The sequence below is a fragment of the Manis javanica genome, chromosome 7 (assembly GCF_040802235.1).
Source record: "Manis javanica isolate MJ-LG chromosome 7, MJ_LKY, whole genome shotgun sequence".
NCBI lineage: Eukaryota > Metazoa > Chordata > Mammalia > Pholidota > Manidae > Manis > Manis javanica.
Window position 1 is genome coordinate 78,406,848 of NC_133162.1, and position 72,089 is coordinate 78,478,936.

General features: G+C 37.4%; 1 protein-coding gene across 2 annotated transcripts; it reads right to left on the reverse strand.

The window, feature by feature from the left end:
• Positions 1 to 15,273: 15,273 nt before the first annotated feature.
• ZNF25 (zinc finger protein 25) lies at positions 15,274 to 55,665 on the reverse strand. 2 transcript variants are annotated; one of them, XM_036999329.2, is made up of 6 exons: positions 54,840 to 55,665; positions 53,158 to 53,224; positions 21,467 to 21,593; positions 21,089 to 21,184; positions 18,839 to 18,902; positions 15,274 to 18,379 (listed from the first exon to the last, which is right to left on the reverse strand). In XM_036999329.2, exons 2-6 carry the CDS (start codon positions 53,170 to 53,172, stop codon positions 17,326 to 17,328), a joined length of 1,356 nt encoding a protein of 451 aa, XP_036855224.1. In that variant the 5' UTR covers positions 53,173 to 53,224; positions 54,840 to 55,665; the 3' UTR covers positions 15,274 to 17,325. The 2 variants fall into 2 exon arrangements, with proteins under 2 accessions (XP_036855224.1, XP_073097301.1); XM_073241200.1 differs by lacking the exons at positions 53,158 to 53,224; positions 54,840 to 55,665 and adding an exon at positions 50,930 to 53,151.
• Positions 55,666 to 72,089: the final 16,424 nt, after the last annotated feature.

Below are 72,089 nucleotides of genomic sequence, written 5' to 3' on the forward strand. Positions count from 1 at the left end.
TCAAGTATAAAAATCAAACGAATACTCATAGTTGACCTGATTGTTTATAGTTCATAATGCGTGATCAAAACCGAAAGTTTCTGTGATGACTGCCCTTGTACTGTTCACCATGTAAGAACTTATTCACTATGTAAGAATTCGTTCACCATGTAAGAACTTGTTCATTATGCTTCAGAAAATTGGAGACTGACGAGAATTAGGCTTGAGATGGCTTAATGATTGTGCATTGAGCATTGACCCCCCTATACAGAATTTTATTGTTGTTAACAACCATTTGATCAATAAATATGAGAGATGCCCTCTCAAAAAAAAAATAATTTAACACGACTTTTATAGAATGTTTGGATTCAAATTTATTATTTTGCTGCTTGTTTCCTATTTGTTCCATCTTTCCTTTCCCCCCTTTTTCTTTTCCTCTCTTTTGGATTAATTGAGAATTTTTATTTTATCTCTCCTGTTTACTTATTAATAACACCTCTGTTTTAATTTATGTTTTAAGTGGTTGCCCTATGGTATACAGTATGCATCTTCTATTTATTGCAGTCTAATTTCAAATGGCACTATCTTATTTATTTATTTGTTTGTTTATTTTTATTTTGCTATTATTAATGTACAATTACATGAGCAATATTATGGTTACTAGATTCCCCCTATTATCAAGTCCTCACCACATACCCCATTACAGTCACTGGGCACTATATTATTTTACATGTAGCGTTGCAATCATAACAAAATGCTTCTCTTCCTTCCTGTCATTCTATGTGATGTCATAGCCATATATTTTTACTTAGAAATCTCAAATGCATAATTATTTTTGCTTTAGACAGTCGTCTTTCAAAGTGATTAAAGAATCATAATTACTTTTTTAAAATTACTTCAGTACTCTTTATTTCTTCATGTATCTTATTCCTTCTAACACTATTTTAGTATTTTTTGTAGCACAGATGTGTTGGCAGTTAGTTCTCTTAGCTTTTACTTGTATAAAACCTTCACTTCATCTCCATTTGTAAAAGATGTTGTTCCTGCATATAGAATTCGGAACTGATACCTTTCTGCCTGTCCATACTTTAAAAATGTCGTTTAATTGTCTTCTGGCATACATACTTCCTCCTCTAATTTTTAAATCTTTGTTCTTCTGTATTTAATATAGTTTTCTCTAGCTGCTTTTGAGATTTTTCTTTATCTGCAGGACATCTCCAACAGGATATTTTGATCCCTCTAATGTGGCAGAAACAAAATTAAAGTCGTCATTAACAAATCTTCTCCACTTCCCTTCATTTATTAGATTCTATGAATCTTCTACTCTTATAACTGACAATAATAGTATCATTTAATTTTTTTCTCTGTCATCCCTTCTTACTGATGTTAGATCATGGTTATTGTTATTAATTTTGTAAATGGTTTAAAAAATATTTTCACATTCTCACTTTGCACTGATGCAATCCAAAACACTAACCATATTGTGTTATCCTTTGATCTAACTCCTAAATGAAATTAGACACCCCCACCAAGCATCTAATATATCATGTTAATAACCTGAGTTGTATTTTCCAAAATATGTAACATATGAAATTTAAGTTTTTCTCATTTAATGACCCTTACCAATGGCTACTCATCTCTGTGGCACAAAACTGGTGCTAAAATCCCATTTGAATTCTTCCTAAGTATCAGCCACGAATATGCTTTTCTTTCCTACAACTCTGCATTTGATTTGTATGTATTTTATGATAGTTATGAATTAGTATATGAAAAGTACTCTGTAACATTGCCTGACTCATGGTAATAGTTATTTTTCTTGCTATTACTCTTTTTAAGCACATCCAAGTTCAATGTTCCAGAGCTTTTATGAAATATTCCTTCCTTCCTTTGATTTACATTATATAGTATGGATTCTGAGTCCTGATAGTGTCTGGATGTTGAATGATTATCTTATGTGGATTATGTTCTCTCCAAAGAAAGCATATCTTACTTTGCTATGTAACATATAGTGGATATTGGATCATTACTTAATTTTTTAACCATGACACTTGATGAGAGAGGCTTTATACTTATTCACTCAGGGAACACGACGAGGAATTAACTTATAAGTGCACATGTTGGGTTATAAACCTCTGGATTCTTAAAAATTACACGTTTGCATAAAACTTGAGATTTGTATTTTAAAAAATACACTACTTCTTAAGGACCATTAATTTCAGATCCCCTCAGATGTATTTACAGCAATTCAGAGATAAACACTTGTAAGACCACAGATTGTAGTTGTAAATGAGGGGAAAAAAGAAAACGAAGTATTTTATATTTCTGTAGTTAACAGGGTGTGTTTATATTTCAAAGGAGTGTTTCCAATTTTGTGATTGAATGAGATGTATAGAATGTAATTAATTTTAAATTTCAGAGTAAATACAACTTAAAACATAGAAATGTTTGTGAAAATTTATTTGGAACAAATTATGAGACAGAGTGATTTCCCTGAAGAATGTGTAAGTTCTCAGCAAAGCTAACATGATAATGTAAGTTAGCTGAGTGAAAGTCTTGGTTGAAGTTAACAATTTATGGCAAATGAATAGTCTGGCATTTCTAGAAAAATATATTTATTATGGACTTGTAGAATGAAAGCTGGGACATCCAATATGAATGTAATTGGTATAAAGTATTTCCCCCCCAGAATTGTAACATCACTCTAGTTTGTGGGAGACACTGGGCTCTGGATAGCTTTTTAAACGGGGTCATCATTGTAATATTGCATATACTGAGCAGGAGGATAATCTGAAGTACACCTGAGAATTCTCAGGGTAAATAAACATAAATATCAATGAATGTTTTAGGTCAGGTCTCCAGGGTTTTAATTATAAACTAAACCCAGAGATGTAGAAATATAGGTGTAAAGCAAAAACAAAACAAAACAAAACAAAACCAGAATTGTGTGAGAGCACGTTCAAAATGAGGAAAGCTGGCATCTGATGGTAGGATGGGCTTACTTTTAAACAAGCTGAGGTAGTAAGCTGAATATACCCAACTAAAAACAACTTATGTATTGGTCCTCTTTTAATCTTCTTTCTTACCTCCTTAGCTTTGCATTTTCTGGTAGACTTTTTTATTCTTTGAAAGAAGAATAGAGGGAGAATTAGAAATTTTGCCACAGGACTCCTTAAGTGTGAAGAAAGTGTTGCTTTAAAATTTTTAATGTGGTAGTAACAGTATAATAAATTAACATATAATAGAAAATGAAAATAATTTTAAAAAGTGAAATTGGGAACATGTAAACTGTAGAGAATTTAGCTGCAATATTTAAGTATGAGAAGAAAATTAAGCAAAGTCCAATCTGCTGCTTTCAAAAGATCAAATCATTCCTTTGACATTTCTCCATAGCAACTCTATCTACAATCTAACTTGTCTCTAGTTCTTTGCCTTTTCTATCCCTGGATCAGCCTCCCCACCACCCACCACCACCAAAATCTGTTTCTCTTTATTCACTGCTTTGTATTTATTTCTAACCTTAAAATTTAAAAGTCTTGAAGTACATATTTGTAAATTGTCAAATTTGGTGCACCTTAAATTTCTGTTCCCCTTTCACCCTATTAGGTTTTCTTCTATCTAAACACTAGAGAATTCACACAGGGAAGAAACCCTATGAATGTAAGGAATGTGGGAAATTCTTCTTTAGGAATTCATACCTTACAATATGCCAGAGAACTCACACAGGGGAAAGAAAATCCCTATGTATGTAAAAAATGTGTGAAAACCTTCTATCATAAGTCAGACTGTACAATACATAAGAGGACACATAAAGGGGAAAAATCTTACTACTGTAATCATTGTGAGAAAACGTTCACTTGCAATTCAGTCCTCAGATCACATCAGTGACCTCACACAGAGGAGAAGTCCTATGAGCATAATCAGTTTGGAAAATCTTTCTCTGAGAAATCAGTCCTTAAAGTACATCAGAGAATACACACAGGAGAAAAGCACTATAAGTGTAATGAATGCAGGAAGTCCTGTCATAAGTCAGATCTCAGTAAGCATCAGAGAACACACACAGGGGAGAAATCCTATGAGTGTAATCATTGTGGAAAAGCCTTCAGTTGCAACTCAGGCCTCAAAGTATATCAAAGAAGGCATATAAGGGCCAAACCCTATGGCTGTATTGACTGGGAAAACCTCTAAGAAATCAGTTCCCTCAGGTGAAAAAATCTTACAGCAGTGAGAAACCTGTTTCTATAATTATTCACACCTCAAAATACTATGGAGAATTCACACAGGACATGACTCTTATGAATGTAAAAATGTGGCAACTCTTTCACTGTAAATTATTTCCAAAATGAGAGTACTCTTAAGGGAAATACTATGAATATAATGAATATTTGAAAATCTGTTATAAATAACACAACTAAAAATGGCTGAATACATGTAGAAAAAACCCTACTAATGCATGTGGGGAATATAGACAATTATTATAAGTTACAGTTTATTAAACAAAGAATTTACATTGTAGATAATCCCATGAATTAAGGAATTCATGGATGTAGGAAAATGTTCTTCCAGAAGCTGGCCATTAATAACAAGCAGATAAACCACACTGGGGAAAAGCTGTCAACATCCTGTATTTTTTGAGACCTTCATACACAGTTGTATTCATTGTGTGTCAGGGAAACAATAGGGAAGATATCCAAAAAACGCAGCAATATAGTTGAGCCTATATCAAGATATGTCATTTTACTGAACAAGATAATTGCTACTGAGATGAAGTCTTACAGATGTTTTGAATGTGAAGGCTTTAACAAAATTTAGAGTTTTATATCTGAAGATTGTATTGAAGCCTGTCAAAATTAGAAATGGACAGATTTTCCTTTAGATATGATATTCTAAAAGCTATGTTTTGCTTTGACCTCAAATTTAATAGAAATAAAACTAAAAATAGGTAACATAAAAATATTAACTGTAGAACTGAAGTTTTTAAAAATGACAATAATTTTTATCAGTGTCTGATTCCACTTCTGGAGATCACATATTTTTTATTAGTCTTCCCCCCAACTGTGCTGTTATTCCCCCTGCTAATAATGCCTGACAGTCTGGTTTTCCTGGGACCTTCCCCTAGTGGATCTCAGGATGGACCACACCACAGCAGTATAAACACTAGGACCAGCCAGGGGAAGCCTTGACAGCACATCTGCTTCCTCTTAGGTTCAGGGACTGAACACAACATTGAGTGTGTGAATGAAGCTAGAGTAATGCCTGGAAACTCCAGGACATATGACCTCATCATAGCTTACTTTCATGAATCCTACAGCTCACCTTTCCAGGGGAGAGAAGATTAGGGTAGTTTTAGTGGAATATTTGTTGAATTATAAGGAATAGCATAATTGTCAGTGTACCTCTTGCAGGTTGGAAGTATTATGAAAATAGTTGAGGCATCTGCATACCATTCTCAAACCCATTACACATCCTATCATTGTTACCACCTTGAACACTACTTTTAATTTTGGTTAATATTGATCCCATATGCCTCATTGCTTTTGCAGTAATATATATATTATGTTGTATAATAACATTTTCTTGCAAATATATCAGAATACATGTTTCTGCAACTTGCTTTTATGTTCAATGCCTGGTTTGATATTTATATATGCTGATATAATTAGATTTAGCTGATTCATTTTAATAAAGCATAATATATGGCTATGTAACTGTGAGAATATATAATGTCAATTTTCCTGTTTATGAATTTTGACATTTTCATTTTCACTATTAAAACAATAATGTTTGAAAATTTAAAAAAAATCAACTCTGAGGTATAATTTAAACATTGTTAAAATATACCTGAAGTAGCAAATTTGATGAGTTTTAATAAGAGTGTACCTCTGTGTAATCACTCCTACAACTAAGACAACATACCTGTGACCCAGAAGGGTCTCTTCTTCCCCTTCCTGTTTGCTCCTGGGACTTCCCCCCTACTGACCCCCACACACTGGCTCTTGGCATCCAATGATCTGCTTTCCATAACTAGACTAGATTTTCTTTTTTTTTAAATCACATCTCACAGGATGGAGTTACACAAGATGTCCTCTTTGTCTTTCATTCAGTGTGATTTTGAGATTCATCCATATTTTAGCATATATCAGTAACAGTTTCATTTTTATTGCTGAGTATTCCATTGTGTACATATGTTACAATTTGTTTATCCATCTACCTGTTTCTAGTTTTTTATTGTTGTAAACATAGCTGCAGTGATCTTCATAGGCATTTTTGTGTAGACATATGTTTTTATTTCTCTTGAGTAAATACTTAAAATTTCTGGTTTTGTAGGGGTAGAATATGTAATGTCAAACTTCTGAAGTGGTTCCATATTACATTTCCATCAGCAATGTGTAGGAGTTGTAGCTGTTTCACTTTTTTTGTCAGTAGTTGGTATTGTCAACTTTGTAATGCAGCCATTCTAAAGGATGTATAGTGGTATTTTCACTGTGGTTTTCACTTGTATTTCCCTGATGAATAATGATATTAGGCAGCTTTCACTCACTTACCATTTATGGATCTTATTTCATGAAGCATCTGTTCAAATTGTTTGCCGACTTCTTAGTTATGTGGTTTGTTTTCTTAACAGTGAGTTAAAAGAATTCTTTATTACAAGTAGGAAGCCCTTTGAGGCTAGAAGTATGTGGTGTAAAATTTTTCAAGTGATTAAAGTATCAACTGTGAATTTCATATCTATTGAAAATATCCTTTGGGAATGAAGGGGAAATATTTTCTCAGACAAAGGAAAACTTGAGAATTTGTTGCAAGGTGACCTACTTTCAGACAATGGCTAAAGGAAGTTCTTAAAGGAAATGGTAACAGAAGGAGTCTAGGAAATTCAGAAAAGGATTTAGGTAAAAATATTAATAAGTATAAAACTTCTCATAAGTGTCTTAAATCATATTTCATATTGGAAGCAAAAAGCATACACCATCTGATGTTCTCTATAGAGAATAAACACTAAGAACAATTACATTCCAATATAGTGCCTGTAAGGAACACAGATAGTAGTTTTCTGTACTTGATTGGAAGTGATAAAACATCACTGCCATAGAATGTAAGCAAACAGTAAGAAAATGATACAAACATATACTCTGTTAATTTTGCCAAGGTCAGCTCTCAGTAGGATCTAGTCTGAGGTGCATCCTTTTGACTTATTCAGAGATCCTCAGTGGTATTAGGCACTGTCGTTGTCTCCATTGGCACCCATTGGCACCCAAAATATAATTGTCCCCATTATTATATTTCCCATCAAATTCTCTCCATTCTCTCTATTTTACCAAGATGACCTTCAAAATGAACTATAGGCACCTATTTCCTTGTGTCAGTCTCTGCTTTTGTGGGAATCTAAAGTTGGTTGCTAAAGTGTTCATAGAAACAACTTCAGTTTTGGAATCTAGAACTGGATCACTTATAAGTCAGATGTTGGTGAATGCCACATTGCTAATGGTAAGTGGTATGAGGATAATCCTTGTCCTGCTGTGATACCACATTTTGAATGAATCACTTCCGTAGTAGATGAGGATGAGGAAGGTGGACTGTCTTCCACAATAGCTCTAGCACTTGAACAGGCTGGGCAATGGCAGTTTGTGAATTGTGGAATTGCTGACTTTTCTGTCTTAGAAGCCTTGGAGATACATTCAAGTTAGCTACTGTCAACACAGGGCACATAGTGAAGGACAGAAAACCTCCCTAAAAAACATTTAAGCATCCTTATTTCCTGAGATATGAAGCTGTGTCCTGTCATGTGCAAGGTTTAACTGCAGGAAAGCAACATTGCAAAGAAACTTACAATGGTGCAGGATTTACAGATTTCTTGTACTAAATTCGGGACTCTCATAAAGAAGTAGAAAATTGAAACCTAGAATGGGGAAATTTCAGCTGAATACCTGAGACTCTTGAACCCAGAGGTTCCCCTAAACTCCTCAGTCTGGCAGAATAAGCCATTTCTCCTCAATAAGAACACCCTACCATTTCCTGTAGAGACCAGGCAAATGCCTAATGTGAGATAGGCTGTACCTCCCTGCATTTCCTCCATTAACATTTAATGTAGTTACTGCTGTAATGGGTTTAGTTCTATAATTTTACTTGTTTCTGTTTGACCCCTCTATTTTTCTTTGATTTCTTGCATTTTCTGTCAATTAGAATATTTTTTTAGAATTCCACTTTATTGGCTTTTTATCTTTATCTCTTTGAATTATGTGTATAGCAGTTGCACTAGCAATTATAGTATACATCTTCAACTTTTCACTGTTTATTTAGAATTAATAAATGTACCACTTCAGATAAATATAAAAAACTTTGCAACCATAAAGTTTCACCTACCACCTCCCTGGCACTGGTTTTCGTTATTGTTGTCATATGTATGTTATTAACCCAAGACAGGTAATTTTTTGGTTTCTGTTTATTACAGACTGATGTGTGCCTCCAAAATTTATCTGTTGATACCCAGCCTTTTAATGTGATGGTATTAGGAGTCGGGGCCTTAGGAGTTGATTAGATTACATGTGTTTATGAGGTTAGATCTTTCATGAATAGAATTAATGCCCTTGTAAGAGTCACCAGAGAGCTTGATTTCTCTTCTCTACTCTCTGCTACATGAAGATACAATGAAAAGTCAGTAGTTGGCAGCCCAGAAGAGGGCTCTCCCCAGAACTCAGCCATATGGGCACCCTGCCTCTGAACTTCTATACTCAAGAAGTATGAGAAATAAATTTCTATTGTTTATAAACTACTCAGTGTATGATTTTGTTTGTACCAGCCTGGACTAAGAAACTTGTCCAAAATATAAAGAGTTTGGAAAATGAGCTTGAAGTCTCATTTTCATAATAAGAAAATTAGCTGAACCAGCTGAAAAATCAGCAATTCTTAGATCACTATCAGAGAATTGAGGCCACAAGACAGAAGCCCACATCTAGAAAAGAACACTCCTGTTATTGATGAATTCTGGGGCTTCACTATAGACTAATGAGAGCTAAAAATTCCAAGGGGGGAGGTTGGTCCAACCTTTGATTAGTTTTTCCTCCAGAAACCTAACCAAATTCTCACGGTGAAAACCATAGCAAAACCTCATTGTGCTTCTGATAGGGGCAAGGGAAAAGGAACCATTCTAAAGAACTGGAGATCTCTTCTCCTTACCCAGGCCTGCCCTGAAGGAATGCTGTTTTACCAAAGCCTAATGAACTTGGGGAAAGGAGGCACCCCAGCCCCTTTTGGCCTTCCTCTCACAAAGGTGAGAAAAAAATTGAGAAACTTTGAAGGTAACACCCCAAGGACACAGGCATACTAAAAGTCTGAGACCCAATCACAGAATTATAGAACACTTATCCTCTCATACCTTGCCACTGTATCAGTTGCCCTCAGGTGTAGTAAGAAATTATGGCTAAAAGAACATCAGCCTCAGACCTTGTTTAGCGAGCCTAAGGAAGTGTGAGGAAAACAGGGGAGACAAAAAGGACACTAGAGGAAATTTTAGGCTCTGACACCACAGCTACAACAAAGAGTAAAGCCTAACTCCTAGCCACGTAAAATTAAATCTCATACTAAAAGCTTAAGTACATGAGTTCCTTTTATTCAAAGCACTTCTGGCTTTCAACAAAAGAAAAATTCAAAGCATGCTAAAAGGAAAAAAAGTTTTGAGACAAAGTATGCAGCAGAACCTAGCAGATATGATGGGAGATTTTGGAATTTGTCAGATGAGAAACTTAGCACACTAAGATCACTGCAGGAAAAAGTGAACAACATGCAAGAATAGATGATTAATGTGAATGGAGAGATAGAAACTCTTAATAAAGAATAAAAGGGAAATTCAAGAAAGAAAAAACACTCTAAACAAAAATGAAGATAGTTAAGGAATCGGCCTGAAAAAGTCAGTAAGAACTTTCTAAATGTCAATAGGATTAGAAAAAAGAAGGGGAAAAAAATCCAAGAACTGTGAAACAATTGTGGTATGTGTAACACATTTTTAAAATAAATATCAGAAGAAGATGAAAGAATCAGAAATATTTGAAGTAACAATTACAGAGTTTTCAGATTTAACAACAAATAAAACCACAGATCCCGGAAGCTCCAAGAGAGGTATGGATAAGAATTATGTTATACTTCTCTTCAAAAAACCATACAAGTTAGAAGACTGGAGTGAGATATTTAAAGGGTTGGGGTAGGGGAACCCATTAGTCCAGATTTCTGTATCTAGTGAAATTATACCTCAAAAGTGAAGGGCAAGTGAAGCATAATTAAGCTCAGTTAAGCATAATTGAAGGAATTTGTCACCAGTAGACCTGCTTTGCAAGAGATACTAATGTAATTCAGAGACAAGGAAAATGATATAGGTCACAACACTGTATCTACATAAGGAAAGGAATAGTATTAGAGAAAGAATAAATTAAAGTTAACATCTTTTACATTTCTTATAAATTAACATAATATTTGTTCAACTTTAAACTCCAACATTCTTGATGATTACTGTTTATATATAAATGAAATGAATGACTAATGTTACAAGGGGTGAGAGAGAAGAATTGAGAATTATAAGGTATCTGCATTACCTGTGAAGTAGTGTGCTGTTTGAAAATGGATCTGGACTAGCTGTAAATGTACATTGCAAACTCAAAGGCAACCACTAAATTTTTTTAAAAGAAGTATATCAAGAGATAAATCACAGACTGGGAAAAAATATTCTCAAAAGACATATTTGATAAAGGGCTATTATCTAAAATATACAAAGAACTCTTTAAACTCAACAGTAAGAAAACTAACCTAATTTAAAAAATGGGTAAAACACCTGAATAGACACCTCATTAAAGAAGACATATAGATGGCAAATAGCCATATAAAAGATGTGCAACATCATGTATCATTAGACAATTGTAAATTAAAATAGTGATATACCACTGTAAATCTATTACAATGACCAAAATCCTAAACACTGACAATAAATGCTGATGAGGATGTGAAACTACAGGAACTCTTTGTCAATGCTCTTAGGAATCCAATATGGTACCATTTTGGAAGACAGTTTGTCAGTGTTTTACAAAACTAAATATATGTTACTGTGTGATCCCACAGTTGTGGTCCTTGGTATTTTCCCAAGGAGTTGAAAACTTATATCCACTCAAAAACTAGCACATGGATGTTTACAGTAGCTTGATTCCCAATTGCCAAAACTTTGAAGCAACGAAAATGTCCATCAGGTGAATGGATATCCAAACCCTGGTATATCCAGGCAATGAATATTATTAAGTTAAAAAAGAACAACAAAAACTGTGAAGCCGTGAAAGACATGGAGGAAACAAATACATATTACTAAGTGAAAAAAACTAAATTTATACTTAAGACTTCCTATTTAGAAAGACTAAATATTATATTCTAACTATATGAAATTCTGGAAAAGGTAAAAATCTGGAGACCATAAAAGTATCAGTGTTTGCTGTGGATTGAGAGAGGGGGTGTGGGCCAAGTAGGTGGAACATGGAAGATTAGTAGGGCAGTGAAGCTATTCTGCATGATAATGGTGGATATATGTCATTATACATTTGTCAAAACCCATAGATAATACAACAGGAGTGAACCCCAACATAAACTCTGGATTTCGAGTGAAAATGATGTGCCAATGTAGATTCATTAATTTAAGAATTATACCACTCTGTGGAGGTCAGGGGAGATGCTGATGGACAGGAAGGCTCTATGTATGTGGGGGCAGGCCATATATGAGAAATCTCTACTTTCTATTCAGTTGTGTTCTGAACCTGCTCTAGAACTATCTCTAAAAAAAAAGCCTATATTTTTTTAAAATTAGGAAATCAATAAAAAGTATAATTGATACTCTAAGAAAGAGAAAACAATATAAAATGCTCAGTTAAAATCAGAGAAGACAAAAAAGTGGAAGAACAAGGGGACAAGTGGAAAACAGTTGCATATGTGGTAGAAAATAATCCAACTCTATTAATAAAAACTTTAAACATGAGTGGTCTTGATACACAAATTGAAAGAAACTATCAGAGTGGACAATAAAACCAAGACCCATCTATATATTTTCTACAGACATCCCATTTTAAATATGAAGACACAGATAAATTAAAAATAAAGTGCTAGAGAAAGATACACCATGTTAACACTGATCATAAGTAAGCTGGAGTAGCTATACAAATTGAGACTTCAACACCCCTCTATCAGTAATTAATATTTCTAACAGGCAGAAAGTCAGTAAGTCTATAGGATTTAACTATCTAATTGACATTTGTAGATTACTTTATCTAACAACAGCAGAATACACATTCTCAAACTTATATGGAACATTCATCAAGACAGATCACATTCTGGGGTATAAAATATACCTTGACAAACAAAAGAATGGATATCAAAGTATAATTCCAGAACACAAGGAAATTAACTAGATATCAATAGCAAACATAGCCAGAAAATTCAAAAATTTACAATGTATTTCTAAACACATTTTTTAAAGAATAAGTCTCATGAGAAAATGTAAAGTATTTTGAAGTAAATGAAATTATATATCACATCAAAATTTGTGGGATAAACCCAGTACAGTATAATACATTTTTTTGCTTTAAATGGTCATGTGTTTCTCCAAAAAATTAAGAGAAAAAATAGTCTTCATATTCATTGAAATATTTACTGTTTCTGATGCTCTCTTTTTTTGTATGTACAATTCTGAATGGCCTTTTTATTATTTTGTTGTTGTTGGTCAGCCCTTAAAAATATGTTGCTTCCCTGGTTTCTGATAAGGATTCTTTGGTTATTCAGTTTATTGAGCCTTTGAGTATAATACGTCTCAATATATTAAATATTTTCTCCTTATTCACCTTTTCTTTATAGCAGTTTGACTCATATGTTTAGATTGACTTTTCTATATATTTGTTCCATGTGGAATTTTTTTTTGTACAGTTCTCTACTTCTGGGACTCCAATTCCACCTTTTGTTAGATCTTTTGATGTGGTCCCAACAGGTCTTATATATATATATTTTTTCAGTGTATGTTCCTATTATCTCTTCTAAATACCATATTTTCATTTATTTTTCTCCAAATTCATGGAAACTTTCCTTTACCATTTCTTTTCTGCTGGTAAGTCCATCCAGTGAAATTTTAATTTCAAGTTTTGTATTTTTCTGTTCAAAATTTCCAATTGGTACTTTTAAATAATTTCTACTTATTGCTAGGATTTCCTATTTTTTCATTCATTATGAGTGTTTGTTTTTTAATTTCATTGAATGTGGTGTAATGGATACTTTAAAGTTATTCTCAACAATTCCAACACTGAGTGATCTTGGTGTTGGCTTTTGTTGGTCATCTTTTCCCTTGAGTATGAATTACATTTTCTTGGTTCATATGCTGAGTAGTTCTACATTGTATTCTACACATTTAAATGTTACTTTGGGGTTACTCTTGATTCTATTATTCCTTTGGACGATTTTGTTTTACTAGGAAATCAATAACTTGGGTAGACTCAAACTGAAAAACTATCTCACTTGCAGCAGGTAGTAGCTCAAATAAATGTTCAGACTGTCATCTATTCTGTACATGTGTGGATCAGGGACCAGAGTCTTGGGAAGAGTTTATACACAGAATTTGGTGTTCCTTTTCTCTGGCTCTCCCTTTTTTAGGATTCCTCTCTCACTCTCCAGTAGTCCGTCCTTGTTGCTCTGGGCTTCATCACCAGGTTCATTCAGCCAGAAAGATGGTATATTTTCTATTAGAATTTTACTGCTCTCGTGAATATAGCTGCCTTGTGGACCAAGCCACAAAACTGGGAAACACCCATGCTAGTTTTTTGGGGTACTGAGGGGTGTTTCATTATTTCTTTCCCTGAGTTAATCTGTGGGACTGTTAAGCTTAGTCCTCCTAAAAAAAGCAGACTTTCCTTTCATTGATCTTTAGACCAATAGCTAAGTTTAGTTCTCAGCATAGTCTAAAGTGGGAAAATACAATCTCTTGTAAAGGTAACTTACTCACCAGAAGAGCTTTTTGACATGGCCAGTAAGTGCTGATCACCAGAGAAATCAGACTAGGAGGGGATCATGAGGGTTCTGGATAAGAGTATAAGACAAAATGTTGGATGTGAGGGAGCATATTTATATGGGTATATTCTCCTTTAACTTAGAATTTAATTTTTTTTTCACTTGGACATCTGAAACAAGTCATTATATATACTACTGGGTTGGCTTCTTAAAATGTGAACTTAATAATAGACTAGGTTGAGATAGAAGTTGTGGAGCTGCCTTAGATGAAACAAGCCATGAGGCTCAGAAATTTGGCATGGTGGAATAGATTTATTATGAAAGACTGGAGAGCCAACTCTTTGACCATGTTACATACCTTCTCTATGTCACAGTACAATCTTTTGGAACCTTCATCCTCTTTATATCCTCTAAACAGCAAGTTAATCTGTCATCTTTACGTCATCATGCTAATTAGAGCTGGTGAGCAGGAAGTAGGAAATGCTTTGGACACCTTATTTAGACACATGCATGTCAGAGGATGAAAGATAAACCTTATAAAATTTTAGAGCTCTGCCACATTGTTTAATTGTTTTTAGAAGTCTGGGATAACACCTATTAGTAGGTTGTGAAATTCTTTGAATTTGGCAAACTTTTTATATACAAGGCTGGAATAGAATATAAATGCGTTATAAGTAGTAGGGTCTTCTTTCTAGAAAAATTTTAGGATATATACTTGTTCAATTGTATATGTATATACTAAATGCTTTTTCTTCTGTCTTTAGTGTTTTTGCTCAGGATATGGCTTTTTTTATTTGATAGAGCTTATCCCCTTATATCCTTTAAGTTTTTTCTCAAGTTTAAGGTCAATGAGAGCTTCCTTGACCAAACACTGTAGGAATGCCCCCCAATCCCATCAATTCTGTAGCTTTCTTTCTTAGGATTTTTTTTTCCTAAAACTTATTACAATCAATCATAACAGGTCTCTTACTTTTTACCCCCACCCTATCTAATTAGAATAAATCATCCAAGAGGGCATGGAGTTTTCTTTTGTTCACTGAAATAAACCTATGCCAAGAATAGCACATGGTACATAGTAAGGGTTAAAAAATTTTGAATGTACGACATTTGTGTTATTGGATCATGGTAGTTCTACATGACAGAAAGATGATGTTTTATTATGGGATAGTGAGAAAATTATAAAATGATACACAAGAAACTCGCCATTGACTTGGAAGAAAATAAAGGAATACTGTGGGTAGGGATTAGTTAACAACTTAGGCATTTATTTCACACATTTACTGCTACATTCCATCAGAAAATTTATTTTGATTTTATGACAATTCATAACTAAAAGACACTTAAGAAGAAAATACTAATGCTTAGGTTTTTAACATAAATGCACAAAATAAGTATATGCACAAAAACCTCCCACCTTAAATTTCTGTATGCATCATTTCTGACACATAACATACATAAAAGTATACCTCTACATTATGTTTTCAACTGTAACAGAACAGCCGAACTTTGTAAAATGCCAGATAGTCACTATCTTATGCTTTGTGGGCTGTATGGTCTCTGTGAGAACTATTCAACTCTGCTCTTGTAGTGTGAAGGCCAGCCACAGGCAAAACAGAATTGATTGTATTAGTGTTATAATAAGCCTCTATTTATGGACAGTGAAATATCAGTTTAATATTCACATGTCACAAAATATTTCTTCCAACCATTTAGAAATGTAAAACCAGTCTTTGCTTTGCAGGCTACTAAATTGGGCAGTGGGCAAGATCTGAGTGCCTGAGGGAAAATACATAGCCAAACTGAACAAGGCACTACAGCAATAATGTGGGGATGGATGTTGGTGGCCAACCTTTTTTTTAAAGCATGGTTCAAGAAATACTAGTTATAATGATGATATCTAACATATAGCTTTTTCTTGTATCACAGATACTATTCTAAGTGCTTAAAAATATTAACTCATTTATACCTCATAGCAATCCTAACACACTATTCTCTTTTATAGAGAAGGAAACTGAGGCACAGAGAGGTTAAGTGGTATGCCCCAAGCTGGAATCTGAGCCTAGGCAGCAGGGTTCTATACTCCTGACCACTGTACAAGTAGTGAAGAACATTTAGGACTCATACGAAACACAGAAGCAGATGGCTCTGCATCCTGTGAAAACATTCAGAGTAGGGTGAATAGTATTTCTTCATGTAGCATCTGTTTTTGTTGTGTAGTGTTTTTAAAAATAAACTCAGGTGTTTCCTATAAATGTAATATAAATGTCCCTAAGGTAAAATTTGGCTGACCATGAGATGGCTGAAAATTTTACAAAACCATCTTTAGTTCTTTCTGAAGGATTAATTCAGTAACAATGTTTATATCTATTTTAAAATGCCAGGAAATAGAAAAAGATGCACTATAATTTTAAAAGCATATTATACTAAAATAAACATTATATTAACAGGAGTCAGTGCTGAGACTTAATGTGAAGATGTTTACATACATGAAAGGTATTGAACTAAAGTTACATATTTTCCTATGTACAATTATGTATCGGTTCCACATGCACATAAACATCATAGTCTGTGTTTTATAGCACACTAACACACACAAGTCCTGCACACTAACAGATTCTTCATGTGTTTAATGATGTCACCTGGTTATTCACTTGTGCTTCATATATGTAGACATTTGCTTTCTTTAAAAAATAACTTGCAATCAGATCTCTGTAACATGACTTCTAGTATGACTTTCCCTCAGTACAGGTTCTTTTTGAACTTTTGTTAAGAAAACTTTCATATATCTAATATATCTATAAAGGTTCTCTCCCAGTTTTAATGATCTGACATTCACTGAAACATCACTTCTTGAAAAAGCCTCTGTATCTGTCACAATCTGCAGTCATCCTCTGTGAGTGCTCTCAGGTGTGTACTGCTGATGTAAAAACATTTCTGGATGCCCAAGATACTGACAGAGTTTCTCCTTCATGTGAACTTTTGGATAGCTAGTGATAGCTGCTCCTGACAGAAGTTTCCTAACATTCATTTTATCTTTAGGATTTCTTTCCTGTGTGATTGCAACATTGTACAATACAGTATGACTTCTGAAAGGTTTCCTTCATGTTTTACAATTTCTTGGGGTTCTGCCATCTATGGTGTCTGATATGCAGTAGTCTGACATATGGTAAAAAAAATTTTCCCTAATACATTTACAGAATTTCTGTGTATATCCTATGTGTGAAGGAAGATTTTGGCTCAAATTTTCCCAATTGACAATATTCATAAGGTCTTCTGTGAATTAGCTGAATATTCTGAAGGGTGAATTCAGACAAGAATTTCCCAATTCATACCTATTTATAAACTTTTTCCCTCTGTGTGTGTCTTTTGATGTGCAGTGAGTTTTGATTTCTGGATAAAAGTTTTCCTACACTCCTGACATTCATAGGGTTTCTCCCCTGTGTGTTTTCTCTGATGTATGATAAAATGTGACTTCTGGGAGAAGGATTTCCCACATTCATTACATTCATAGGGTTTCTCTCCTGTGTGAGTCCTTTGATGTAATCTGAGGACTGAATTAACAGAGAAAGATTTACCGCATTCATGACATTCATAGGGCTTCTCCCCTGTATGCTTTCTCTGATGTTTAGTGAGGTCTGATTTATAGTAAAAGTTTTTTCCACATTTATTACATTCAAAGGGTTTTTCCCCTGTGTGAGTTCGCTGATGTACTGTGAGGGCTGACTTCTGGTAGAAGCATTTCCCACATTCCTTACATTCATAGGGTTTCTCTCCTGTGTGTGTTCTCTGATGAGTTTTGAGGTGTGAATTTCTAGAGAATAATTTCCCACATTCCTTACATTTATAGGGTTTCTCTCCAGTATGTGTTCTCTGATGTACTGTGAGGTGTGATTTCTGGGAAAAGGATTTGCCACATTCCTTACATTCATATGGTTTCTCTCCTGTGTGTGTTTTCTGATGTACCATGAGGTAGGCTTTAACATAGAAGAACTTCCCACACTCAGTACATTCATAGGGTTTCTCTCCTGTGTGTGTTTTCTGATGTTCTACAAGGTGTGGCTTCTGGTAGAAGGATTTCTCACACTGATTACATTCATACGGTTTCTCCCCTGCATGAGTTCTTAAATGTCTACTGAGAGATGACAGGTGGTAGAAAGTTTTCTTACATTCTTTACATTCATAGGATTTCTCTCTGGCTTGAGGCTTCGGTTGTATTGTGAGGTCTCCATTCCTAGAAACAGATTTCCCACATTCACTGCGTTTGTCCTTTAAATGAGTATGCTGATGTACCATGAAGGCAGACTTCTGGCAGAAGGACTTTTTACATTCCTTACATTTATAAGTTTTCTCTGTGGAATGAGTTTTCTGATGTTTCGTGGTTTCTTCACTCCTAAAGGGAAATTTTCAAACTCATTAATGTATAAAGGCACTTTTTTTTCTGCTGTATTTTCCAAATAACTGAGAACCAATTTGTGGAGATTTTCCAATATTCATTCAATTCATAGGGTTCCTTCAGTGCAAATATTCTCTGACATACATTGTGGTAGAAGGAACCTTCACTTGCATTATATTTACCAGGTCTCTCAGCTGCCTGAACTCTATTTTGTATGAGTTCCCTTATTGTGCAATTCAGAAGAATCAAAAGACTGCTTCCAAGTTTGAATATCCTGATCCTGAATAAGGTCTTTATTATGAAAAGGGCCTTTCTGTTCTGATTCTATTCCTTGGGATTTGTTTTAGTGTTAGTTTGCTCACATTTAGTATTAATTGGTGGTCTCCCACTTCCAGTATTCCTATCAAGACTGTCTTACAATGCTTTCTAATCTTACAATTGAATTCTTGGACTTACTTTGAATTTTCAGCTTTGCTCTCCTGGTGTCTTGCTCCTAGGTCATGAATTTTCCATAGGTCTTCTACAAAGGAATCCAAAACTTAATACTGTGAAACTCTTATAGCATTATGGTCATGGGGTTCATTCTTAGGCTTCAGGCTAATCTCTGCAAATGAAGAACTCTCAAATGCAGATTTCCTCCATCCAATTGGTTTAGAAAAAAAACCCAACACTAACAACTTCTACAGCAGACAAAGGAAGGAACCTGGTTATAAACATAAATACCCCTGACAGTGTATAAACATGATCTTAAAAACTTGGGAGGAGAAAGTTAAGGCAAAAATCCCTGAAGAATAGGGAACAGAGAACAAAAGACATTCAAAGCACTGCTGAACAGGAGCATGGGACTCAGAGAATGCTGTGAGCCCACTAAAGACAGTGAACAGTAAGTCGGATGGTAAGAGAAATTAGCAGATAACTGTATACACTGGAAATATCAGAGGGAAATTAAAGTAGATGAAGTAGAGGTTTTCATCAGCTCAAACCCGGTTTACTGTGTTAGGATTCTTAGTGGTTAGCAGACTATAATCTTCCCCTTATTTCCTCTTTACCAGCACACAATAAACTAGATGTCTAAATGACTTTCTTAGGATGTCAGTGTCCTCAGGTGTGTAGTAGTCCTGACCTTAGTCTTCCACTCACCATCTAGCTGGCTTAATTGTCACTGGGACAGAAGACCAAGGAAGGCACACATCTTAAAAGACTTTTAAAAAGTAGAATGTAAGCCATTATACAGCAGGATGAATTCCCAGAGATTTTCGATCCTGACCAACAAATGCTGCATCTCTGAAGCATTGTTACCCATCTCACAGTGCTAGTTTTTTTCTGCTTTCATATCTTAGCTCTACATCTCTGCTTCAATTTACTACATGGTCTTTAAAGATTAATTACTCACTGTCATTCTAGAACCTTTACTGACCTTTATATTTATTTTTCTTTAAATGCTTGAAAGTGAATGGTGATAAGCAGAGGCTTTGGGTAGGAATTAATGGCATTTTAGCGGAAAACAGAAGAAGAGTTATTTGGTAAGGGACTCTGGCATGGTTAACTTGGGTGCACATGAAATAAGAAGGCAGATGAATGGAGATTAGTATGTGTTTAGAGATCACATGGAGAAATAAGATGCAGTAAGAGAGAAAGGGCCAGACTAGTTCTTGACAGAAAATTAATGTCTTTTGTAGTAGTGAGTCAGTGTAAGTATACCATGACAAGCTTGCAGTAATATAAGTTTGTGGCATTACACAAATACTTTAATGATTTAAATAAGAATTAGCTTTTGATTCTAAGAAGGAAGGGAGTTAGATCTGTGGACCTATCCTATAAGATGGCAAAATACAGAACCAAAGATCCTAGAGATGTTCATTTTAGGAGTTCTCAGCCTAAAAACCAATGCTTTAGTTTTAAGAAAGGATGAGCCCTTGCAGGAGTTACTATAAAGGGCATAGAGCAGAAGACACAGTGTTTGTCTATTGTTAATTGAAATTCAATTTTTCAATGAGTACCTAGTGAACTAATATATACCAGGCATTGTTCCTGCTGTAGGCAACATGAGTGCCCATGCCAGAAAATACATGAAAAGCATTTAAATAAGCCAAGTGAGATTATTTTAATGAGTTTGTTCATTTAGTTTCTTTGTTTTTTAATCTTTGTGTTATAGTTATAGCGCTCTAAATAAGGTGCAGATTTTAAGAAGGATAATCCTGTGAGAGACAAGCACCACTTAGAAGTATCAACTCTGAAATAATATAACTGATCAAAGGCATAATGATTTGTGATCTGATTTCAGAATTAAAGAGAATAGAAAGCTGAGACTGGTGTTGAAAAACTAAGGCATTTTCTTGTTAATAAAAGGAGGGAAGTGTCATTTGAAGACAAATTTATGCTGTTTTATAAGCACTTTAAGATTATAGTTGCATACTGGAATGGCAGGGAGTAACTGAAAACTAGAAAAAGATAAATTAAGTCTTAGACAAGGTTTGATAGGGATTAGATTTTTTTTTTATACAGGAAAGAAAAGTAAATCTGTTTAAAAAAGGGCAAACAAAGGAGGCAATTTAGGTGGAGAGAATAAAGATTAGAAGTTATGTTGCCTATGTATGCAGACCAATTGTCCTCAGTCATTTCCAAAAGCATAGGGTATTTTTTTTTAATCCTGAAAAATATCATCAACCACTGCATTAATACCATGGGCTATAATTTCTCACTTACCAGGGCAGTTCCAATGTGGAAATTCTACCTCTAATATCCATGGCTCTTTTCCTTGCTTCAACTGGAAGACTGCATTTGACTTATTCACACAATAACCTATTAATGGAAAAGAAAATGATAGAAATTGCTTGGAATTTAGGGACTCTGAAGGGTAAGTGCAGTTTTAGGGGCAAAACAAAGTCCTGCTTAGACTCAGCAAATTTAAATTCTTGCAGTGGTAAGAGGGGGAAACATTTTTTTGTCACCCAAATGGATTCATGAACTTTGACCCCTGAAACAAAGTTGGTATCATTCAACCCTACAGGGGCCTTACATGTTCCAGCAGCTGGGAAGGAAATGCAAGGTACTGGGAGTTACATATGGAGAAGCTGTTCTCACCCACTGAGATTAGGTGACCATAGTTCTCCTGCATCACTTCCCTGTACAGGGTCCTCTGAGCATTGTCCAGCAACTTCCACTCCTCCCGGGTGAATTCCACAGTAACATCCTTGAATGTTACTGGTCCCTGCAACAACATATTCCAGTTCAAGCTAAGTGATCACAGTACCATAAAAAAAAGTGTAAACAAGCCCTTACTTTGCTAACTCTAGAATTTACTCTGGAAAGTTAAGATACACTACCCTGCTTTATATAAGATAAAATACTTGTTCAATATATATTTACTGATATATCATTCAATGTCTGGAACTCTGCCGAGATACAAAGATAAATGAAAGCAACTGCTCCCTTAAAAATCAAGTAGCTTACCTTCTGAAAGGAGTAAAGGTGTAAATGCTTACATTGAATATGCATAGCAGGTGCTCTGATAGAACATACTTGATGGATGATGGTCACAAATAGGGATAGGTATATGCAAATTGTTATCAAGTTAGGTGTTTTTTTCAAGTTAGGTTTTATTAGGTGGTCACACTAATGTAAACTTCAGGCATACAGAAAACAATTGGCAAAAGCATGGATGCATGAAAAACGGCAAGTTTTGGAAAACTACAAATTAGACAGTAAGATATGAGAATAGGGTAGGAGCAAGATTATTTATGAGGTGACAGACATGGAATAAGTCTGAATTTGTCTTTGGACCATTAAAATATACTTTGTATACCCATTAATTGATGTCTGTTTATTAATATATATTTACATCTATTAGTCTGATTAATAAAAATTGGAAAATTTTTTCTATTTATATAAAAGAAAAATATGAATAGATATTCTTTCTCACATATGTGGGAAGTCTTTTATATCTTTGGGATATTCACTCCTTCACTTTGTAGATGCAAATACAGACAATGGGGAGTCACTGAAGAGACAGATATAAGTACTAGAATGATATGAGTAGATCAGTAGTTTAGAAGGAAACTCTAAATTAGAAGAGGCACATGAGAAAGATGGACTGTTGGAAAATTAAGAGGTATGTGAACATTAAACATTTACATGAAAGTGGCAGCTGTGAGAGAAAGCAGCATAACTTTGTAATTAATTGGAAATTAAAAACCAGTGTCATAATGCTGATTATGGACTGTTTAAGGATATGAAGTTTTCTATCATTCCTTCATTTATATTCCATAGAATCTGAAATGTAGTATTTTCACTTGAAGTACGTCTTAGTTGTATATAAATTCTTGCTTCATGCTTTTTTTAAACACTGTTCTACTACTCTTGTTTTATATATTTGTATGTTGCTAACAATAATTGTGTCAATTTTTATTCCTTTCTTTGCTAAGTGACTTAGACTTCTTTCAAGACCCAGAGGACTCTTTTTCTCTTTACTTTTAAGTAAGTCTAGCAGTTTTATTAGAATCTCTCTTGGTGTTTACCATACTGGGTCAATTCTATCTGACATACAAGAGCCTTTTCAATATGTAGATTCAGTTTTTGTTTTCTTCATAAAATGTTTCCTTGGGTTGTAGTTTTAAGTATTAGTCCTCTTCCACTATTTAGTTTTTGTTATTTAGGGATTCTACTTTGTCTTTCTTCTACTTCTGTTAACTCTCTCTCCTTCATCCTTGTCATTCTTATTTCCCCTCAACTAGGGTCTCTTTCCATTCCACTCTTGCATGTCATGTATATACTTTCATTCATATTTCTTCTCCCTTATATATAGTTGTTTAATCATTTTAGCTAAGATTATTTTCTGACTTCTATTTCTTCCCTGAGTTAATCACCTATGTTTGTTTTTCCAGTTCTGAGCCTTAATCTCTGGTTTTTAAGGTTCTTTCCTAACTGAAATTACTTAATATTGGACAGTTGTGTTTCCCTCTACTCTGTATTTGCTGGGGGAAAAGTATTTACATCAACTGGAAAAGTATTAATTCGCACTTTCTGCTTTCTTCTTAAATTACTATTACATGGATGTTGAGTAAGTCTTTGTTCATGATAAAATGAAGATAGATGTTGATCTTATGGTGGGATTAGTGAAAGGGTTACCCTAATTCTTTGTTCAAAAGCCCCACCAACCACACAAGGGATTCCTTCTTTTCCTCTGAGTTGTTGCCAGGTCCAAGCTGCCACCTATGTTCCTGCACATATTCTAAGTCCCTTCTTTTCTATGCCCAAGGCCAGTGTTTGAATTTCATAGGTCTCAGAGCTTTTCTCCAGTTTCCCTGATCAGGGTGAGAACCTCTACTTCTGGTAGTATGCCTACTTGATCTCACATTCCTTTACAGCTATGACATCACCACCTCTCCCATCAATCCCCTCCTGATTTCCTGCTCTAAAGAGAGCTCCAAGCTGCTTCTGTTCTTTTGACAAAGATCTCCTAACTTACACATAAATGGAAGTTTCCTGTCTCTCAGTAGGAGTACGTTATATGGAAACATTTGTATTTTACCAACTAACATTCTATGGCAACTACAAAACCCATAAAAGAAAATGGGAAAATAAGAAAATAAGTTGGGCAGAAGGAGTCAATGCATTGAATTTTGTTCACAATGTGCTTGAAATGACTGTGGGTGGAACTGTCCATTTGAGCGGACATACATATAAGTAAATTTCCACAAATAACATTTTCATATCTATTTAAAAAACCCAGTCTTGTAGAGGAGCCTGACAAAAAAAAATGTGGGAACAGCAATATTTGAGATGATAGTAAGAGAGAATAGCCCAAGACAATGAAGCCTGACAAAACTTCTCCAAATATAAGAGTATGCCATGAGGAAAGTGTTAAGGAAACCAAATAAAGAGAGATTCACAAATAACAGACAGTTTTAGTTCAAAACTCAAGTGTAAAAAGTCCAAGTTGAATAACTTGATAAAAACACACAAAAGAGTGAAAGCTGTAATCAGCAAGCAAGATAATTTGAGAAATTTTTGGAAGATCTAGGATTCATAAAATCAGGTGAAAGAAACCAGCTTTTGGAAAAACATCCTGAAAGCTCACAAAAACTATGCTACAAGTAGAAAGAGGTAGAATTTGATAAGGACAGTAGAGTGACTGATTTGGGTGGGAAATTAATCAAAATTAAGGTTATATGATTTCTTGTTTTGTTTTGTTTAACAAAGACCATCCAAGCAGGAAGCAAAAGCTGAGAGTAACTCATTACATAAAGCAGAGGAAATAAAATGGGGACTCTGAATATGGGTACAATACAGCCAAAAAGAGAAACATAAAATTGTTGGTATACACGCATGTGTGTGCATGTGTGCGACACACACAGATCTCTTAGTTTGTAAAACATGGATAATTTCAAGGTAACACTTCTGATAAAATAGTTGTAAGTACTGTTTTCTTACAGTGTAGCAGTATCATTTCAGCAATGAAGAGAACACCGAAGAGAAAAAGAATAAAACTGACATGTGACTTCTCATATGCAGAACCCAAATAAGGAAAACACAGAAAGTTCCAGTGGAAGAGATTTTGAAGTTAAATTCCATACCATGCCAAAATATCACTGAAGGTTAATGGGAAAAAAGGATGTTTTCATAAATATGAGGATTTTTAAAGCATACAAACTATGCATCTGTTTTGCAAATTGCTAGAATAAGAACCAATAAAGAAAAGCACATGGCAAATCACATAATAGCTAACAGATAAAAGAGAATAATAAGAATTTATTTCTGGTATAGCCATAATAGGAAGCTGTGGAAGTTAAAATAGATTGCTTACAGAGGCAGTAAAAAGGAAAAGACTATTCTGTATACTAAACAATCACAATGTCTTTCCAATACACTTACAAATATGTTAACAAAGTGATCACACCTTTTCATGGAATACTCACTGAGACACCATTTTCTGGCCAGCAGACAAATCTTAAAATAAGTGAAATCATTACAAAATAAATTCTATGACCACAGCCAGTTTCAACTAGAAACCAGTAACAAAGTTATGTGGAAAATTGCCAAATATTTGGAAATAATAGTTAAGCGAAAACAATTAACAATCAAAATTGGTTTTCTGAAAGATCAAGACAATTGATAAAGGTATATACAGAATGACCAAGAAAATAGAAGATAAAAGTTAACAATATCAGAAATGAAAAGGGAGACAATTACTACAAACTTTACAAACATTAAAATAATAAAGGAATACTATGAACAATTCTATACCTATGACTTGACAACTTACACAACTTTCAATTCCTTGAAAGAAACAAACTACCAAAACTTACTCAGGTATAAATACCTAAGCTGAACAGTCTCTTACCTATTATATAAACTGAATTTGTAGTTAAAAACCTTTCAATATGACCTTCAGCAGACAAATCCAACATGAGTGATATGATCAGAAATGGTGTAGTAGGGAGCTTCAAGAATTGGTCCCTCCACTGAGGCAAGGTGGCTAAAATGGACAGAATCAACTTTTTCAGAACTCTAGAATCTAATGAAAAACTTACAGCAACCAGTGAGGTACTTAAAAAAGAGGCTGCTACAACATGGATGGAGCTGGAGAGTATTATGCTCAGTGAAATAAGCCAAGCGGAGAAAGAGAAATACCAAATGATTTCACTCATCTGAGGAGTATAGGAACAAAGGAAAAACTGAAGGAACAAAACAGCAGCAGAATTACAGAACCCAAAAATGGACTAACAGGTACCAAAGGGAAAGGAACTGGGGAGGATGGGTGGGCAGGGAGGGATAAGGGGGGGGAAGAAGAAGGGGGGTATTAAGATTAGCATGCATGGGGGGGAGGGAGAAAGGGGAGGGTGGGCTGCACAACACAGAGAGGACAAGTAGTGACTCTACCACATTTTGCTAAGCTGATGGACAGTAACCGTAATGTGGTTGTTAGGGGGGACCTGATATAGGGGAGAGCATAGTAAACATAGTATTCTTCAGGTAAGTGTAGATTAAAAATTTAAAAAAAAAAAAGAAAGAAAGAAAGAAAAGGGGGATTACTCCTTAACAGGATAAAACTATTGGTAAATCAAAGATCAACGCATGCTTTAAATATCCTTAATGTTGATCACTTAAAGGGTGTCAGATGATCAGCTATGGAGGTACTCTTTTCTGATAATATTCCTTTCTCTTAATTAAAAAAAAAAAAAAAAAGCAGTTACTGTGTGCTGACCTCCAATGAGTTCTGCACAGTGGTATAGAGGGCATGTCAAAGTGTGGGCAAAGGGTCTGTTTGTTTCTACGCAGAAGATCAAGGCCTAGCTTGGATACCCAGAAAATGAACTAAGATACGATATGAGGAGGAGCTTCCGGCATCAGCACTCTCTGGAGGACTCGTGCCGGGGGATGATCATCAAAAAGCCTCCACAGGGATCCGGACGATGCTGTGGTTGTGGCTGCATCCAGCCCACCGTCTCCTGGACTTGCCATAAGAAGGAGGAGGGAGATGTCTAGGCTGGCATGTGCATACAGTGAGACAACGAATTTGACCGGATCTGTACTGTTGGAACTCAACCAGGAGTTGGGAGGGGTGCAAGTTGTAGCACCCCAAAATCTCATGACTATAGACTATCTATGGTTAAAAGAACATATGGGATGTGAACAGATCCCAGAAATGGGCTGCTTTAATTTGTCTGATGGTTCAAGTACAGTTGGACAATATCCATCATATCATAGATAAATTTTCACAAATGCCTAGGGTGCCTAAATGGTTTTCTTGGCTTCACTGGAGATGGCTGGTAATTATAGATTTGCTTTGTTTATGTCACCGTATTCCTATTATGTTAATATGTGTGTGCAAATTAGTTAGTAGTTTAAAACCTATACATACTTAAGGTACTATACAAGAAGATATGTCAAAGAAATAATCAATCCTCCCAAGTTTCCTTCATATGCTACATCTATAGCTTTTCTTCTTCCTTCCTAATTACAAACCTTAAATAGAATTCGTGCCTCATATCGAATTTACCGAGTATCATAATTCCTCCAGGTGGTAAAGATACCTCGAGACAAGTGCTGGGCATAGAAGCCACAGGGCATAAAGCTGCAAAGAAGTAAAAAGCTAACCTTTGCAAACAATATGGCTTCTCTCTCACTTACCAACTTTACATTTCCCTGTATGGCCCCGGAAGATGACTGGTTAGCCAGAGACGGGTAAGATTCCTCAAGGGAGGAACAACCTAAGACAGGCACAGTCGCAGGGGGGCCATCAGGTGAGAATTTGGGGATCAACAGAGGTGAGGCTCAGAACCTCACCCCCCCTGCTTTGAGAGAAATCTTCTGCATCCGTGGATGTCTTGCTGCCCTTGTCAAGCCTGGATTAATACTTAGTCCATAGGCACACACCTGATCATCTGATCATCTATATTTGCCTTCTTACAGCACTAAACTATGTTTTCTACCTTTATCTTGCATCTACCTACCACTTCAGCATTTTATTAAAAATAAAAATAATAATAATAATAGGAGAAATGTGGGATCAACATATAAATCAAGTACAAAAATCAAATGAATATTCATATTTGACCTGATGGTTTATAGGTCATATTGCATGATCAAAACCGAAAGTTTCTGTGATGAATGCCCTTGTACTGTTCACCATGTAAGAATTTATTCACTCTGTAAGAATTCGTTCACCATGTAAGAACTTGTTCGTTATGCTTCAGAAGATTGGAGACTGACGAGAATTAGGCTTGAGATGGATTAATGATTGTACATTGAGCATTGACCCCCCTATACTGAATTTTATTGTTGTTAACAACCATTTGATCAATAAATATGAGAGATGCCCTCTCAAAAAAAAAAAAAAAAAAAAAAGAGGCTGCTAAACCTGAAGAAAGCATTGTAGTGAGATTCTGTTTACCCACCTACCATCTCCCTCTCCCCAGTTCAGTGGGGTCAATAAGGACAAGGTCTGAGTTCCTGCTGCAGCTTGCTGCGCCAGGGTGGGACAAACAGACCTTGTTCTAAAAAGAACTGTTATGTGTTTAGATCTACCTGGTGGTTTCTTAATGGACAGGTATAGAGGCTTGCCTTGGTGTTCTGTCCCTCTAGGGCTGGAATGGCATACTGGGAAAGCTCAATTAAAAGCATTTAATGATTTTACTATCTGAGACAGGGGCTTGACATGGTGGTGTGAGTAGGGCAGTGGAAATCTCCTCCCAAAAACATACATATTTTTGAAAATACAACAAATACAACTATTCCTGAAAGAGAGACCAGAAGATATAGTACAACAGCCAGGCTACATATACATCAGCAAGAACTCAGCATCTCACAAAAAGGGTAAGATACAAACCTGTGATTCAGTGGGACCCAAGCACTCACCCCACCCCAGCTCACCAGCGGGAGGAAAAGAATCAGAATGGGGAGGAAGTGGAAGCAAAGGACTACTAAATAACCAGCACTAGTAATCTGCACCAGGAGCACAGACACACATTGCATGGTGTACTGGATATTACAGAAACGGAAAAGTAAAATCTGAGATAGAGACTGTGAGAGGGTCCCCACAGCTGGCTCCCTGGGGACAAAAGAAAAGCAGGCACTTTTTAAAAGTTCTAAAGGGACAAGGGCATAACAGCTGGACAAAATCGTCCCAGGACACTAGCCCAGCAGGCTGGGAATCTTGAGGAACTACAGGTGCTCTAACCCACTGAGGGTAATGCAGCCCCTCACAGTGATAAGCAGCCTGCCATTCATTCCCCCCACTGGCGCTGCAAGCAAACAAGCTGACCAGCCACAGTGGAGGAGCAGCCAGAGAAGAGTCCCACCCACAACAACCACACAGAGTCTTCTCTGAGTGCACAGTTAACCTGGACAGACTGAGGGGCTGCTGCCATTGTGAAGCTGCCCAGCACAGACAGAGGAAGCCAGAGCAAGGTCCAGAAGGCATGAAGGGGCACTGTTCTCACAGGAGAACACACCTGACATGTCTGTTCCCCCTGCAGGACCCTAGGCTATACCAAGGGCTGACCCATGCATGGCAGCTTTGGAGATTATTCCAGAAACTGCTCTTGGTGTGTGGGTAAATGGCACAGGTAGCAGAGAATGGCAAGGCAACCAGCAAACAGGAACAGACTTTGTTCTCACAGCTGACATATGCACCACCTGCCTGTGAACAGTTCTATCACTGTGAAAAGGCAGAAGAACCTGGTCCAGTCAAAAATCACTCAGACAAACCCAGAGAGCAGGCCCGGTGCGATACATATAACCAATCTTACTGAAAAAGAATAAAAAAAATAAAAGTCATAACCATGTGAGAAATATGCAAGGGCTAAGGGATGAAGTCTGGAGGGAGATAACAGAAATGAAACAATCAATAGAAGGTGTTAAGAGCAGACAGGACGAGGTGCAAGAAACTGTTAATGGAATAGCAATGAGAGAACAGGAATACACAGAAGCTGAGGAAGGGAGAGATAAAAGGATCTCTAGGAATGAAAGAAGATTATGAGAATTGTATGACCAATCCAAATGGAACAATATTCACATTATAGGGGTACCAGGAGAAGAAGAAAGAGAAAAAGGGACAGAAAGTGTCTTTGAAGAAATAATTGCTGAAAACGTCCCCAAGCTGGGGAAGGAAATAGTCTCTCAGACCATTGAAACCCAAAGATTTCCCAACACAAGGGACCCAAGGAGGACAACACCAAGACATACAATAATTAAAACAGCAAAGATCACAGACAAGGACAGAACATTAAAAGAAGCCAGAGAGAGAAAAAAGATCACCCACAAAGGAAAACCCATCAGGCTATTGTCAGACTTCTCAATAGAAACCTTACAGGCCAGAAGAGAATGGCATGATATATTTAATGCAATGAAACAGAATGGCCTTGAACCAAGAATACTGTATCCAGCACAATTATCATTTAAATATGAAGGAGGGATTAAACAATTCCCAGACAAGCAAAAATTGAGGGAATTTGCCTCCCACAAACCACCTCTGTAGGCTATTCTAGAGGGACTGCTATAGAAGGGAGCAGTCCTAAGGCTAAACAGATGTCACCAGAGAAAATAAAATCACAACAAAGAAAGCAGACCAACCCAAATACTAACTAAAGGCAAAAAATAAAATCAACTACCCAAAAAAGCAGTTAAAGGAAACACAAAAGAGCACAGAATAAAACACCCAACATATAAAGAATGGGGGAGGAGGAATAAGAAGGGAGAGAAATAAAGAATCACCAGACAGTGTCTGTAAGAGCTCAATAATTGAGTTAAGTTAGGCAGTAAGATACTAAAGAAGCTACCCTTGAACCTTTGGTAACCACGAATCTAAAGCCTGCAATGGCAACAAGTACGTATCTTTCAATAATCACCCTAAATGTAAATGGACTGAATGCACCAATAAAAAGACACAGAGTAATAGAATAGATAAAAAGGCAAGACCCATCTATATGCTACTTACAAGAGACACCTCAAACCCAAAGACATACACAGACTAAAAGGCAGGGATATTTCATGCAAACAACAGGGAGAAAAAATAAAGTGTTGCAGTACTAGTATCAAACAAAATAGACTTGAAAACAAAGAAAGTAACAAGAGATAAAGAAGGACATTACATAATGATAAAGGGGTCAGTCCAACAAGAGAATATAACCATTATAAATATATATGCACCCAACACAGGAGCACTGACATATGTGAAACAAACACTAACAGAATTAAAGTAGGAAATAGAATGCAATGCATTCGTTCTAGGAGACTTCAACACACCAGTCACTCCAAAGGACAGATCCACCAGACAGAAAATAAGTAAGGACACAGAGGCACTGAACAACACACTAGAACAGATAGACCTAACAGACATCTACAGAATTCTACACCCAAAAGCAACAGGATACACATTCTTCTCAAGTGCACATGGAATATTTTCCAGTATAGACCACATACTAGGTCACAAAAAGAACCTCAGTAAATTCAAAAAGATTGAAATTCTACCCACCAGCTTTTCAGATAACAAGGCTATAAAATTAGAAAAAAATTGAACAAAGAAAACAAAACCACTCACTAACACATGGAGGATTAACAACATGCTCCTAAATAATCAATGGATCAATGACCAAATTAAAACAGAAATCAAGCAACACATGGAGACAAATGACAACAACAGCACAAAGCCCCAACTTCTGTGGGATGCAGGAAAGCCAGTTCTAAGAGAAAAGTATATAGCAATCCAGGCTTATTTGAAGAAGGAAGAACAATCTCAAATGAATAGTCTGAAGTCACATTTATTGAAATGAAAAGAAGAACAAATGAGGTCTAAAGTCAGCAGAAGCAGGGATAGAATAAAGATCAGAGAAGAAGTAAATAAAATTGAGGAGAACAAAACAATAGAAAAAATCAATGAAACGAAGAGCTGGTTCATTGAGAAAATAAAATAGGTAAAACCCTAGCCAGACTTAAAAGAGAAAAAGAGAATCTACACACATAAACAGAATCAGAAATGAGAAAGGAAAAATCACAGTGGACTCCACAGAAACACAAAGAATTATTAGAGAATACTATGAAAATCTATATGCTAACAAGCCGGAAAACATAGAAGAAATGGACAACTTCCTAGGAAAATACAACCTACCAAGACTGACCAAGGAAGAAACAGAAAATCGAAACCGACCAATTACCAGTAATGAAATTGAAGTGGTAAGCATAAAACTACCCAAAAAACAAGACCCCAGGGAAAGATGGATTCACTGCTGACTTTTATCAGACATTTAGAAAAGACATAATACCCATTCTCCTTAAAGTTTTCCAAAAAATAGAAGAGGAGGGAATACTTCCAAACTCATTGTATGAAGCCAGCATCACTCTAATACTAAAACCAGGCAAAGACCCTACAAAAAAAAGAAAATTACAGACCAATACCCCTGATGAATATAGATGCAAAAATACTCCACAAAACTTAACTGAGCCAAGATGGCAGTGTGAGTAGGGCAGCAGAAATCTCCTCCCAAAACCATATTTATTTTTGAAAATACAACAAATACAACTATTCCTAAAAAGAGATTGGAAGATACGGTACAACAGCCAGGCTACATCTGAACCTGCGAGAACCCAGCACCTCATGAAGGAGTAAGATACAAGCCGTGGCCTGGCAGGACCTGAATGTGCCCCCCACCCCAGCCTTCCCAGTGGAAGGAGAGGAGTCATAGCAGGGAGGGAGTGGGAGCCCAGGACTTCTAAATACCCAGCCCTAGTCATCTGAACTGGGAGTGCAGACACACAGTGCGTGGTGTGCTGGACATTAGGGAAACAGAACAGTATAACCTGTGAGCAGGTTCCCACAGCTGACGGCCCTGGGACAAAAGAAAAGCAAGTGCTTTTTGACAGTCTTAAAGGGACAGGAGCCTCACAGCTGGAAGGAAGTGCCCCTGCACACTCAGCCCAGCAGCTGGGAATCCTGGGGAACTCCAGGTGTCCTAACCCCCTGGGCAGCAGCACAGCTCGGAGGCCCCTCACAGCAATAAACAGCCTCCTACCCATTCCCCCTCCAGCAGGGCCCTGCCATAGTGGAACAGCAGCTTGAAACTGGACATGCCCACACGAACCATGTACAGCCTTCTCTGCAGCAGCCCAGGCCAGACTCAGAGGCCCCATTGGCATGCAGCTGCCTATCACAAGCAGCTAGGGGTTGCCAATCCCACAGGAAGGGAAAGCAACAGGAAAGCAGGAAGGGACTTCCTTCTCCCAGCTGAAACACCCACCAACTGCCTATGACTACCTCTATAGCCATGAAAAGGCAGAAGAATTTGATACAGACAAGAATAACCCAGACATCCCCTAAGAGGGAAACTGGGGAGATAGATTTAATCAATCTTCCTGAAAAAGGATTCAAAATAAAGGTCATAACCATGCTGATGGAGCAGCAGAGAAAAATGCAAGAGCTAATGGATAAAGTTGGGAGAGAGAATACAGAAATATAACAATCTCTGGCAGGACTTAAAAGCAGAATGGACGAGGTGCAAGAGGCTGTTAATGGAATAGAAATAAGAGAACAGGAAAAGAGAGAGAAGCTGATGCAGAGAGAGAAAAAAGGATATCCAGGAATGAAAGAATATTAAGAGAACTCTGTGACCAATCCAAACGGAAAAATATCTGCTTCACAGGGGCACCAGAAGAAGAACAGAGGGAAAAAGGGAAGAAAGTGTATTTGAAGAAATAATTGCTGAAAACTTCCCCAAACTGGGGGAGGAAATAGTCACCCAGAACACGGAAGCACTCAGAACTCCCAACAGAAGGGACCCAAGAAGGACAAAACCAAGACACATAATAATTAAAATGGCATAGATCAAGGACAAGGACAGAGTATTAAAGGCAGCCAGAGAGAGAAAAAAGGTCACCTACAAAGGAAAACCCATCAGGCTATCATCAGACTTCTCAACAGAAACCTTATAGGCCAGAAGAGAATAGCATAATGTATTTAATGCAATGAAACAGAAGGGCCTTGAACCAAGAATACTGTATACAGCATGACTATCATTTAAATATGAAGGAGGGATTAAACAGTTCCTAGACAAGGAAACGTTGAGGGAATTTGCCTCCCACAAACCACCTCTACAGGGTGGTTTAGGGACTGCTCCAGATGGAAACATTCCTAAGGCTGAATAGATGTCACCAGAGAAAATAAAATCACAGCAAAGAAACCAGATGAACCAAATACTATCAAAAGGCAAAAAGTAAAATCAACTACCCACAAAAGGAGTCAAAGGAAACACAAAAGAGCACAAAATAAAACACGTAACATATAAAGAATGGAGGAGGAATAATAAGAAAGAAGAAAAATAAGGAATCATCAGACTGTGTTTATAATAATTCAATAAGCAAGTTAATTTAGGCAGTAAAATAGTAAAGAAATGAACCTTGAACCTTTGGTAACGACGAATCTAAAGACTGAAATGGCAATACATACATATCAATAATAATCTCCCTAAATGTAAATGGACTGAATGCACCAATCAAACAACACAGAGTAATAGAATGGATAAAAAAGCAAGACCCATCTATATGCTGCTTACAAGAGACTCACCTCAAACTGAAGGACATGCACAGACTAAAAGTCAGAAGATGGAAAAAGATATTTCATGCAAACAACACGGAGAAAAAAGCAGGTGTTGCAGTACTTATATCAGATAAAATAGACTTCAAAACAAAGAAAGTAACAAGAGATAAAGGACATTACATAATGATAAAGCAGTCAGTCCAACAAAAGAATATAACCATTATAAATATATATGCACACAATACAGGAGCACAACATATGTAACAAATACTGACAGAATTAAAAGAGGAAATAGAATACAATGCATTCAATTTAGGAGCTTCAACACACCACTCACTCCAAAGTACAGATCCATCAGATAGAAAATAAGTAAGGACACAGAAGCACTGAACAACACACTAGAACAGATGGACCTAATAGACATCTATAGAACTCTACACCCAAAAGAAACAGGATACACATTCTTCTCAAGTGCACATGGAACAATTTCCAGAATAGACTACATACTAGGCCACAAAAAGAGCCTCAGTAAATTCAAGAATATTGAAAATCTACCAACCAACTATTCAGACCACAAAGGTATAAAGCTAGAAATAAATTCTACAAAGAAAGCAAAAAGGCTCACAAACACATGGAGGCTTAACAACTTGCTCCTTAATAACCAATGGATCAATGAACAAATTAAAATAGAGATCAAGCAATATATGGAAACAAATGACAACAATAACACAAAGCCTCAACTTCTGTAGGATGCAGCAAAAGCAGTTTTAAGAGGAAAGTATATAGGAATCCAGGCATATTTAAAGAAGGAAGAACAATCCCAAATTAATAGTCTAAAGTCACAATTATCAAAATTGGAAAAAGAAGAACAAATGAGGTCTAAAGGCAGCAGAAGGAGGGACATAATAAAGATCAGAGAAGAAATAAATAAAATTGAGAATAACAAAACAATAGAAAAAAATCAATGAAACCAACAGCTTGTTCTTTCTGAAAATAAACAAAATAGATAAGCCTCAAGCCAGACATATTAAGAGAAAAAGAGAATCAACACACATCAACAGAATCAGATATGAGAAAGGAAAAATCACAACAGACCCCTCAAAAATACAAAGAATTATTAGAGAATACTATGAAAACCTATATGCTAATAAGCTGGAAAACCTAGAAGAAATGGACAACTTCCTAGAAAAATACAACCTTCCAAGACTGACCAAGGAAGAAACAGAAAATCTAAACAGACAAATTACCAGCCACGAAATTGAAGTGGTAATGAAAAAACTACCAAGAGCAAAACCCCTGGACCAGATGGATTTTCCAAGGAATTTTATGAGACATACAAAGAAGACATAATACCCATTCTCCTGAAAGTTTTCCAAAAACATAGAAGAAGAGGGGATACTTTCAGATTCATTCTATGAAGCCAGCATCACCTTAATACCAAAACCAGGCAGAAAGCCCATCAAAATAGAAAATTATAGACTAATATCCCTGATGAACATAAATGCAAAAATACTCAACAAAATATTAGCAAACCGAATTCAAAAATACATCAAGAAGATCATACACCATGAACAAGTGGGATTCATCCCAGGGATGCAAGGATGGTATAACATTTGAAAATCCATCAACATCATCCACCAAATCAACAAAAAGAAGGACAAAAACCATGTGATCATCTCCAAAGATGCTGAAAAAATTCAACATTGATTCATGATAAAAACTCTCAACAAAATTGGTATAGAGGACAAGTACCTCAACATAATAAAGGCAATTTACGATAAACCACAGCCAACATCATTTTGAACAGCAAGAAGCTGAAAGCTTTTCCCTTAAGATTGCGAGCAAGACAAGGATGCCCACTCTCCCCACTGTTATTCAGCATAGTACTGGAGGTCCTAGTCATAGCAATTAGACAACACAAAGAAATACAAGGAATCCAGACTGGTAAAGAAGAAGCCAAACTGTCACTATTTGCAGATGACATGATAATGTACATAAAAAATACCCTAAAGACTCCACTCAGAAAATACTAGAACTAATATCGGAATTCAGCAAAGTTGCAGGATACAAAATTAATACACAGAGACATCTGTGGCTTTCCTATACACTAAAAATGAACTAATAGAAAGAGAAATCAGGAAAATAATTCCATTCACAACGGCATGAAAAAGAATAAAGTACCTAGGAATAAACTGAATCAAGGAAGTGAAAAACCTATACCCTGAAAACTACAAGACACTCTTAAGAGAAATTAAAGAGGACACTAACAAATGGAAACTCACCCCATCCTCTTGGCTAGGAAGAATCAATACTGTCAAAGTGGCCATCCTGCCCAAAGCAATCTATAGATTCAATGCAATCTATATCAAATTACCAACAGCATTCTTCAACAAACTTGAACAAATAGTTTAAAAATTCATACAGAACCACCTAAGACCCCTAATAGCTAAAGAAATTCTGAGAAGGAAGAACAAAGTGGGGTGGATCTTGCACCCCAACTTCAAGCTCTACTAAAAAGCCACAGTAATCAAGACAATTTGGTACTGGCACAAGAACAGATCCATAGACCAGTGCAACAGAATAGAGACTCCAGACATTAACCCAAACATATATGGTCAATTAATATATGATAAAGGAGCCATGGACATACAATGGGGAAATGACAGCCTCTTCAATGGTTGGTGTTGGCAAAACTGGACAGCTACATTTAAGAGAATGAAACTGGATCATTGTCTAACCCCATACACAAAAGTAAATTCAAAATAGATCAAAGGCCTGAATGTAAGTCAAGAAACCATAAAACTCTTAGAAAAAAACACAGGCAAAACTCTCTTGAATATAAACATGAGTGACTTCTTCATGAACATCTCTCCCTGGGCAAGGGAAATAGAAGCAAAAATGAACAAGGGACTATATCAAGCTGAAAAGCTTCTGTACAGCAAAGGACACCATCAATAGAACAAAAAGGTATCCTACAGTATGGGAGAATATATTCATAAATGACAGATCTGATAAAAGGTTGACATCCAAAATATATAGAGCTAATGCACCTCAACAAACAAAAAGCAAATAATCCAATTAAAAAATGGGCAGAGGAGCTGAAAAGAAACTTTTCCAAAGAAGAAATTCAGATGGCCAACAGGCACATGAAAAATGCTCCACATCGCTAATCATCAGAGAAATGCAAATTAAAACCACAATGAGACATCATCTCACACCAGTAAGGATCGCCATCACCAAAAAGACAAACAACAACAAATGGCGAGGTTGCGGAGAAAGGGGAACCCTCTTACACTCCTAGTGGGAATGTAAATTGGTTCAGCCATTGTGGAAACCAGTATGGAGGTTCCTCAAAAAGCTCAAAATAGAAATACCATTTGACCCAGGCATTCCACTCCTAGGAATTTACCCTAAGTATACAGCAGCCCAGTTTGAAAAAGACAGATGCACCCCTATGTTTATTGCAGCACTACTTACAATAGCCAAGAAATGGTAGCAACCTAAGTGTCCATCAGTCGATGAATGGATAAAGATGTGGTACATATACACAATGGAATATTATTCAGCCATAAGAAGAAAACAAATCCTACCATTTGCAACAACATGGATGGAGCTAGAGGGTATTATGCTCAGTGAAATAAACCAGGAGGAGAAAGACAAGTACCAAATGATTTCACTCATGTGGAGTATAAGAACAAAGAAAAAACTGATGGAACAAAACAGTAGCAGAATCACAGAACCCAAGAATTGACTAACATTTACCAAAGGTAAAGAGACTGGGAGGGATGTATGGGGAGGGAGGGATAAGAGGGGAGAAAAAGAAAGGGGGAGTTACCATTAGCATGTATAATGGGGGAGGGAGGGAGGCACAGAGAGGGCTGTGCAACACAAAGAAGACAAGTAGTGACTCTACAGCATCTTACTACGCTGATGCACAGTGACTGTAATGGGGTTTGTGGGGGGGACTTGGTGAAGGGGGAAGCCTAGTAAACATAATGTTCTGCATGTAATTGTAGATTAATGATACCAAAAAGAAAAAAACCCCACTTAACTGAAGGTCTAACAATGAGTACTTCTATGGATGGTTCTGTTACATTGAAAGTCATATAAATTTTTAATATCAGATGTCAGTGATAGATTAACCAGAAGATGATTAGATGATAAAATATAAACATTATTTTCTGTAATTCCACCTCTACATTTATTTTGTCTACTGTAAATCGTTAATGATATATTTGCTCAGATAAAATGTATAGTATAAGTAATACAAATTATGTATAATGATTTTTTAAATAAATGGAATGAAATTATTTTCTACCAACTTTTTTTAATGCAGGTCATTATATCTTTTTCTTTCTTTTGTTCCTTTCTTCTTTCTTTCTGTCTGTCTCCTGAAAGCTGCAGAACTCATTTTGGTTGACAAACTGTTTTTTCATTTTACTATTTCTGATACATTTCTTAAGACTAATAAACTACTGAAAATCTATGAAAAAAATACTCCACAAAATATTAGCAAAGAGAATTAAAAAATACAAGAGGTTCATACACCATGATCAAGTGGGTGATACAGCATTTGAAAATCCATCAACATCATTCACCACATCAACAAAAAGGACAGAAACCACATGATCATTTCCATAGATGATGAAAAAGCATTCGACAAAATTCAACATCCATTCATAATAAAAACTCTCAACAAATGGGTGTAGAGGGCAAGTACCTCAACATAATAAAGGCCATATATGACAAACCCACAGTCAACATCATACTTAACAGCGAGAAGCTGAAAGCTTTTCCTCTGAGATCAGGAACAAGACAGGGATGCACACTCTCCCCACTGTTATTCAGCTTAGTACTGGAGGTCCTAGCCATGACAATCAGACAACACAAAGAAATACAAGGCATCCAGATTGGTAAAGAAGAAGTCAAACTGTCATGATTTGCAGATGACATGATATTGTACATAAAAAACCCTAAAGACTTCACTCCAAAACTACTAGAACTAATATCTGAATTCAGCAATGCTGCATGATACAAAATTAATACACAGAAATCTGTTACTTTTCTGTACACGATGAACTAGCAGAATGAGAAATCTGGAAATAGTTTTAAAATTCATATGAAAGCACAAAAGACCCCAAATAGCCAAAGAAATCCTGAGAAGGAAGTATAAAGCAGGGGGGATCTCGCTTCTCAATTTCAAGCTCTACTACAAAGCCACAGTAATCAAGACAATTTGGTGCTGGCACAAGAACAGACCCATAGACCAGTGGAACAGAATATAGAGTCCAGATATTAACCCAAGCATATATGGTCAATTAATATATGATAAAGGAGTCATGTGTATACAATGGGGAAATGACAGCCTCTTCAACAGCTGGTGTTGGCAAAACTGGACAGCTACATGCAAGAGAATGAAACTGGATCACTGCCTAACCCCATATACAAAAGTAAATTCAAAATGGATCAAAGACCTGAATGTAAGTCATGAAACCATAAAACTCTTAGAAAAATACATAGGCAAAAATCTCTTGGACATAAACATGAGCAACTTCATGAACATATCTCCACAGGCAAGGGAAACAATAGCAAAAATGAACAAGTTGGACTATGTCAAGCGGAAAAGCTTCTGTACAGCAAAGGACACCATCAATAGAACAAAAAGACATCCTACGGTATGGGAGATTATATTCATAAATGACAGATCTGATAAAGGGTCGACATCCAAAATATATAAAGAGCTCATGCACCTTAGCAAACAAAAGCAAATAATCCAATTAAAAACTGGGCAGAGGATCTGAACAGACACTTCTCCAAAGAAGAAATTCAGATGGCCAACAGGCACATGTAATGATGCTCTACATCTCTAATCATCAGAGGAATGCAAATTAAAATCACAATAAGATATTTCCTCACACCAGTAAGGATGGCCACCATCCAAAAGACAAACAACAACAAATGTTGGTGAGGTTGCAGAGGAAGGGGAACCCTCCTACACTGCTGGTGGGAATGTAAATTAGTTCAACCATTGTGGAAAGCAGTATGGAGGTTCCCCAAAAAACTAAAAATAGAAATACCATTTGACCCAGGAATTCCACACCTAGGAATTTAGCCTAAGAATGGAGAAGCCCAGTTTGCAAAAGACATATGCACCCCTATGTTTATCACAGCACTATTTACAATAGCCAAGACACGGAAGCAACCTAAGTGTCCATCAGTAGATGAATGGATAAAGAAGATGTAGTATATATATGCAATAGAATATTATTTAGCCATAAGAAGAAAACAAATCCTACCATTTGCAACAACATGGATAGACCTAGAGGGTATTATGCTCAGTGAAATAAGCCAGGTGGACAAAGACAAGCATCAAGTGATTTCACTCATCTGTGGAGTATAAGAACAAAGAACAAACTGAAGGAACAAAACAGCAGCAGACTCACAGAACCCAAGAAAGAATTAACAATTACCAAAGGGACAGGAATTGGGGAGGATGGGTTGGAAGGGAGGGACAAGGGGAAAAAAGGGGCATTACGATTAGCAGACATAATGTAGGCGGTGGCATGGGGAGGCTGTGGAACACAGAGAAGACAAGTAGTCACTCTATAGTATCTTACTATGCTGGTGGACAGTGACTGTAATGGGGTTTGTGGTGGGGACTTGATGATGGGAGGAGTCTAGTAACCATAATGTTGCTCATGTAATTGTAGATTAATGATACCAAAAAAGATCTTGCTATCCATGACCATGTGAGCAAGCAGCAGATAAATATAGATTCCTGGTAAGGAGGAAACTGAAGATAAAGATACTGGGGAGAATAAGGGCTTAAAAAGATTATAGTGCATATACCAGGGAATCAGAAAAGCAATGTGCATGCTCAGGGCTGAATATATCCTCAGAAAACATCTGAGAAGACATAAGTCTTACACCTTTGGCTGATTTTAGGACTCTTTACAAGAAGTGGAGGCTAAGGTGTAGAAGGCCTGGGTGAGTATAGAAGGAGTGTCCTAGCTCAGAGCCAATCTACAAGTATTAACTGAGTATTTGATTTTCCTTTTTGGTTCAAGAAGTTGAAGGAAATCTGTCAAATCACTGACTGATCACTGAGATAATAGAACATTAATGGCAGAGATCACATGACAAGGAATAGAGTCTTTGACAAATAGTTTGGAAAAGTAAACAAATGAACAGTTGCAGCCTTTGGCAAGCACTAACTGCAAATGTTGGGGATAAAGATAATATGATTTCCAGAGTAACCAAGTATAATATTACAAATAACCAGATCTTAAAATAATGTTACAAGGCATACAAAGAAACATACAAGTATTGCCCATTCACAGGAAAAAGAAAAAGACACTGACAGCAATATGGTCCTTGAGACAGTCCAGACATTGGATTTATGAGACAAACAATTTAAATCTACTCATAGGGTATGCTTCAAAAGCTAAAGGAAACCATAGGCAAAGAATTAAAGGAGACTGATGAACAATGTGTGAACAAATAGTGTCAATAAAGAGAAGTTATAAAAAGAGACCAAAATGAAATTATGGAGCTGAAAAGTACAGTAACTAGAATTTAAAATTTACACAAAGGCTCAATAGCAGATTTGAGCAATCAGAAGATTGAGTCTGGGAAATTGAAGACAAGACAATTGAAATGATTGCCTAAGAGGCACAACAGACAGCAAAATGAACAGAGCCTGGTGGGCCTGCAGGGCACCATTAAGCACACCAGCAGCAGCAAATTCAAGTCCCAGCAGGAGGAGACATGGCAAGGGACAGAGATAACATCTGAAGAAATAATGGCCAAAAGCGTCCCAAGTTTGATTCTACACATAAGTCTATACATATAGGAAGCACAAGGACTCTAAGAAGGCTAAATTCACAGTTCCACACACAACATATTTTAATCAAATTGTCAAAAGCCAGAGAAAACTTTAGAAACAGAGAGATCTCAATAATATTAAAGCAGATCTTTCAACAGAAACCATGAAGATCAAAAGGCAATATGACATATTAAAGTGCTGAAAGAAAAACTATCAACCACTAATTCCCTGTCCAGCAAGACTGTCCTTCAATAATAAGGAGAAATTAAGATATTCTGAAATAAACAAAATTTGAGGAGTTTGTCAGTAGTAGACCTGCCCTATGAGAAATGGTAAAGGGAGTCCTTTAGCATGAAATGAATACACTCTACAGTAATTATAAAAGTGAACAATATTTTTGGATTATAACTCCCCTTTTTATTTCCAATGCGACTTAAAAGGCAAATGTGTAAAAAAGTAACCATATCTATATTAATGGGTATACAAAATAAAAGATATAATTTGTTACAATAACATGAAGAGGGAAGAAATGGAGCTATATATTAATTTTTGTATGCTACTGAAGCTAAATTGGTATCAGTTCAAATTAAATCAATATAAAGTAGGGATGTTAATTGTAATCCCCAAGTATCACATTACATCTTCTAGTGGTTTTCTTAAGCTACTAGAAAGTAACAACAACAACAATACAGAAAAGGAAATGAGTAAATCAAAATAACACTAGAAACAATTAAACACAAAAAGGCAATCTTAAAAAAGGCAATCTTGAAGGAATTAAGGGAAAAGATATAAGGTATGTAGAAAATAAATGTCAAAATGCAGAAATAACTCCTTTATATATAAGTGGATAAAGGCAGAGACTGGCAGGATGGATAATAAAAACATGACCTGAATATATGCTAAAATTGAGTTTAGATCCATAGACACACATAGCTTGAATGTGAAGAATGGAAAAAGATTATTTCATGAAAATAGTGATCAAGAGAAAGCTAGACTGGCTATACCACAAACAAAATAGGCCTTTAAAAATCGATACAATAGATGAAGAACATTATGTGTTGATAAAAAGATTAATGCATCAGAGAGATAAAACATTTATAAACACATACATAGAAGAGCCCTGAAATATATAGAGTAAAAAACGGCAGAATTGATAGGAGACATAGTTCTAAGTAATAGTTCACAGACTGCAACATTTCACTTTCAGTAATGGATAGAACATCTAGACAGAAGATCAGTAAGGAAATAAAGGTCTTAGACAAAACAATAAACCAAAGCAGACATATATAGAGCACTCCACCCAATAGCAGCACAATACATATTCTTCTCAAGTATACATGGAACATTCTCCCAGACAAGCCATGTGTTAGGCCACCATTGAAATCTCAATAAATTTAAAAAGGCTGGAATCATTGAATGTATCTTCTGCAACCACAAGGAAAGAAGGTAGATATCAATAATAGAGGAAAAATAAAAAATTCACAGAAAATGTGAAATTGAACAGCACACTCTTAAACAACCACGAGGCCAAATAAAAACCAGAAGGGAATTAGAAACACTTAGAAAAGAATGAAAATGAAAATAAATTGTACCGAAAACAAATGGGATACAATGAAGGCAGTGCTTAGAGGGAAATTTATGGTATTAAATGCCTACATTAAAAAAGAAGAAAGATTTCAGATCAATAACCTAATTTTATACCTTTAGAACTACAAAAATAAGAATAAACACAAAGCTAGCAAAGGGAGGAAATAATAAAAATTTAGGGTGGAGATAAACACATTAAAGAATAGAAAAACAAAGAGAGCCACAAACCAAAAGTTAGTTCTTTGAAATGACCCAGAAATTTGACCAACCTTTATCTAAAATGACTGAGAAGACAACACAAATAATTACAACCACAAATGAAAAAGGGACATTGCTACTGGTCTTTAAGAAATACATGTATATAATTCTATATAATTGGACACCAACAAATTATATAACCTGGATAAAATGGAAATGCCCAAGCTACTAAACTAACTAAAGAATACAAAATCTGAACCCAAGTACAGAGACTGAACCAATCAAACATCTCACAGCAAAAAAGCAGAGTTGGGGAAACTTTCTAACTCATCTTACGGGGCCAGAATTATCCTCATTTAAAAGCTTGACAAAACATCAAGATAAGAAAACTGAAGATCCACATCTTTTATGAAACATAGAGGTGAAAATCCTTAACAAGTTACCAGCAAATCAAGTACATAAAAATAACAGATTATCATGATCATGTGTGATTTATCCCAGGAATTCAAGGGTGGTGCAGCATACAGAGATCAATACATTACATTACTAGAACAAAAGGGGAAAGAAGTAGATGATCATTTTAATTGATGCTGAAAAAGCATCTGACAAAATTCAACACTCTTTCATGGTAAAAATACTCAGTAAACTAAGAATAGAAGGGAATTTCCTCAACATGATAGTCAGCATTTTGCCTCCCCCAGTAGTATACTTGATAGTAAAAGACTGAAAACTTTCTCACTATGACTGGGAACAAGATAAGAATGACTGCTTTTGCCTCTTTTATTCAACACTGTACTGGAAGTTTTAGCTAGAGCAGTTAGGCAAGAAAAGATATAAAGGCATCCAAATTGGAAAGGAAAAATAAAACTATCTGCATTTGCAGATGACATGAATCTACATGTAGAATATCCTAAGAAATTTACAACAACAACTAATAGAGCTAATAGTAATTTGCTGGATGTAAGATTGACCCACAAATATCAGTTGTCTCTATATACCAGCAACTAAAACCCCCAAAAAGAAATTAAGACAATGCCATTTAAGATAGCATCAAAACTAAAATCCTGAGGAATAAATTTACTCAAGGAGGTATTAAGAATTGTACACTGAAAACTGCAGAAACATTGCTGAAATAATTTTTAAAAGACCTGGCATTCTTAAAAGATTTTTTAAAAGAAATGGCATTCTCTGTTCATAGACTGTAAGACAATGTAGTTTCAAGTGGCAGTACTACTCACAGGAATCTACAGATTCAAAGCAATCCCTATTAAAATCTCCAGTGGCTTTTGCACAGGAATGGAAAAGCTAATCCTCAAATTCATATGGAATTGCATATGGAATTGCATGGAGTCCCTAGTAGCCAGGACAAAATTGGAAAACAAAGTTAGAGAACTCTTACCTCCCAATTTCAAATCTTACTATAAAGCTACAGTAATCAAAACAGTGTGGTATTGGTATAAAGATAAACAATTGGATAAAGTTTCAGGTCTAGAAACAAATCCATACATCAGTGGCCACTTGATTTTCAACAAGGAAACCAAAACCATTCAATGGGGAAAGAAAAGTTTCTTCAATAAATGATTCTTGGAAAACTGGACATCCACAGTTGTTAAATATAAACTTGGACTTCTACACCCACTGCATATAGAAAAATTAACTCAGGATGATCTAAAAAGGAAAACTAAAAGTATACAACTCAGAGGAGACATAGAGGTAAGTCTCCCTACCTTGATTTTGGCAGTGGGTTCTAGAGATGACACCAAAAGCACAAGCAACAAAAGAAAAATAAATCGGACTTTAAAAAAATTTGAAAACTTTATGCATCATGCATCATAGGGCACTACTGAACAAGAGAAGAGACAACCCAAAGACTGGAATATAATCTTTGCAAATCTTCTATCTGAATAAGTTGTACTATTCAGAATATATATAATATGCTTGCAATAATAAAAAGACAATCCAGTTACAAAGTGGGCAAAGAACTTAAATATACATTTCTCCAAAAAATATATACAAATGTCTAAAAAGCACATAAAAAGATGCTCAACATTATTAGTCTTTAGGGAAGAGCATATCAAAACCACTTCACATGATACAACTTCACATTCACTATAATGTGTGTGGAAACAAACAAACAAACCCCAGAAATAACAGGTGATGGTGAGGATGTGGAGAAATTGGAACTCTTGTATGTTGCTGGTGGGATTGTAAAATGGTTTAGCTGCTGTAGAAAAGTTTGGCAGTTCCTCAAAAAATTAAGTATAGAATTTCCATATACCACTTCTTACCAACCCAACAATTCCATTTCTAGATATATACCTAAAAGAACTGAAAACAGCAACTCAAATTCTTGTAAATCAAAGTTAATAGCAATATTCACAAATTCCAATATTGAATATTATTTAGACATAAATGTGAAGTATTGATATGAGTTATAAGATGGATGAACATGGAAAACAAACTAATCGAAAAGCCAAATCAGAAAGTTCACACATTATATTTCATTCATATGAAATATCCAGAATAGGCAAATAGAGAGATAGAAAGCAGACTGATTCAAAAATACATCAAAAAGATCATCCATCAGGATCAAGTGGGATTCATCCAAAGGATGCAAGGATGGAACAACATTCGAAAATCCATCAACATCATCCAGCACATCAACAAAAAGAAAAAAAAGGACAAAAACCACATGATCACCTCCATGGATGCTGTAAAAGCACTCGACAAAATTCAACATCCATTCATGATAAAAACTCTCAACAAAATGGATATAGAGGGCAAGTACCTCAACATAATAAAGGCCATAAATGACAAACCCACAGTCAACATCATACTTAACAGTGAGAAGCTGAAAGCCTTTCCTTTAAGATCGGGAACAAGACAAGGATGCCCACTCTCCCCACTGTTATTCAACATGTTCTAGAGGTCCTAGCCATGGCAATCAGACAATACAAAGAAATACAGGCATCCAGATTGGTAAGGAAGAAGTTAAACTCTCCCTGTTTGCAGATGACATGTTATTGTACATAAAAAACCCTAATGAATCCACTCCAAAACTACTAGATCTAATATCTGAGTTCAGTAAAGTTGAAGGATGCAAAACTAATACATAGAAATCTGTTGCATTCCTGTACACTAGCAGAAAGAGAAATCAGTAAAACAATTCCATTCACAGTTGCATCAAAAACAATAAAATACCTGGGAATAAACCTAACCAAGGAAGTCAAAGACTTATACTCTGAAAACTATAAGACACTCATGAGAAAAATTAAAGAAGATACCAATAAATGGAAACCCATCCCATGCTCATGGACAGGAAGAATGAATACTGTCAAAATGGCCATCCTGCCTAAAGCAATCTACAGATTGAATGCAGTCCCTATCAAAATACCAACAGCATTCTTCAATGAACTAGAGCAAATAGTTCTAAAATTCATATGGAACCACAAAAGACCCTGAATAGCCAAAGCAATCATGAGAAGAAAGAGTAAAGTGGGGAAAATTACGCTCCCTGACTTCAAGCTCTACTACAAAGCCACAGTAATCAAGGAAATTTGGTGCTGGCACAAGAACAGACCCATAGACCAATGGAACAAACTAGAGAGCCCTGATATAAGCCCAAGCATATATGGTCAATTAACATATGAAAAAGGGGCCATGGATATACAGTGGGGAAATGACAGCCTCTTCAATAGCTGGTGTTGGCAAAACTGGACAGCTTCATGTAAGAGAACGAAACTGGATTATTGTCTAACCCCATACACAAAAGTAAAGTAAAAATGGATCAAAGACCTGAACGTAAGTCATGAAACCATAAAACTCTTAGAAAAAAAGATAGGCAAAAATCTGTTGGACATAAACATGAGGAACTTCTTCATGAACATATCTCCCTCGGCAAGGGAAACAAAAGCAAAAATGAACAAGTGGGGCTCTGTCAAACTAAAAAACTTCTGTACAGCAAAGGACACAATCAGTAAAACAAAAAGGCATCCTACAGTATGGGAGAATATATTCATAAATGACATATCTGATAAGGGGTTGACATCCAAATTATAAAAAGAGCTCATGCACCTCAATGAACAAATAGCAAAGAAGCCAATTAAAAAATGGGCAGAGGATCTAAACAGATACTTCTCTAAAGAAGAAATTCAGATGGCCAACAGGCACATGAAAAGATGCTCCACATCTCTAATCATCAGAGAAATGCAAATTAAAACCACAATGAGATATCACCTCACACCAGTTAGGATGGCCACCATCCAAAAGACAAACAACAGCTCCACATCGCTTGTCATCAGAGAAATGCAAATTAAAACCACAATGAGATATCATCTTACACTAGTAAGGATGGCTACCATCCAAAAGACAATCAACAACAAATGTTGGCGAGGTTGTGAAGAAAGGGGAACCCTCCTACACTGCTGGTGGAAATGTAAATTGGTTCAACCATTGTGGAAAGCAGTATGGAGTTTCCTCAAAATTCTCAAAATAGAAATACCATTTGACTCAGGAGTTCCACTTCTAGGAATTTACCCTTAGAATGTAGCAGCCCAGTTGAAAAAGACAGAAGCACCCCTATGTTTATCGCTGCACTATTTACGATAGCCAAGATATGGAAGCAACCTAAATGTCCATCAGTAGATGAATGGATAAAGAAGATGAATGGTACATATACACAATGGAATATTACTCAGCTATAAGAGAAAAACAGATCCTACCATTTGCAACAACATGGATGAAGCTAGAGGGTATTATGCTCAGTGAAATAAGCCAGGCAGAGAAAGACAAGTACCAAATGATTTCACTCATATGTGGAGTATAAGAACAAAAGAAAACTGAAGGAACAAAACAGCAGCAGAAGCACAGAACCCAAGAATGGACTAACAGTTACCAAAGGGAAAGGGACTGGGGAGGATGGGTGGGAAGGGAGGGATAAGGGCGGGAAAAAAGAAAGGGGGCATTACGATTAACATGTATAGTGTGGGGGCATGGGGAGCACTGTGCAACACAGAGAAGACAAGTAGTGATTTTACAGCATCTTACTATGTTGATGGACAGTGACTGTGAACGGGTATGTGGGGGGGACTTGGTGAAGGGGGGAGCCTAGTAAACATAATGTCCTTCATATAATTGTAGATTAATGATGCCAAAATAAAATAAATAAATAAATAAATAAGAAGACAAACAACAGCAAATGTTGGTGAGGATGTGGAGAAAGGGAAACCCTCCTACACTGCTGGTGGGAATGTAAGCTAGTTCAACCATTGTGGAAAGCAATATGGAGGTTTCTCAAAAAACTAAAAATAGAAATACCATTTGACCCAGGAATCCCACTCCTTGGAATTTACCCAAAGAATACCACTTCTCAGACTCACAAAGACATATGCACCCCTATGTTTACCACAGCACTATTTACAATAGCCAAGATATGGAAGCAACCTAAGTGTCCATCAGTAGATGAATGGACAAAGAAGATGTGGTAAATATACACAATAGAATATTATTCAGCCATAAGAAGAAAACAAATCCTACCATTTGCAACAACATGAATGGAGCTAGAGGGTATTATGCTCAGTGAAATAAGCCAGGGGGAGACAGACAAGTATCAGATGATTTTACTCATCTGTGGAGTATAAGAGTGTCTTGCCAGTGGGTTTCAGTCCCGGGCAAGTTCACTATGGATTCAGTGTGACCAAAGGAACTGACAGCAAAACGTTCTTTGGGGGGGAAAGGGTTATACCCAACTTTATGTCCAGGTGGCAGGTCAGTCACTAGAATCCCATTCACTCAGAGTGAGTCTGCATGCAGGAAGCCAGTCTCTGCTTCTGGGCCCTTCTGTCCGCACAGCTGTCCTCTGGGCTTCTCTGCACAACCGTCCCACACAGCTATCCTCTGGACCTCTCTGCACAGTCGTCCCACACAGCCATCCTCCGGGCCTCTGTTCTCGGTGCTGCCACCACTCCAGCCTCTGCTCTGCTCTCCTGCAGCCTTGCAGCCCTGCCACCATGTCATGCCCAAAGCACTGGGCAGAGCTCTTTTTATAGAGTCAACAACAGCCATGTATTGCCCACAGGTGTGCAGTGAGCTAGTCAACCACAGCCAGGTGAGAATCCTGGCTACAGGAACTCGTTTTGTCCACACTCCACCCTTCCAGGATTCTCTTCTCTCAATCTATGTGCCCTTAGACCTCTGCAATGGTCCCTGTGCAAGGAAGCTTGAACATTGTTCTCCAGCCTCTCCAGCAAAAAGTCTTGCAGACACACAGGCTGGACTCTTGTCCTCTTTGGTCTTAATGGCTGGAACTGCTGCTTTGGTTTCAGTTGTTGCCATAACTCCAGTAAGATCCTATTTGACTTCCCATCTAATTTCTTTCCATCTACTCCTGCCCATATCAAATCAACCCACATCTGGGTCCCGATAACCCTCATGGGGCACCTCAAATTCCTCCTGTGAGTAATAGGTCTTATTTCTTTCTGGGTTCTCATTGCTTCAGCTACTGTACGTGTCACCTCACATTTTGTAATCACTGCCTCAAGGCGGGCTGCACTGTCAGGGAAGACAGCTTTCCCATCTCTGATCCTGACACAACAATTCCATCCACCCCTAAGTCCCACAGCCACCGGCTCAGCCTGAGTATAGGGGTGCACCATAGAGTGTTCCACGACCTGGGGAGGGGGCTGCTCCTCTCCTTGGGGAACTTTCAGCTGCTGGGTTTTATTTTCTTTACAACCACTGGGCGTGCTTTCAATACAGGAGGCGCCAGTGCCTCCAGCACCACCCCTTCATCCTTCCCCAGCTCCTCCATTTCTGGGATTGATGGCACCTTTCTCTCCAGTCCCCCAAGTGCCCCCTCTGCTACAGTGCCTCGCAACAATGCCAGCTCAGTCTTCAGAAGGTCTCTTACCTTCAGCTCAGTGCTTCACAGCCGACGTTCTCATGCCACCTCCGCCTGTGCTTCCCTCAGGAGTTCATCCTTTTCCTTGATGGCCTCTTCCTCCTTTAGAATACCTGACAGCACTGCCGTCTTGTCTCCAATGGCACCTTGCTGCTGGTGCTCTCGTGCTGCCTCCTCCCGCATCGATGCCATCTCCTTCCTCAGGGAATCCACAGAGGTTTGCAGCTTGAGTTCTCATGCCACCATTTCTTGGGTCTCCTCTGTAGACTTTTTTAATACTGTGAGAAGCAGCCATCCCACAGTCTGCGCTGCCTCACGGATTCTCTGCTTCTCAAAAGATCTACTTATTATACCAAGGGCCACCAAGGGAGGTCAGGTGTCACCTCCACTTGCCTCCAGTCCTGGGGTGGGGCCCAGTCCTCTAGGAGGCAAGCCACCTCAGACCACATAACCATTGGGGTACGATCCACTGTCTCCCCATTCACAAGGGCAGCCCGCTGAAGCACTCCTCCCATAGGGCAGCCTGTCTTTTTCCTTGGTCAACAATGAACCCTGCCAACTGTTGCCAATTGTTTTGCCAATGGGTTTCAGCCCAAGGCAAGTTTGCTATGGATTCAGTGTGACCAAAGGAATTGACAGCAAAACATTGTTTGGGGTGAAAGGGTTATACCCAACTTTATTTCCAGGTGGCAGGTCAGTCACTAGAATCCCATTCACTCAGAGCGAGTCTGCATGCAGGAAGCCAGTCTCTGCTTCTGGGCCCCTCTGTCCACACAGCTGTCCTCTGGGCCTCTCTGCACAGTCGTCCCGCACAGCCATCCTCCGGGCCTCTGTTCTCGGCACTGCCACCACTCCAGCCTCTGCTCTGCTCTCCTGCAGCCTTGCAGCCCTGCCACTGTGTGGTGCCCAGAGCACTGGGCAGAGCTCTTTTTATAGTCAACAACAGCCATGTATTGCCCACAGGTGTGCAGTTAGCTAGTCAACAACTCTCACTTTATTCACAAAGAGGAAACAAAAAACTGAAGGAACAAACAGCAGCAGACTCACAGAACCCAAGAATGGACTAACAGTTACCAAAGGGAAAGGGACTGGGGAAGATGGGTGGGAAGGGAGAGAGAAGGGAGGAGAAGGGGTTTTAAAAAAAGAAAGCAGACTGGTAATTGCTAGGAAGAGAGGGAATTGGGAGTGCCTGCTTAATGGATATAGGGTTTTCTTTTGAGATGTTGGCAGTGTTTTAGAACTAGATGTGGTGGTTCCACACTTTGTGAATGTACTAAGTGTCACCCAACTGTAAACTTAAAATGATTGACATTATGTGAATTTCACTTCAGTTAAAACAAAACCTTCTAACAAAACTTCAGGCCCACATGATTTTACTAGTGAATTCTAACAAATGTTTAAAACAGGAACAAAACCAAATATATATAGTCTCTTCCACAAAACAGGAAAGAACCATTCTCAACTCATTTTACGAGGCCAACATTACCCTGATACCCAAACTAAGAACAACATTGCCAGAAAAATCTACAATGGTGTCTGGCACCAGCTGCACCAGATTGGGAGTGTTAATTGTTAAATTTCTAGGAAATGGTTGACATGTTGTAGCTTGAAATTAGCCACAGTGGGAGTATTTATACCACAGAAATTGGTAAACAGTAGAAACCAAGATTCTCTCCCAATCCCTAAAATCTGAGCATTAAACATTTAACCAGCATATTGACTGCCAATCAATATCTCTTATGATTATAGATGCAAAAGTCCTTAATGAAGTATCAGCAAATTCACTGCCTGTGTTTAAGATCAAGATTTGGTAAATTGGTATCACTTGTACTGTTTCATCAAGGATATCCTTAAGTAAAGGTGGCACTTATTTACTGTGAGTACATTGCAGAGGAATGCAGTGTCATTGGTGTCATCATCTTGATTCATGCCATTCAGGCAGAAGTCTATTTACCATTGCTTTTATACCATCAGGGCAAAACAAATATCAAGTAAAGGGCAATCTGTATATTCATTTGTTTTGACCTCACAGACCCCTTGAAAATGTCTTGGGGCTCCCAGAGGTCTCTGCAGACCCCACTTTGGAACTGCTATGCTATTTAAACAGTATTTTCCCTGAAGGTGATTTTTAACTGTTTCTATTTTTCTAAGTTAATATATGGGCTCTCTTTCATGAAACTCATAGAAAATGCACACACACACAGTGAAACAAAGTAAGGGCTAAATAAATGACTCACTTGGAATTTGTTCATCTTCTGCTGCTCTTGGGAAAGGATCAAAACTATGAAGACAGAATAGGGAAAGCTGGAAGACAGAAGTCATAAGAGACCTTATCTTTCAGATTAGGAATCACCTGTGAGAAATTTCCATACATTTTAGTCAAAGATAACCCCCTGGGAAAAAGTCCCTTTGAACCATGAGAAGGAATAGGGAGGACCATGGTAAAGGAACCCACTGGTGGAGTAAGTCTACTGCGTGTTGGTGACTCTGACATAACCTTCATGAACCTGGAAAACTTTGAGAACCTGGACATTTCTTTCCTGAGCTGTTTTGAAAATTATGTGTCCATTTACTAAGTAACATGAAAGAGTCAAAACCTTAAACATACAATAATAGCAGATCAGTTAAGCAAGGTGTAAAATATATACCCAAAGTATGGAACCCTAATGATGCTAAGAGAAATATATATTGATATGTAAAACTGCTTAAGTTGCTTGCCATAGCAAATTTTCCTATTAATATTATAAACTCCACAAGGTTAAAAGTCTTCAAAGCTCTCAAAAAATAAGATGTTTCTTCTCCCTAAATTGCAGTTTCTCAAAAAATCACTTCTCCAAGAAATTTGTTTTGACTTAACTCTGGTAAAATGGACCTGGAGACTTTGGTTTTATGCAGGCTCTGCTATTAACAAACCTAGTGTCTTATCTTAGTTTCAATGCTATTATTTTAACATGAAGAGAAATCAGATAATTTTGAAAGACCTTTTTATGTACCACCATTCTGATTCTTTAAGTCTTCATTCATCTCTGCAAATCCAGACAGTACCCTGGAATTCACTGTGCCCTCCAACCTTAGGTTAGAACTAGGGTAAAATTGAATTAGGCCTTGATGAATTCTGACATGACCATCTAATCTGCTGGCAGTGATACAAATTCAACTTTTAAAGTAACAATTTGGAACCATTATCCCAAAACAGGCACTTTATAGCAAAAGGTAACTAGGTGTTACAATGACAAGGTTCTTGTCATAGGGAGCAGAAACCATTTCCAGCTGGCCTGGCGTTTACAAAATGCCTAATAAGTCCAGACAAACCAGGCAAGCAGAGGCATTATGATACCACTTTCATAACATGCAGGATGGATGAAATGGCAGTTTACACATTTAAAAAGAAGTCTGTCCCATTTACCCCTCTATAGAAAGCAGCCTCTGGCCTGAAAAGGATTCCCAGCTTCTCCAATAAAACTTAAAATTCAGATGCTCAATTTATGGTTTCATGCTATTTAAAAGTCCTCTGAGTATGATAGAATCGGGTTAGAGAACGCAGGAAGGGCCTTAACCTATTAACACGAGTTCTGAGCAAGCCTCTCAAAGTTTTGGAAACAACAGTGGATGGTAAGATGAGTGCACGGCGCGGGGCGATGCGGCCCCGGTGGCTCCCAGGGACGATCAGTCACTGTGCTCAACACAAGCCAGCCCGGATCCAGACGTGGAAACAGCGTGAAGCACAGGCGAGAGCAAGGGGGCATTTAAGCCCCGCCCGCTCGTCCAGGGTGAACCGTATTGGCCTGGACATTGAGGCTCGCATTTATTAACGTAGAGTTGGTCGCTAACGATGAGAAGGTGGTGATGGCGACTGAGAAGACTGCGCTAGCCAGCCATGAAAAGAACGGCCTGCCCCGCGGTGATAAAAGCGGCTCACCTTTACTGAGTCCGTGGCATGCTTTATACGTGACACCCATTTACCAAGGAAAACGACCCGTCCCTACTGACAGGGCTGTCCAGCCCGACCGCGCTTCGCCCGTTGGCTGAGGTATGGGACTTGGCCCAGCCCCGTGGCCGTCGCACAGCGATGCGCCCACGTCCCCGAAGGCCGTACCCGCGGGCCCGGCCGCCTCTCCCGATCAGGCCTTGGAAACGCGGTGAGCGGAGGGCTGGGGGGCAGGCCGCCGGAGCTCAGAGCGGGTGGCAGCTTCAGGGGCTCCGACCCCGCTCCCCCTGCTCCCGCCTCACGCCCACAGAGACGCCCTTGACACACCCGCGGGCTCGGGCTGCGCTCCCGGCCGCGCCCTCTGCAGCGCCGCGCGGACCTTGGGGCCCTGAGCTCTCGCCCCCCGAGGCCTGAGGCGACCAAGGACTTCTGAAGGGAGGGGGGGGCTGCTCATGCGCAGAGGCACCCCGCGCCAGACCCGTAGCCCCGCTTCCCAGGAGCCCCGGTGACGTCACGAGTGCTGGCAGGGGCTCCCCAGAGGCCCCGCTTCGGGGTCGAAGCCGCTGCCGCCATCTGCGGGCCCTGACACTAACACGAAGCTGTCTGGAGGTGGTGACGCCAACGTGGATAGCGCTTTACAAAAAGTCCTTGCGACGAAGTACTGGGGCTCAAGGAGTAATGCCCTGACGGCTGCCTTTTCCTTACGAGCGCTTGTTTCAAAACTGCAAACGAACTGTTAACAAAGGCAAAGCGCTTAAGCTCCAGCGGAGGACCAGAGTCGCCAGACCACTCAGCACAGGAAACCGCTTCAAGTTAGGTGCGCACTCTTCGGAGGTTTTTACTCATTTTATGTTAATGATGTATTTTAACTATCATGTCACTAAGGAAAATACACTGAGTATATGCTGATTTCCTGGGCAGGAACTTTACAACACCAGTTTAGCTTTGTGCCCACAACAGAAATGAGTTTCTGTTCAAATTACAAAAATATTAAAATTTTTATAATAAAATTAGTTATAATATGTATAACTTATATATAGAAAATATGTATTTCAGTATCTGTGTATATAGAAAATATGTATTTCAGTATCTGTGTATATTATATGTGTGTGTGTGTGTGTGTGTGTGCACACACACACACACACACACACATACATATCCCTTACAGTTTTCGGGATTCGAGGTCGGGGAAATAATTAAAAATAAAACCTCTTGCCAACTCAGAAAATCCTTTTCACAAATGGAAAAAAGAATAAATGATTTTTGTTATTGAATAAGCATTAAACCAGACTGTAAAATGTATCCCAGGCAATCTGCTAATGAGCTTGCAAAGACAGAAAGAAATGTCACACTTTATATAGCCAGTCAGATAAGATCCATTCTATGTTCTAAGGATAAAAGAACAAGAAAGAAAGAGGACTTGACATCACCATTTGCTACACATAGTTCATCCTAAATTCAAGTGGTAATTCGGATGGCTAATTGCCTTTATGCACATCACTTTTATCCAAATGAAAAGTATAACTGCTTGTGTTTCTATGACAAGCAAGTAGTTACAACTTGTAGCCAAGAGCCTGGGAGTTTACCACAGACACAGGGAGGTGGGATGCTATCTTTCTTGATGTTTACATTTCAAAGACGTGACTTTGACGTCATTAAGACGTTCCTGGGGAGCAAAACAAGAGGCTTATACTTGTTTAAAGGATTTACATGTGAATGGAGGAGGGAAGAGATTTATAATTACAGTTTACTCAAGGAAGTGCTCTAAGAAAGGAGGGGAGAAAAGGTCTTTAACTCTTTGTGTCAAGGAAAAATTCTATTTTATAATACTTGTATTTACCCTTACAGAAAACTCTATAAAACTCAGCAATTTCAATCAAAAACACAATAAAAACTTTTTAATAGAGAGTTTGATTTTGTTTTACTTGGCAAATTTTTAACTCCATCAGGAAATATATATTCTTGTAGAATAACCAGGAATTTTTTGGTAAATGCATATTATTATAACAAAATTTAAAAGTTTGGTGCTGGCTTCAAAGAAGAACAGAAACATGCAAATATATGTAAGAATTTTGTATATGTCAAAATTGTTATTTTAGACAGTAGAGATAGTTTGGAACATTCAGTAAATTATGTTGAGAAAATAAGATTAGCTATCTCACACATTGCAACATATAAATAGTACATGATTCAGTATGTAAATTTAAAAAGTAAGCCACCAATTACTTAGAATACAAATAAAGGATTTTAAAGAACACAACTGTAGATAGCATGAAAAAAGCAGAGACCATAAAGGATATAAACTAACAAATTTTACTATGAAATATGTTAAAGTTCAATTTCAAAAGAACAAAAAGTCAGGGCACAAACAGAAAATGTAACAATGATGAGACACACTCTCTTGATACGCTGCTCTTACAAATCAGCTGAAAGATGAATATCCAACATGCAACAAATAGAAAAAGAATATCCTACTGCAGATTTTCATCCAATCTAGAACACACTGGCTGTCAGATGCCTCAAAATTTTATTTACTATTGCAAAAGAAAATAATACATAGACATTTAAACTATGACATGCCATTTACTTTAGGATGCATTACAAGATGCAATTTCAGAGCTATTAAAGTATGAAAAATATGTGTCTTAGAAATATTGAAATGCACTTATAAAAAAGTTGTTAATCACTAAGTCAATCACATTAAAAATAGCTTTGAAATCTGCTATGTGTGAAATTAATATAGCTATATTTCTGCCTTTTAAAAAAATGTTAGCCTGGTGGTATATCTTCATCCCTTTATTTTTAATCTATGTATGTCTTTTATATTTAATATGGGTTTCTTATAGACAACATATATTTGCATCTTTTTTTGGATCCATTCCGATAACCTCTCTTTTAATTGATGTACTTAGACCATTTACATTTAAAATGGTTATTGATATAGATTAATATTTAACGTATGCTGTTTTATTTTTGTTGCCCTTATTCTATGTTCCTGTTTTTGTCTTTTATTTTTTTCCCACTCTTTTGTGGTTTTAACTGAGCAGTTTATAAGATCCTCTTTTTTCACCTTCCTTAGCATATCAATTACACTTCTTTTTATTACTTTTTTTTGATGGTTACTATAGAGTTTGCAATATATGTTTACAACTAATCCAAATCCAGTTTCAAATACACTGCACTGCTTCGTGGGCAATGCAAATACCTTGTAGTAACAAAATATTCCTGATTCCTCCTTCCCTTCTGTTGTATCATTGCTTCATTTATTTCACTTATAAATAAGAAGCAATCATCTAATATATTGCCACTATGATTATTTTGAAAAAAACTGTTATTAGGTAACTTAAAAGTAAATATTTTTCTATATCAGATTTACCTTAACATAATGTCCTCGATGTCCACCCCTGTTGTCCTGTATGACAGGATTTCCTTCTTTATCATGGCTGAATAATATTCCATTATACATGTATGTTCATATATATATGTTTATCCATTCATCTATTGACAGGCATTTACGTTTCCCATATCTAGGCTGCTGTTATAATTGAATATTGCTGCAATAAAAATGAGAGTACATATATCTTTTTCAATTTCTTGTTTTTATTTCATCTGGATATATACCCAGAAGTGGAATTACTGGATCCTGTTGTAGTTCTATTTTTAATTTTTTCAGGAACCTCTGTGCTGTTTTTCTTTTCTCTCTCTCTCTCTCTCTCTCTATGCTGTTTTTCATAGTGGCTGCACAAATTTACTTCCCCACTAACACTGTTCAAGTGTTCCCTTTTCTTCACATGCTTGCAAACACTTGTTATCCCTTGTCTTTTATTGATTTGTAAAACCTGCTTACTAATAAAAACAAACTACTTGTCTCTCATACAAGTAACAATTATGTTTTCCTAGTTCATTAGGTTTTAAACTTTGTTCATCTTTTATCCCTGGGATTCAAGTGTTTAAAATTTCTCTGGTAAAAATTTTGGTCATTAACTTTGCTGTTTGTCTTTAGCATCATAACTCTTTCCTAACTCAAGTATTTAATATGAAAAAAACACACATTTTTTTTTAAAGATTCTTGAATCCATGAGAAATTTATTTATTGTAATATGTAAGGTATGGATAATTATATTTTTAATACAGACTTGTAGTTCAACCATGATTTATTGAATCTTACATTCTTTACTCATGCTTTAAATGTATTTTTGTTATATAGTAATTCTTGAAAACCTATTCTTAAATACATTTATTCCTGGAATTAATCTTCTATTATGTCTAACTCTTAAAAATGCTGAGACTCAAATGAAATGAAAGGGGTTCTTATTCAAGCAGTTGCAACAGAGAAAATGATCAAAGAGAGTGTCTCCCCAAACTTGGGGATTGAGAGAAGTTTTATAAGGGAAAGAAAAATCACTCTGTACAAGTTAGGTAGACTTTGGTCAAATAGGTGTGATCTTGCAGAAAGAAGTTTTCTTTGTAACCTAGCCTTAGTCTATTATGTCCTGTTCTCAGAAGTGTTGGTTCCAAGAAGGTTTTGAGAGTATGTGGGTCAGTTTTGGTACCCAGAGCAAGGGGGTCAATGTAATTACAGGGCAGAATATTTCAGTTTTCCAACATGGAATCAAGGCCAAGTGATTTTCAATATTATAGTAATACCATATTGGTTCCAATTTGACAAGTATTCTATTTTTTTCAACTGCTTTCTGACCATTATCCAATTTCTCTTTCTTCCAGATGAAATTCTGTTGTTCTATAATTATTATTTACTTAAATAAAGTACAGATCTTCCTCAACTTTCAGTGCGGTTACATCCCCTTAAACCCATTCCAAGTTGAAAAATATCATTAAGTCAAAAATGAATGAATACACCTAACCTACTGAACACAGCTTAGCCTACCCTATTTTAAATGTGCTCAGAGAACTTATACTAGCATATATTTGGGCAAAATCATCTAACACAAAGCCTATTTTATAATAAAAAGCTGAACAGGTCATGTAATTTATTGAATACTGTACTGAACATGAAAAACAGAATGGTTATCAGGGTACAGCATGAGTGTAAGTATATCAGCTGTTTACCCACATGATTGCGTGGCTGACTGGGAGCTGTGGCTCACTGCCACTGCCCAGCATGACAAGAGAGTATCTTACCAGTATTGCTAGCCCAGGAAAAGAACAAAATTCAAGATGTGAAGTATGGATTTTACTGAATGCCTATTGCTTTCATACCACAGGAAAGTTGAAAAATCATGTAAGTCAAACTATTGTAAGTTGGGGACTGTCTGTATACAAACAACCACCACCACAACAAAATACATATTCAAAAATTTAGATTTTTCAGAGTTCTGTCAAAAGCATTTAAATTTTCCATTATAAAATGTATATCTATTTATTCAAATCTTTTCAGTGTCATAAAGCAAGTTTATAAGCTTTATATGTTATCTCTTAAAATTTTAATTATTTATTTGCTATTGTGAATGGGAGCTGTTTTCTATTGTGTCATTAGTGGTGAAAGTAGTATCACTGATTTTTATGTCCACATGATCTGATTCTGTGCACCCATTAAACAGTTAAGCACAGTAATCTCTGGGAGCTTTCATAACATTCACTTTTTTTGTGTGTGTGTAGTTCACTCATGTGAATGAGTTGTATTTTATCCTTTTATTGAAAGTAACACATATTTAAAGAAATGTGCACAAAACATGTATGTACATTTTTTTTGAGAGGGCATCTCTCATATTTATTGATCAAATGGTTGTTAACAACAATAAAATTCAGTATAGGGGGATCAACGCTCAATGTACAATCATTAATCCATCTCAAGCCTAATTCTCGTCAGTCTCCAATCTTCTGAAGCATAACGAACAAGTTCTTACATGGTGAACGAATTCTTACATAGTGAATAAATTCTTACATGGTGAACAGTACAAGGGCATTCATCACAGAAACTTTCGGTTTTGATCATGCACTATGACCTATAAACAATCAGGTCAAATATGAATATTCGTTTGATTTTTGTACTTGATTTATATGTTGATCCCACATTTCTCCTATTATTATTATTATTTTTATTTTTAATAAAATGCTGAAGTGGTAGGTAGAAGCAAGATAAAGGTAGAAAACATAGTTTAGTGCTGTAAGAAGGCAAATGTAGATGATCAGATGATCAGGTGTGTGCCTATGGACCAAGTATTAATCCAGGCTAGACAAGGGCAGCAAGACATCCACGGATGCAGAAGATTTCTCTCAAAGCAGGGGGGGTGAGGTTCTGAGCCTCACCTCTGTTGATCCCCAAATTCTCACCTGATGGCCCCCCTGCGACTGTGCCTGTCTTAGGTTGTTCCTCCCTTGAGGAATCTTACCCGTCTCTGGCTAACCAGTCATCTTCTGGGGCCATACAGGGAAATGTAAAGTTGGTAAGTGAGAGAGAAGCCATATTGTTTGCAAAGGTTAGCTTTTTACTTCTTTGCAGATTTATGCCTTGTGGCTTCTATGCCCAGCACTTGTCTCGAGGTATCTTTACCACCTGGAGGAATTATGATACTCGGTAAATTCGATATGAGGCACGAATTCTATTTAAGGGTTGTAATTAGGAAGGAAGAAGAAAAGCTATAGATGTAGCATATGAAGGAAACATGGGAGGATTGATTATTTCTTTGACATATCTTCTTGTATAGTACCTTAAGTATGTATAGGTTTTAAACTACTAACTAATTTGCACACACATATTAACATAATAGGAATACGGTGACATAAACAAAGCAAATCTATAATTACCATCCATCTCCAGTGAAGCCAAGAAAACCATTTAGGCACCCTAGGTATTTGTGAAAATTTATCTATGATATGATGGATATTGTCCAACTGTACTTGAACCATCAGACAAATTAAAGCAGCCCATTTCTGGGATCTGTTCACATCCCATATGTTCTTTTAACCATAGATAGTCTATAGTCATGAGATTTTGGAGTGCTACAACTTGCACCCCTCCCAACTCCTGGTTGAGTTCCAACAGTACAGATCCGGTCAAATTCGTTGTCTCACTGTATGCACATGCCAGCCTAGACATCTCCCTCCTCATTCCTATGGCAAGTCCAGGAGACGGTGGGCTGGATGCAGCCACAACCGCAGCATCGTCCGGATCCCTGTGGAGGCTTTTTGATGATCATCCCCCGGCACAAGTCCTCCAGAGAGTGCTGATGCCGGAAGCTCCTCCTCATATCGTATCTTAGTTCATTTTCTGGGTATCCAAGCTAGGCCTTGATCTTCTGCATAGAAACAAACAGACCCTTTGCCCACACTTTGACATGCCCTCTATACCACTGTGCAGAACTCATTGGAGGTCAGCACACAGTAACTGCTTTTTTTTTTTTTTTAATTAAGAGAAAGGAATATTATCAGAAAAGAGTACCTCCATAGCTGATCATCTGACACCCTTTAAGTGATCAACATTAAGGATATTTAAAGCATGCGTTGATCTTTGATTTACCAATAGTTTTATCCTGTTAAGGAGAAATCCCCCTTTTCTTTCTTTCTTTCTTTTTTTTTTTTTTTTTAATTTTTAATCTACACTTACATGAAGAATACTATGTTTACTATGCTCTCCCCTATATCAGGTCACCCCTAACAGCCACATTACGGTTACTGTCCCTCAGCTTAGCAAAATGTTGTAGAGTCACTACTTGTCCTCTCTGTGTTGTGCAGCCAACCCTCCCCTTTCTCCCTCCTCCCATGCATGCTAATATTAATACCCCCCTTCTTCTTCTCCCCCCCTTATCCCTCCCTGCCCACCCATCCTCCCCAGTTCCTTTCCCTTTGGTACCTGTTAGTCCATTTTTGGGTTCTGTAATTCTGCTGCTGTTTTGTTCCTTCAGTTTTTCCTTTGTTCCTATACTCCTCAGATGAGTGAAATCATTTGGTATTTCTCTTTCTCCGCTTGGCTTATTTCACTGAGCATAATACTCTCCAGCTCCATCCATGTTGCTGCAAATGGTTGGACTTTTCCACTTCTTATGGCTGAGTAGTATTCCATTGTGTATATGTACCACATCTTCTTTATCCATTCATCTACCGATGGACATTTAGGTTGCTTCCAATTCTTGGCTATTGTAAATAGTGCTGCGATAAACATAGGAGTGCATCTGTCTTTCTCAAACTTGATTGCTGCGTTCTTAGGCTAAATTCCTAGGAGTGGAATTCCTGGGTCAAATGGTAGGTCTGTTTTGAGCATTTTGATGCACCTCCATACTGCTTTCCACAATGGTTGAACTAATTTACATTCCCACCAGCAGTGTAGGAGGGTTCCCCTTTCTCCACAGCCTCGCCAACATTTGTTGTTGTTTGTCTTTTGGATGGCAGCTATCCTTACTGGTGTGAGGTGGTACCTCATTGTAGTTTTAATTTGCATTTCTCTGATAATTAGTGATGTGGAGCATCTTTTCATGTGTCTCTTGGCCATTTGTATTTCTTTTTTGGAGAACTGTCTGTTCAGTTCCTCTGCCCATTTTTTAATTGGGTTATTTGTTTTTTGTTTGTTGAGGCGTGTGAGCTCTTTATATATTCTGGACGTCAAGCCTTTATCGGATCTGTCATTTTCAAATATATTCTCCCATACTGTAGGGTTCCTTTTTGTTCTATTGATGGTGTCCTTCGCTGTACAGAAGCTTTTCAGCTTAATGTAGTCCCACTTGCTCATTTTTGCTGTTGCTTTCCTTGCCCAGGGAGATATGTTCAAGAAGAGATCACTCATGTTTATGTCTAAGAGGTTTTTGCCTATGTTTTTTTCCAAGAGTTTAATGGTTTCATGACTTACATTCAGGTCTTTGATCCATTTTGAGTTTACCTTTGTATATGGGGTTAGACAATGGTCCAGTTTCATTCTCCTACATGCAGCTGTCCAGTTTTGCCAGCACCATCTGTTGAAGAGACTGTCATTTTGCCATTGTATGTCCATGGCTCCTTTATCAAATATTAATTGACCGTATATGTTTGGGTTAATTTCTGGGGTCTCTAATCTGTTCCACTGGTCTGTGGCTCTGTTCTTGTGCCAGTACCAAATTGTCTTGATTACTATGGCTTTGTAGTAGAGCTTGAAGTTGGGGAGTGAGATCCCCCCTACTTTATTCTTCTTTTTCAGGATTGCTTTGGCTATTCGGGGTCTTTGGTGTTTCCATATGAATTTTTGAATTATTTGTTCCAGTTCATTGAAGAATGTTGCTGGTAATTTGATAGGGATTGCATCAAATCTGTATATTGCTTTGGGCAGGATGGCCATTTTGACGATATTAATTCTTCCTAGCCATGAACATGGGATGAGTTTCCATTTATTAGTGTCCCCTTTAATTTCTCTTAAGAGTGACTTGTAGTTTTCAGAGTATAAGTCTTTCACTTCTTTGGTTAGGTTTATTCCTAGGTATTTTATTCTTTTTGATGCAATGGTGAATGGAATTGTTTTCCTGATTTCTCTTTCTATTGATTCATTGTTAGTGTATAGGAAAGCTACAGATTTCTGTGTGTTAATTTTGTATCCTGCAACTTTGCTGTATTCCGATATCAGTTCTAGTAGTTTTGGAGTGGAGTCTTTAGGGTTTTTTATGTACAGTATCATATCATCTGCAAATAGTGACAGTTTAACTTCTTCTTTACCAATCTGGATTCCTTGTATTTCTTTGTTTTGTCTGATTGCCGTGGCTAGGACCTCCAGTACTATGTTAAATAACAGTGGGGAGAGTGGGCATCCCTGTCTGGTTCCCGATCTCAGTGGAAATGCTTTCAGCTTCTCGCTGTTCAGTATAATGCTGGCTGTGGGTTTATCATATATGGCCTTTATTATGTTGAGGTACTTGCCCTCTATTCCCATTTTGCTGAGGGTTTTTATCATGAATGGATGTTGAATTTTGTCAAATGCTTTTTCAGCATCTATGGAGATGATCATGTGGTTTTTGTCTTTCTTTTTGTTGATGTGGTGGATGATGTTGATGGATTTTCGAATGTTGTACCATCCTTGCATCCCTGGGATGAACCCCACTTGGTCATGGTGTATGATCCTTTTGATATACTGTTGAATTCTGTTTGCTAATATTTTATTGAGTATTTTTGCATCTACATTCATCAGGGATATTGGTCTGTAATTTTCTTTTTTGGTGGGGTCTTTGCCTGGTTTTGGTATTAGAGTGATGTTGGCCTCATAGAATGAGTTTGGGAGTATTCCCTCTTCTTCTATTTTGTGGAACACTTTAAGGAGAATGGGTATTATGTCTTCTCTGTGTGTCTGATAAAATTCCGAGGTAAATCCGTCCGGCCCCGGGGTTTTGTTCTTGGGTAGTTTTTTGATTACTGTTTCAATTTCTTTGCTTGTAATTGGTTTGTTTAACTTTTGTGTTTCTTCCTTGGTCAGTCTTGGGAGGTTGTATTTTTCTAGGAAGTTGTCCATTTCTTCTAGGTTTTCCAGCTTGTTGGCATATAGGTTTTCATAGTAGTCTTTAATAATTCTTTGTATTTCTGTGGAGTCTGTCGTGATTTTTCCATTCTCATTTCTGATTATGTTGATTTGTGTTGACTCTCTTTTTCTCTTAATAAGTTGGGCTAGAGGCTTATCTATTTTGTTTATTTTCTCAAAGAACCAGCTCTTGGTTTCGTTGATTTTTCCTATTGTTTTATTCTTCTCAATTTTGTTTATTTCTTCTCTGATCTTTGTTATGTCCCTCCTTCTGCTGACTTTAGGCCTCCTTTGTTCTTCTTTTTCCAGTTTCAATAATTGTGATGTTAGACTATTCATTTGGGATTGTTCTTCCTTCTTCAAGTGTGCCTGGATTGGTATATACTTTCCTCTTATGACTGCTTTCGCTGCATCCCACAGAAGTTGGGGCTTAGTGTTGTTGTTGTCATTTGTTTCTATATATTCCTTGATCTCTATTTTGATTTGTTCATTGATCCATTGATTATTTAGTAGCATGTTGTTAAGCCTCCATGTGTTTGTGAGCCTTTTTGTTTTCTTTTTAGAATTTATTTCTACTTTCATACCTTTGTGGTCTGAAAAATTGGTTGGTAGAATTTCAATATTTTGGAATTTACTGAGGCTCTTTTTGTGAGCTAGTATGTGGTCTATTCTGGAGAATGTTCCATGTGCACTTGAGAAGAATGTATATCCTGTTGCTTTTGGATGTAGAGTTCTATAGATGTCTATTAGGTCCATCTGTTCTAGTGTGTTGTTCAGTGCCTGTGTGTCTTTACTTATTTTCTGCCCGGTGGATCTATCCTTTGGGGTGAGTGGTGTGTTGAAGTCTCCTACAATGAATGCATTGCAGTCTATTTCCCTCTTTAGTTCTGTTAGTATTTGCTTCACATATGCTGGTGCTCCTGTATTGGGTGCATATATATTTAGAATGGTTATATCCTCTTGTTGGACTGAGCCCTTTATCATTATGTAGTGGCCTTCTTTATCTCTTGTTACTTTCTTTGTTTTGAAGTCTATTTTGTCTGATATTAGTACTGCAACCCCTGCTTTCTTCTCACTGTTGTTTGCCTGAAATATGTTTTTCCATCCCTTGACTTTTAGTCTATGCTTATCTTTGGGTTTAAGGTGAGTTTCTTGTAAGCAGCATATAGATGGGTCTTGCTTTTTTATCCATTCTATTACTCATGTCTTTTAATTGGTGCATTAAGTCCATTTACATTTAGGGTGACTATTGAGAGATATGTACTTATTGCCATTTCAGGCTTTAGATTCGTGGTTACCAAAGGTTCAAGGTTAGCTTCTTTAGTATCTTACTGCCTAACTTAGCTCGCTTATTGAGCTGTTATATACACTGTCTGGAGATTCTTTTCTTCTCTCCCTTCTTATTCCTCCTCCTCCATTCTTCATATGTTGTGTGTTTTGTTCTGTGCTCTTTTTAGGGTTGCTCCCATCTAGAGCAGTCCCTGTAGGATGCCCTGTAGAGGTGGTTTGTGGGAAGCAAATTCCCTCAGCTTTTGCTTGTCTGGGAATTGTTTAATCCCACCATCATATTTAAATGATAGTCATGCTGGATACAGTATCCTTGGTTCAAGGCCCTTCTGTTTCATTGCATTAAGTATATCATGCCATTCTCTTCTGGCCTGTAGGGTTTCTGTTGAGAAGTCTGATGTTAGCCTGATTGGTTTTCCTTTATAGGTGACCTTTTTCTCTCTAGCTGCCTTTAAAACTCTTTCCTTGTCCTTGATCCTTGCCATTTTAATTACTATGTGTCTTGGTGTTGTCCTCCTTGGATCCTTTCTGTTGGGGGTTCTGTGTACTTCCATGGTCTGTTCGATTATTTCCTCCCCCAGTTTGGGGAAGTTTTCAGCAATTATTTCTTCAAAGACAGTTTCTATCCCTTTTCCTCTTTCTTCCTATTCTGGTATCCCTATAATACGAATGTTATTCCTTTTGTATTGGTCACATATTTCTCTTAGTGTTGTTTCATTCCTGGAGATCCTTTTATCTCTCTCTATGTCAGCTTCTATACGTTCCTGTTCTCTGGCTTCTATTCCTTCAATGGCCTCTTGCATCTTATCCATTCTGCTTATAAATCCTTCCAGGGATTGTTTCACTTCTGTGATCTCTTTCCTGACATCTGTGATCTCCTTCCGGACTTCATCCCACTGCTCTTGCATTTTTCTCTGCATCTCATCCCATTGCTCTTGCATTTTTCTCTGCATCTCTGTCAGCATGTTCATGATTTTTATTTTGAATTCTTTTTCAGGAGGACTAGTTAGGTCTGTCTCCTTCTCAGGTGTTGTCTCTGTGATCTTTGTCTGCCTGTAGTTTTGCCTTTTCATGGTGATAGAGATAGTTTGCAGAGCTGGTACAAGTGACCGCTGGAAGAGCTTCCCTTCTTGTTGGTTTGTAGCCTTTTCCTGGGAGAATAGCGACCTCTAGTTGCTTGTGCTGGGCAGCTGTGCGCAGACAGGGCTTCTGCTTCCTGCCCAGTTGCTTTGGGGTTTATCTCCGCTGTTGCTGTGGGCTTGGTCTGGCTGGGGCTGTTCCTCCAAAATGGTGGAGCCCCGTTGGAGGGGGAGCGGCCAGGAGGCTATTTATCTCTGTAAGGGGTCTCTGTGCTCCCTGCTGCCCAGGGGGTTAGGGTGCCCAGAGATCCCCAGATTCCCTGCCTCTGGTCTAAGTGACCTGTCCTGCCCCTTTAAGACTTCCGAAAAGCACTCTCCAAACCAAAACAACAACAGCAACAATGAGAGAGGGAACAGAAAGAAAGAAAAAAAAAAAAGGAAAAAACAAGCGATTTTTTTTTTCTTTTTTTCTGTCCTCAGGTGCTGGTCTCAGGCACCCGCTCACTGGTCCTGCTGCCCTGTCTCCCTAGCACCAGGGTCCCTGTCCTTTCAAGGCTTCCAAAAAGCACCCACCCACCGGTCCCGCAGGGAAGGAACGCTCGATATTCTTTGTCCTCAGGCACTGGTCCCAGGCACCCGCTCACCAGTCCCACCGCCCTGCCTCCCTAGCACCAGGGTCCCTGTCCCTTTTAGGCTTCCAAAAAGCACTCGCAGAAAAGAGAAAAAAAAAAAAGAGAGGAAAAACACGCGATTTCCTCTGTCCTCAAGTGCCGGTCTCAGGCACCCGCCCACTGGTCCCGCAGGGAAAAACGTGGGATACTCTTTGTCTTCAGGCACCGGTCCCAGGCACCCACTCACCAGTCCCGCCACCCTGCCTCCCTAGCACTGGGGTCCCTGTCCCTTTAAGGCTTCCAAAAAGCGCTCGCCAAAAAGAGAAAAAGAAAAGGGGAAAAACGCGCGATTTCCTCCGTCCTCAGGCACCGTTCTCAGGCACCTGCCTGCCAGTCCCGCAGGGAGAAACGCGGGATATTCTTTGTCCTCAGCCGCCGGTCCCAGGCACCTGCTCACCGGTCCCGCCACCGTGCCTCCCTAGCAACGGGGGCCCGTCCCTTTAAGGCTTCCAAAAAGCGCTCGCCAAAAAAAAAAAAACCGCTCCGGTTTCTTTCCACCCGCCGGGAGCCGGGGGGAGGGGCGCTCGGGTCCCGCCAGCCCGGGGCTTGTATCTTACCCCCTTCACAAGGCGCTGGGTTCTTGCAGGTGTGGATGTGGTCTGGATGTTGTCCTGTGTCCTGTGGTCTCTATTTTAGGAAGATTTTTCTTTGTTATATTTTCATAGCTCTATGTGTTTTTGGGAGGAGATTTCCACTGCTCTACTCACTCCGCCATCCTGAACATTCACTTTTTTGTATGCACATATCTTCTAGTTTTTAAAACATTTTTTTATTGCTTCCTTAATTTTGAAAAGTTCATTTCCTTTTCTTCAATTTTGAAACAAACTCTGGTTGGTAGAGATATTATTTTCTTACTGTGTTACTGCATTCATTTTTTAACATTTTAATTAAATTCCCTATTCACAAGAACTGAGAACTGACATATGTCTTCCCTTTATTTCTGTGTTTGAAAGACACAATTTTTATTTATTAACTTATTGAAGTATAGTTGATATACAACCTTATATTGGTTTCAAGTAAACAACACAGTGGTTCAACAGTTACCCACATTATTAAATCCTCACCCCAACTAGTGCACTTACTATCTGTCAATATAAAAGATGTTACAGAACTATTGGCTATATTCTCTATGCTGTACTACCATCCCTGTGACCAACTTATATTATAATTGAGAATTTTTGTGCCCCTTTATTCCCCTCACCTTTCCCACCCACCCACCTCAACTGTATCAATTAATCACTTCTAAGTCTAAAAGACAAGGTATTTTAGATAACACCACAGTTCATTTTACTTTTTCCTTCTTTCATTTCTATTTTCAATCACATAGAATAGAGAAAAGTGAGTAACCACATACCACTGCCTATATTGAACACTGTTTACCACACTTGTTTGGTCTCATTTTTGCTGAAACACTTACAAATAAATTGGAAGTATTTCTCTCCCTAATACTTCACTGTGTATCTCTAAGTGCACTCCTTAATAGCCAAGGGATCTGCAGAGAGTTACTTTTCCTGCAGCATGGCATCTGACAAGGGACGCAGAACAGTAGAGGTCACCTCCTCTATAAGGTCATTCCTTCAAAGTTTGTGATGATGGCAGGGCTGTTGAGGTACAGCACTCAGAGCCAGGTAAAGTGTCCCTTCAAAGGTAAAGGCAAACTGTGGCTGAGAGGTTGTTAAAATAGGCACTGAACAGAATACATTGACCACATTTATGACTGAAGAAGTTCTCATTGTGGGGAGTCAGTAATTTCAGTAATACTGGATATGAGAATTATAATGAATGGGACCATGGCATTAATGGTTACAGTAATCCATCATGAGGCACCATTCTTTCTACGCCTAAGAACAGATCAAACTAAGCTATTAAATGGAGAAACAGTGGGAATCTTTCCTTAGGTAGGTCTTGTATAATGGATTTCAGTTCTGAAGATCATATTTTAGTTTATAATAGGCCACTTCAAGTACTTTAACTAGGAGGTAAATCCATGAGATCCCATTTTGTCAAGCTCAATGTAAATTCCAAAGATTTCATTTAATTTTAGCTTATTACTTGTTGTGTCAGCTCAGGTCAGAGTGTGTCCATGCCCACTATGGGATATTTTAGAGCAAATAGGTACCTATTAACCATGCAGAATTTAAGCAAGATAATACTTCTGAGAGTTAAGGCAAGGTATTTGTCTTCTATGTTTGATCATTTTAAGAATAAAGGGGATATTTTGTTTAAATTTAGTGCTATTCCTATGTATAGGGTACCTTGTTTCAAATTAGCAGGATCCCCAGGTATAACTGTAACTACATCCCCAGGATTGATTAAGGCCATGGAGTTCATTATTTCCTTTTATATTAAGTGGAATTTTTTTGCTGTACCATTTTCCTTTACTGAATTTTTAAATAAACTATTTTAGTGCAGTTTCTAGATTTACAGAATTATTGTGAATAGAATGCAAAGAATTCTGTATATTCCACATTAATTTCCTCTGTTTCTAACATCTTACATTAGTACGGTACATCTGCCCCAGTTAGTGAACCAATACTGATATATTATTACTGACTAAAGTCCATGTATTTTAAAATTATTTCCTCAGTTTTTCCATTATTTTTTTTTCTGTTCTGGGTTTCCTTCTTAGGATGTTGAATTACATTTATTGTCCTATCTGCTTAGGCTCCTATTAGTTGTGATCATATTCAAAACTCATGACTTGCTAATTAATTTCCTTTATTTTACTCATATCTGTGTTTTTGAGGCTATTGATTCATCTATTTTATTAGTAAGGTAGATATACTCTCTAATGGTGTGTATTTTGCACATTTCTTCTTGACTCAGTGAACTGATATCATGTTGGTAGCTTGAAAGTGACCATGATAAGAGTATTTATGCCTCACAAATTGGCAACTACAAATCAGGGCTTTTTATTTTACATCATTAAATATTTTACTCTATTGGTGCCACTTCTTTGTGGTCATTCCTTCTCTTTTTAGGAACCAACAGGACATTGTCTCACAGGAAGGCATTATACCCACTATTGTGCAGAAATTTTGTAGTCAGGTACATTCAGGAGCTGTAGGGGAAGCCAAATCTCTTATGACTCATTTCTCTTTCCTTGTTTCTCAGCTGTATCTTCCCAGTGTCTCTACATTTTTTAAGAATGACAGAAAATGAACAAACCTCAGATGAATTTTTTTCTTATTTTGTTTTACTTTGGATTTTATGAGATATATAACGTATAACCACTAAAATGTAAATGTAGAAATCAAGAAATGTCAATGTCTGGGGAAATACAGAGTAGCAGATTAGTAGCACACAAAGGTGGTATGTAGGTAACCTTCAAGTCCTTAGTGTTAAAGTTATCAATGCTGAGCTGTCCATTTCACTCTGATAGCAACAGCAGACATTATTATAGGAAGTGCATTGAAAATAAGAATAAACCAAACTGATTCTTGATGGAACATAAAGGCTTTCCTAATATTGAGGTCTGAGAAGAGCCTTTTTGTTTTTTGTTCATCAAAATCTTGATGCAGGCCAAGAGGATTAAAGATGGCAGCATGAGAGGTGAGACCAAGACCTCCTCCTAAAACCATATAATATGAAAATATAATTAATACAACTAATCCTAAGAGAGCAACAGGAAAGAGGACTGCACCACACTGCATATACCTGGAGAAAAGAGTAGACCTCACAGAACAGGGTAACGTACCAAAGCTGTGGCCTGGTGGGACCCAAGCCTTTCCCAGGCCCCAGCTCATTGGTGGAAGGAAGAGAAACTGAGCAGGGA

What these genes read in the sequence shown, in the direction of transcription:
- ZNF25 (XM_036999329.2), bottom strand. An exon ending in TGGTCACCTAATCTCAGTGG is followed by an intron (nt 21,185 to 21,466) that starts GTGAGAACAGCT and finishes TTCCATTAATAG; the next exon opens with GTTATTGTGTGAATAAGTCA. An exon ending in TCCACATTGGAACTGCCCTG is followed by an intron (nt 18,903 to 21,088) that starts GTAAGTGAGAAA and finishes ATTCCTTTGTAG; the next exon opens with AAGACCTATGGAAAATTCAT.